The 72089-nt window shown below is 45.1% G+C and overlaps 4 protein-coding genes across 4 annotated transcripts in view; 2 read left to right on the top strand and 2 right to left on the bottom strand.

The window, feature by feature from the left end:
- Nucleotides 1-1271, top strand: part of LOC308172461 (low choriolytic enzyme-like) — a gene marked incomplete at both ends in the record, with an annotated part of 3040 nt that extends 1769 nt beyond the window's left edge. Inside the window, 2 exons of the mRNA XM_080547365.1 lie at nt 924-1005; nt 1118-1271. Of these exons, the coding sequence (XP_080403491.1) occupies nt 924-1005; nt 1118-1271 (236 nt within the window). The remainder of the gene's footprint in view (nt 1-923; nt 1006-1117) is intronic.
- gpr176 (G protein-coupled receptor 176) overlaps nt 1-2997 on the bottom strand; it is a gene marked incomplete at both ends in the record, with an annotated part of 11039 nt that extends 8042 nt beyond the window's left edge. The window contains one exon of the mRNA XM_080532176.1: nt 2769-2997. Coding sequence (XP_080388302.1) covers nt 2769-2997 — 229 coding nt within the window. The remainder of the gene's footprint in view (nt 1-2768) is intronic.
- Nucleotides 2998-12268: 9271 nt separating this feature from the next.
- On the bottom strand, nt 12269-14282 carry acot20 (acyl-CoA thioesterase 20; the record flags this gene model as incomplete). The annotated part of the gene is made up of 3 exons (XM_080524530.1): nt 12269-12874; nt 13136-13341; nt 13823-14282. 3 exons carry the CDS (start codon nt 14280-14282, stop codon nt 12269-12271), a joined length of 1272 nt encoding a protein of 423 aa, XP_080380656.1.
- A 6207-nt stretch (nt 14283-20489) lies between these two features.
- susd6 (sushi domain containing 6) lies at nt 20490-47670 on the top strand. The gene is made up of 7 exons (XM_080547012.1): nt 20490-20576; nt 25982-26141; nt 42855-43049; nt 43250-43444; nt 43550-43688; nt 44390-44811; nt 45102-47670. Exons 2-7 carry the CDS (start codon nt 26024-26026, stop codon nt 45125-45127), a joined length of 1095 nt encoding a protein of 364 aa, XP_080403138.1. The 5' UTR covers nt 20490-20576; nt 25982-26023; the 3' UTR covers nt 45128-47670.
- Nucleotides 47671-72089: the final 24419 nt, after the last annotated feature.

Here is a 72089-nt window from a genome sequence, read left to right as displayed (position 1 = left end):
GTCAACATAATGTGTTTGTAGAAGAGTTGCCATTATATTGAATACATTTACATTTAAATTTTTGGCATTTAGCAGACGCCTTATTCCAAAGCGACTTACAATCAATACATTTGAATACTAAGCATGTGAATCAGCTATCCACCATTCGTTGCAGGAAGAGTACTCTAGCTCGGGCCCGGGGCCACTGATAGAAGGAAAAACCTTCTCCCTATTATCGCCTTAAACTAAAACTTTTTTTTTTTTTTTTTTTTTTTTTTTTTTTTACTGGAGAAACTGAGAAACAGTACAAGGGGGGCAGTAGAAGTTCTTAGGGACACAGTAGAGGGAAAAGCGGGTGTCTTTAGGAGACGTAGTGGTGAGGGTCAGAAGATGTCTCAGGAGGAGCAGTTAAGATGTAACCTGAAGAGATGGGTCTTCAGTCTACGACGGAAGATGGGTAGTGACTCTGCCGTTCTGACGGCCATGGGGAGCTCATTCCACCAGCGGGGAGCCAGTGTTGTGAAGAGACGTGATCGGGCAGCCCGACTGCTGTGTAGAGGAGGTGGGGCCAGTCGGCCAGCCGAGGTGGAGGAACGGAGTGAGCGGGCAGGGGTTTGGGGGGTTACCATTTCCTTCAGGTAGGCAGAGGCTGTCCCTTTAGCTGCCTGGTATGCAAGCACCAGGGTCTTGAATCTGATGCGAGCTGCTATCGGGAGCCAGTGCAGGGTGCGAAGGAGAGGGGTGACATGCGAGTATTTGGGGAGGTTGAATACCAGCCGGGCAGCAGCATTCTGGATGAGCTGCAGAGGTCTAATGGCTGAAGCGGGGAGCCCAGCCAGGAGTACATTGCAGTAATCCACATTGGAGGTACATTGCAGGAATACCTGGCAGTGAAGCTGCTTAACATGTTTACTGTACAACTGACATGTTATTTTCTTTGACAGATGCTGCCAACAACTTCCAGAAGCATGACACTAACAACCTGAACACTCCATATGACTACTCCTCTGTCATGCATTATGGAGCGTAAGGAGGAAAAGACATACAAGCTCAACCCAGTCTAGTACATTTTGAACCCTTCAAGTCTGTAAAAAAAAACTAGCTACCACTCATGTCATTAATATCTCTACTTCCCCAGAAATGCTTTCTCAACCTTGCGTGGAAAACCAACCATCACTCCCATACCTGACCCAAATGTGCCCATCGGACAGAGAATCGCCATGTCTGATATCGACATCCAGAAGATCAACATACTCTACAAATGCTGTAAGTCGACTCTTTACCCTAAATGACTTCTAAGCAGACCTTATGCACCCTTGACTCTGCTTCCTATGCAGACTATATAGGGTGCTCTATGTACCCAATGTACTGTAGTATCGTCTATTTAGACCCTATTTATGTATGTATGACCCAATGTTTGCTCTGTAAAGCTCATTAAAACCACACTAATGACTCAGGTTATCTTCCTCTGCATGTGGGTCTTTATGATCAAAGGTCTAGCTGCGGGAATAGTGTCATACATGCATCCCAATTAGCTTTCTAAAATACTCATGGTACTGTAAACTTGATTAAAGTTAAACGTGTCTCTTTCTTCAAAGGAGGAAGAGAGCCACTGGAGGACCTTGATGAAGCGGAATATGAAGTCATATTTCTGAAGCCCCCTGGACATTTAGCTATGAAAATGAAGAATGAAGCTAGCATTAATTCAATGCAGGGCACTCTAAGTCAACGGCAACCGTCAGGTGACAGACCAGCTGGTTCACACGCAGTGATACACAATACAAAAGAAAATCAGACATTACTGGTAATGAGACAAAAGCGGTCCATTGAGGACCATACACAGATTGATCATGTCATGTTAAACAGTTATCTCTTTGATCCCATGCCTGGTGTTCCAATAAAATGTTGTCACATAGATGTTCAAGAGAATCTGTGTTCACTGTGTTTCCAATACAACAAGTCTTTCCCTTGTGATCAGTTGTGTTTTCTGTGTTGCCTGCTGTGCAGTATTAAACAGCTGCTGGCCAATAACTGGTGTGAATCACATAATCAGCCAGGCAGCCAAAATAAGATTACTTAGTTGCATACCGCGGTGAACGTAGTACGTCAATGTCTAAGCCACCATACCGTAGGAAAATGTTGTAATTGGTCAATCATAGCTGTGTTGACAACATACACACATTCGATACCAAGCTACAGTAAACATTCACTGACTTCCTGTTCGCCTCTGCTAAATGTGAGATCTTTGAACCAAATGATTAATTGGGCTGTTAGCAATTCACAGTGCTGTAGTGTGCTTGTGATGAGGTTATGCATACAGTATAAAACAAGCATCACTGCACCCTTTATGTTTTCTCCCTGTATTGTCAGTGACAACTGTTTGAAATGCTTGTCAGGCAATAAAGTGGTGCCAAGGTAACCAAAATCATTGATAATCATAGATTTTTATATTCAGATCACTTGGGTCTCTGGGCTAGAACCGATTGATAAAAGTAAGGGTGTATTTTCCACTGTACAGCAAGCTACCAATATGAAATGAATAATAATAATAACAACAATAATAATAATAATCATAGTCATAATAATAAAGAATTTGAAGCACCTTTGAAATGACCCAAATAAAATTAAATAAATAATGAATGAACCCAGACCACCTTTGGCTATATCAATATTTCATTGAAAATAAAAATAAATAAACCGTTTAGTCATATAATTCATTATTTCAGTGTTGAATTGCTCTGCCATAAGGTTGATAAGACGAGGCATTTGAGTGATGTGGGGCTACTTACCCAACAGGGATCCTATGAGGATGAGAACCTGTATGGTAGTGGTGAAGTCCCTGTAAGCTTGCTCTTGAATGAGACTCTCCTGACTCCCCAAACGTGTCACTTCGTTCGCTGGACCGTTATCCCACTGTGTCGTTGCACTCGAAGCGTTTAGTAAATCAAGGAGGAGGTTGGCCGGGGTGAAATTCGCGGTCCCATCCCCAGTGGTCGGAACCCAACTATCAACATCCATTTTAATTCACCGGTAGGCCTATTAGACTTTTAATTATGACTACATCTTTAACAACCGTTACCGGTGGTCGGTTGCAACGCTTAAATGAAAACTGGCAACCGTGATTTATGTGCATCGCCCTGCAGGTAAAGAGATTATACTCAACATCCAGGTGGTAATTCCAAGAGAGAATTTCGTCTCTTTCAATGTACTCATTCATTAACCACACAACCACGTAACAAATGTGTTTAAAAGACAAAAAATCCACTAAACGAGTAGCCCAAACGAATAGGGTCACACGTCAATTTTTTTAGATGTCCAGAATTGTACACACCATTTCTGTCTGTAGCCTTCCCAGCGCCGGTGTGTTGGTCCCTTGTTTGGTACCCGTCAACTGCGCATCCGTTGATAAGAGCGCACTGTCCATGGTGATGATACCTCCCCTCCTCAATACAACTTCTATCAGACAATCAAGCTATACAAAGTCAGCAGATTAAATACCATGATACACATGATAGACTAAAATAATAGGAACAGTCACCGCCGAGCACAAGTACATTAGGCTACCACAACAAATCTACAGATCTCTCTCAAAACCAAATATAAAATATATAATTTCAGGGAATTTCTCTGGTGGTGCAGTCTAAGCACATACCTTCACGAATCTTCTTTTCGAGGCGTATATGTCTTAATTTGACGACTAATAAGCAATTAGGCGATTAGGCTACTACGAAAATAAGAATAATTCAACTCCTTCCACAGTGGGCTAAGCGGGCGGTCAGCGGTTTGGGCTGTCAATGATGTGAATTGGGCATGAGGTCCCTCATAAGCATGTTCATCCTTCTCTTTGCTTGATAAAATATTCTCCTCGCCATGCGCGCAAATGTCAGACTGTCGCTAGTCAAGAGGAGTCTGTCAGTCAGTGTTTTCGGTAGTCTCGGTGTGATAGGCGATTTCTTGGGTTCAGCAGCAGCAGAGGCGCGAGCTCCTCCTCTCCATACCAGGAATATGGGTTCTTATAAGACTCATCAATGACTATGTGGCTGAAGGAACTCCCAGGCCCACATACATTGACTCCGTTTTGAAACATCGATTTAAAGCATGTGTTTTTATTCATAGAATTAGTGTACCATCTTTTCCCCTGTTCATTTGTCAAATATCTTAGTGTGCAATTTTGTATTGTTATTGCTCGCGAAGCCGCTAATATCACAGGCAGTTGTGAAATTCCTCTTGGGTAAGCTGAATTCTTTTTGAATGAATACCAAAATAGGGAACTCCATTGAGCCCAGACCTCAATCATATAAAAAGAAAATGCAAAATCATATTCCATACTCCACTGATTTTTACAGGAAACCTAATAGATATGTTCATTCAACACAGCTTCCAGTTATTTATTATACTCACATTGTATAAATACAAATTTTGCAGCATTCACAATATTTTAGGTTAATTTAGTTTAGTTTATAGTTTTGTGGACAGTCCCCGTTAATTAACAGCAGTAAATTGGGCAGCTTTAGCCTACATGGCTAATTTCCAGCTGTAGTCCACGGAAAGTTGTTAATATGCAACCTAAAATACATTAGTTGAAAGAAAAATAATAACATTATATTTACAATTAGAGCAAGCATAAGCTTGCTCTAATTGTTTTGCATAAGCAAAATGAAGAAAGACCAGGGGTGCAAACGTGTCACCTATCTGCTAAATTAGCCGTTTTTATCTCAAAATATGTCATCCATTTGAATTGTGTAGATCTGCAAAAAATATATTTTGGGTGGGGGGGGGGTCTGTCTCATCCAAGTCACATGATGTGCGAGCTAACTAATCTCCCTGTCTGCTGAACTCTATTGCTGTTGAAATAACCTTAAGCTTCAGGCAGCTAGGTACAATTCCAGACAGCATAGAGAACACAGTCACAGTAAACTGTTTTCGAAGTAATTCTGCAGGTGTTAAGGTCAGGGCTGCCGCTACTTACACATGCATCATTGTTAAACCACCGTTAGTGCTAGCGGTATCTATTTAACACCATTAGTGCTAGCGGTATCCCCCCCTAAGGTTAGCCGCCCAAATAAATGTGTCACCTTTTTGGGCCATCACCAGTTTGCACCCCTGAAAGACATACAAACATATAGAGCAAGCACAAACAAGCAGGCACAGATGATGGCAGCAATCAATGCTGTTCATGCAATAAAAACAATACAAATAAAAGTGGACAAGGGAAAAGAAAATGGTCACAGCAACCATATTGAAGGCACATACAAGACATACATGCAGGAGGATAGCAGAGATGGAGAAGCAGCATCGATGATTATGTCACATATAACACACACGTCACATCTGACAGTGTGCAGTTATAGTTATCAGAACAGCCATGTTTTAAGGTGTGTTGTCAGTGGGTTTAAGAACCATCTCCGACCCTCTGCCTTTCATTACTATTATGAAATCTCCCAAGGCCTTCCACTTGTATAATAAAAGGCCTGCACAGTATGACACAGTGAGAGGTGGTGGCTGAGTCACCTTAGAATCAGAGAGAGAGCTATGGGGCTTCATTAAATGGACAGTGGGTTTAAGAACCATCCCTCCCCCTCTGCCTGTCATTACTATTATGAAATCTCCCAAGGTTTTCCACTGGTATCATAACATTATGTGCAATGCATCATGCTCTTGTTTTCAGTTAAGCTATTGATAAGGGGTCTGTATTTATTTAATTTGAGGTTGTTTATTAAGGTTACTGACCCAATTGTCATACGTTGTACAACATTAAGTTGTGAATGTCCAAATTATTTAAAATAGTTTCATTTTCCATGTGTGATTTCCTCTTCCTGTCTTGTTTCTTAAAAACTAACTCTTGGTCCCCCCCCATTTGGGCACTCCTGGTTTAAATGTCTGTTACAATTATTCTCCAAGTGATTGAAAGCAAACCTGAACACTAAATGCTACAAAGTTAAACATGACACCTTTCTGCCAAGGAAAAGGGCTGTTTGTAAAACTATGGGAACCCTTTTGGATTATTCTTTGTTACCTTTTAAGAAGATGATGGCCCAGACCAAAGTGATTTACTCATTAGGGCTTCAATGAGTCAGGTGAATATAATTCCAGGGTTGAACTATATATTCTGAAGTAACTCCATGCCTTCTAAAGTATCCGACTGTGGTGGCTGTTGTGTCTTGTGTTAAAAACGATGGGTTCCTCTAAACAGTTGTCCAAGGATGTCAGAATCAAAATAGTTCACTTCCACTATCAAGGAGAAGGCTACAAAAAACTCTTACAACGTTTCAAACCACCCATTTCCATTGTCAGAAACATCATCAGAAAATGGAAAATAAATGGAACAATTGAAGTCAAGGCAAGATCTGGAAGACCAAGAAAGATTTCAGATAGAATGGCCCGAGATCTTGTGAGAAATGCTCAGAAGAACCCACACATCACTGCAAAAGAGCTGCAAAAAAGAGTAGCAGACACCGGTCTAGTTGTTCACAGGACAACAATACAGCGTACCTTAAACCACAAAGACCTACATGGCAGAGTTTCCTACGACCTCAACACAAAATTAAGCGTCTGAAGTATACAAAAGAAAACCTTGAGAAATCTGAAGCCTATTGGAACAATGTCCATTGGACTGACAAAATTGAACTTTTTGGCCACACCCAAAGAAGATACAGTATTTTTGGAGAGAAAAGGGTGAAGCATTTGTAGAGAAGAACACCTTGCCAACTGTTAAGCATGGTGGTGGATCCATTATGGAGGTGGACCCATTATGCTTTGGGATTGCGTAGCAGCTCGGGGCACAGGCAATATTGTGCGGTTGGAAGGAAGAATGGATTCCACCAAATATCAAGACATTCTAGAGGCTAATGTTCGAAGGTCAGTTCAGAAATTGAATTTGAAGAGAGGTTGGATATTCCAGCAAGACAATGACCCGAAGCATACCTCAAAATCAACCATGAAGTACCTCCAGGAAAGACGGTTGAAGGTTTTGGAATGGCCATCACAGGCCCCAGACTTGAATATTATTGAAAATCTGTGGAGAGATCTCAAACATCTCCTGCATGCAAGAAGGCCGAAGAATATTTCTGAGCTAGAGGTGTTTTGCCAGGAAGAATGGGGAAAATTTCAGAAAACAAGAATTGAAAGACTCTTAGCTGGCTACAGGAAGTGTTTGCAAGCTGTTATAGTTGCCTGAGGAGTTTCAAAGTACTAGCTGACAGGGTTCCCAAACTTTTGCACAAGGCCTTTTTCCTTGTTTTAATTATTATTATGTAAAAAGTTAAAAAATAAAAATAAATTAATGATTGCTTTAAAATGTGATGAAATGTGTCATGTTTAACTTTGTACCATTTATAGGTTAGGTTTGCTTCTTTTCACCTAGATATTAATTATAAAAGGAATTTTGACTAGGGGTGCCCACATTTTTGCACCCCACTGTAGCCGAACAGAGCTACGGCCAGGACCACAAAGCCTTGGTTGGCTCTGACAGCCCCTGGGAGAGCACATGCAAGTCCAAGACTTTCCCTGGACAGGTTTCAGTATTTGCAAGGTTTGCCTGCAGGGACGTTCCATTACCCTTAAAATATTTAGCTTGACTGAAAGCAACTGAGGAAATTCCAAGTATCAAGAGGGTAGAGGAGTCAAACAAGGCCTTCCCACTATAAACGCTAGTGGCTATAATACACTTCATAGTGTAACTTCTGTACATCCAGGTCTGGAAGACATACAGTTAGGTCCGTAAATATTTGGACAGTGACACAATTTCCATAATTCTGGCTCTGTATGCCACCACAATGGATTTCAAATGAAACAATCAAGATATAATTGAAGTGCAGACTTTCAGCTTTAATTCAAGGGGTTGAACAAAAATATTGTATGAAACGTTTAGGAATTGCAACCATTTTTATACACAGTCCCCTATTTTCAGGAGCTCAAAAGTAATTGGACAAATTAACATAATCAAAAATGAAATGTAATTTTTTTAATACTTTGTCGAGAATCCTTTGCAGGCAATGACTGCCTGAAGTCTGGAACCCATGGACATCACCAAATGCTGGGTTTCCTCCTTTGTGATGCTTTGCCAGGCCTTTACTGCAGCTGTCTTCAGCTGCTGTTTGTTCGTGGGTCTTTCTGCCTTTAGTTTTGTCTTCAGCAAGTGAAATGCATGCTCGATCGGGTTGAGATCAGGTGATTGACTCGGCCATTGCAGAATATTCCACTTCTTTGCCTTAAAAAACTCCTGGGTTGCTTACGCAGTATGTTTTCGGTCATTGTCCATCTGTATTGTGAAGCGCCATCCAATCAACTTTCGCCATCCAATCAACATAATTTGTCTGAATCTGAGCAGACAAAATATCCCTAATTTAAGAATTAATCCGTCTTAACACCAGGGACAGCGACGGAAACAAGTCACAGACTTTAGCGCTCTATCCCTGACAATCACAAATGCCTATGTATTGTATTTTTTTGTCAATAAATCAAATCAAAAATTAAAAGTCTGCTTCTGTCTTCTGTCACATTGTCAATAAACACTAGTGACCCAATGTCGTTGGAAACCAGGCATGCCCATGTCATCACACTGCCTCCACTGTTTTTACAGATTATGTAGTAAGCGTCAGATCATGAGCCGTTCCAAGCTTTATCCATACTTATTTCCTCCCATCATTCTGGTACAGGTTAATATGAGTTTCATCTGTCCAAAGAATGCTCTTCCAGAACAGGGCTGGCTTTTTTAGATGTTTTTTGGCAAAATCTAATCTGGCCTTTCTATTCTTGAGGCTTATGAATGGCTTGGCTTGCACCTTGTGGTGAACCCTCTGTATTTGTTCATGTGAAGTCTTCCCTTTATGGTACACTTGGATAATGATATGCCTACCTCCTGGAGAGTGGAGACTGTTCTTCACTTGGCTGGATGTTGTGAACGGGTTTGTCTTTACTATGTAAAGGATCCTGCGATCATCCACCACTCTTGTCTTCCATGGACGTTCAGACCTTTTTGTGGTGCCGAGCTCACCAGTGCATTCTTTCTTTCTCAGAATCTTCCAAACAGTTAATTTGGCCGCTCCTAATCTTCCCGCTATCTCTCTGATGTATTTTGTGGTTGTTTTTGCAGCCTAAGGATGGCCTGTTTCACTTGCATTGAGAGCTCCATTGACTGCATGTTGTGCGTATACAGCAACATCTTCCAAATGCAAATGCCACACTTGGAATCAACTCAGACCTTTTACCTGCTTAATTGATAATAAAAAAATATAATGAAGGAATAGCCCACACTGGCCCATGAAACAGCTTTTGAGTCAATTGTCCAATTACTTTTGGTCCCTTGAAAAACAGGGAGCTACATATTAAAGAGGTGTAATTCCTAAACCCTTCCTTTAATTTGGATGTGAATACCTGTTAAGCCACGGTGGTGAGGGGGCTCAAGGACACGACAACGGAGGCAGAATACTGTGAAGCCCCGTAGGGTATTTATTTACAGTGTAGGGGGGGGGGGGAGAGACAGGCGTGTGCTGGTCTGGCTGATCATCCAATTAACGGGCACAAGCCTCACCTGCGGCGGAGAGCACGCTGTGCTTGAGCTGTGGGGGCGGGGGAGGGTGTGTGTGGAGGCCCAGCCGTAACAATACCCTTACCCTAAAGCTGAGAGTCTGCACTTTAAGCCCATATTCATTATATAACTGTAACTTGAAGATGTTTTGGTAAACAGCTACAATTAAAAAAAATCTGTCTGTGTCCAAATATATATGGACCTAACTGAAGGCAATGTTGAAGATAATAATATCTTGATAATATTTATTGAACTGATCATATCAAATTGATAATAATAACTGATAATAAACTGTATGTTAATTATGTGATGACCAACTCCAATCCCCAGGGGTCACCGTGCCTGCTGGCTATGATTTTTCTCTGGTGTTTCATTTATCTATTCATGTAATTTAATGGCCAGTGCACAGTGTACTCACCTGGTTTCCCAAGTGGTTCCCATCTGGTTTCTTAATCAGACATTGATTTGAAGGAACAAAAGAAAAAAGAAAAAGCATCTGACACTCTGCTGTCCCCAAGGTCCAGAGCAGAGGGACCCTGTGATAATTGAAAGAGAAAGCAGGTTGGCTTGCATGGAATGTTGTGATTATAATGTACTGATGTGATTTATGCCTTGAGAATGCCATGTTTGTTTAGCATAGTTGATTTCTATAGATTTTTGTGACAGACTGCTTAATTTGTGTGAATAGGTTTGCACAAGCGCCCGTTCACTCAACACATTTCAAATAATTGTTTTATAATCGAGTCATCAAAAGCTACCCAAGGGAAATATATTTGATTAAACTGAGCAGATTACATTGTGTCATAACTAACCTAATAGAAATATAGTGAAATGTAAGAGAGGGTGAAAGGTGTGATAACCATGTAATAATCATGTATTAACGTAGAGTAACTTCTACTTAACCAGAAGGATAAAAAAATAGCCCCTCTGATTCGGTCTACTTTACACACGTTGTCTCGCAGGAAAGCTTTTCTTGTTGGTCACCTTTGTAAATAACCTGTACCTCTGTACTGAGCACCTCAATGTCAACCAGCATCGGATTGAATCTTGACCAGTTTGCTGTTGGGGGTCTCGGGTGCCATAGACCAAAACAAACCCATGGGTTCGACTCCAGTGTAGCTGCCGTCCAGGGATGGAGAGCGGCACACGTCTACCTGTCCAGTTGCATCTGCTGTGTTGCTGGATGCTTTGAAGATGACCCCTTTGTCGTCCGTAAGTTTAGGCCTCAACTCCACTCACTGGGGAGGAGTTGTTGAACTTGTTGAGAATTAAATCGCATTGTTGCATGAAACGAATTTCTTGACGGACCCATGCTGTATGCCCTTTGACACAACATCTGTTGTTCTCCTTCTGGCTCCTGTTTACCTGACTGCTTATCTAACTAACTGTATCCAACTAACTCTAGAGAGAGAGAGAGAGAGAGAGAGAGAGAGAGAGAGAGAGAGAGAGAGAGAGAGAGAGAGAGAGAGAGAGAGAGAGAGAGAGGGTGTTATTGGCATTTTTACTCTTTTCATATTGTTGCTATTTTATCTGCATTCCATTTCTGTTCTCACTATCTGTTGTGCTCTGAAAATAGTTACCAAAATATATAGGGATAAGATAAAGGAGTATTGCGGTGAATATCAATTCTGTGAAAACTGACAAATTAAAGAGAAACTGAGCCAACAAAGGGTGTTTGTGGTGAGATTGTGTGATGGTGTTGGCTGTTCAAGTGTGGGCAGAGCAGCCAGCAGCCACTAGATGAAAGCATATGCACAACTAAAAGACAGAGTACAGTGCTGTAGTGTAGTGAGACTTCTTGCTTAAAGCACTGACTAACTGTGCTGTCTATCTTAGCCATTGATAATTCACAGCTCACATAAAAAATGGTGTGTGTGTGTGTGTGAGAGAGAGAGAGAGAGAGAGACAGAGAGAGAGAGAGAGAGAGAGAGAGAGAGAGAGAGAGAGAGAGAGAGAGAGAGAGGGGGGGGTGTACTTGGTATTTTTACCCTTTGAATATTGTTGCTGTCTTATCTGCATTCCATTTCTGTTCTCACCATCTAGCATTTCTGTTCTCACCATCGCAGCTGTGGCACAGGAGGTAGAGCTGGCGTCTAATGATCGCAAGATCTGCTGATTGGCGGTTCGAACCCCGGCTGGCCACATGTCGAAGTGTCCTTGGCCAAGACACTGATCCCCAAATTACTCCCAATGAGCGAGCCGGTGCCTTGCATGGTAGCTTGTTGCCATTGGTGTGCAAATGTGTGTGTGAATGACAGGCCATTGTAAAGTGCTTTGGAATAAGGCGCTATACTGTATACATCAGTCCATTTATCATTTAGCTGTTTAGCTAAATGTGTGCATCCTTTAGCCTAGTTCATAGATAATATTTTAATGTGCAACTGAATTTGTATGAAGAACAAGTAAGAACACAGTAAATTTTAATAGGAGGCTATTTAATTAAGGGAAAAACTGTTTTAAAAAAAGTAGTATAGAGCAAGTTCTAAGGCAAACATTCGGTCCCCAATACCATAATATCAGGATTTTACATTGAATATTGAGGCACATTACAACTTTCAAAATAGGCCGAGATGTCATAGCAAAGGTAACATCACATATCCTGAGTTAATAATGTTATGCACTGTTATTGATATTATATTTTACAGCAACAATTATCCATATAATTACATACAATAAAAAATGTACCACAGAATTATGACTACGAATTAAATAAGCACTACAGAGATTTACAGTGCAGGCCAATAGAATCATGCGATCATGTTAAAGCATAGACTTCTGGAAGGAGCTGTTGTTGTCCAAGTGTTTCCTAAAAAACTCTTGGATTCTCCCCCACAGGTCCAGCTGCGCCTCTGAGTGGGCTTTCGGCTCTCCCCCAAAGACAACCACTTTACCTACAGCTGGATGGATGCCAGATGGGCAGTGGGGCATGTAGGGAACCTCCAAGAAGTGCCCAGCTTTGGGATACCTCACCACCTCAAAGTTCTCTTTCCCATGATGCCTCAATCTGGTGGCGGCCTGCTCGGCGAAGAGAAGGCTGTTCCAGTTCCTGTCGTCCTCTGAGGCAACCAATAGGAACCTGCAACTGGCACGTTCAACTGGAATCAAAGAACCCTGGTTCCCCTCTGTCGTGGGGTCTGGCATGACATCACGAACATCTAGAAGCCCAGACGTTGTGATGGTAACATTCTTTAGATTAGGCAGTAGGGGAGGGATGACGATACCTTTGTAGTGTAATGGTGTCATGATGTTGGCATTGCTGCCGTTGATCCAGGCTGTTGCTGAGATGCCAGGCAAGAAAGATGACATTGACATCGCTAAGTCAGCACTCTTAGAGATGGACAAGATGCCTATCCCAGGACCTTGGACCTAAATAGGGATATGGGAGTATCGCGGTGAGTATCATCTCTGTGAACATGAATGAGCTGATTTTAGACTGACTGAAAATCTGGACTGAAAAATTAAAGAGAAACTGAGCTAATAATGAGTGTTTGCGGTGAGCTTTTGTGATGGTGTTGGCTGTTCAGCTGACCAAGTGTGGGCAGAGCAGCCAATAGCCACTAGATGGAAGCATGTGCACAACTAAAACACAAAACATAATCATTTGTCATTGAAATGTATTTCACTTACCTGTGGCTGCCCCCTCAGAAATGTTATTGCCTCTTCAAAGTATTCCAGGTCAAAACATTTAGGCAGATTTTTGGGCAGGTCCTGATAACCATAATAAGCCAGAGCTAGAACCACAAAGCCTTTATTAGCCAGCAGACTGGCTCGGACCTCTGATAGACCACCACCCAGATAGTACATATCCAAGACTCCTGGGAATGGACCTTCACCTGAGAGATAGAGAGAGATAAGATAGTTGCATTGCCACACACAGGTTGGTGGACTGTTTACAGACAGAACAGGACAGTGACAGACAGACTCCATATGCTTTAACTGAACAGGGGGAAGAACAGAGAGAGAGGCATGATACACACATTTTGTAAACTTCATTATTAACAAATATACAAAGGATAGATCCGGTCCATTGTCTCTATTGGTCAGTTTGCGTTCCAGCCATGCTGATATACGCACGGCTAAATGGAATGTTGACACATCTTTTCATATTACTCCGCGTTTGTATTACCGTTATCGAAGTTACATTATTACCGTTGCTTAGCAACCGATAAATAACTATTCAGCGGATGAATACATTTACAACAAAACATAGTTCCATTAAAATACATTAATTAAACGTTTGTCTTGTCTTTCTTCTGTGAAAAATTGATAGATAAATAAGAAGTCATCGAAATGCAAACGTCCTATGCAACTAACCAGGTGGTATAAATAGGACCCCTCGGATACTCTTCTCTTCCAAGGGTATCCTCCGCACCCCAGTCATAAACCGCCTCTCGTTGGTCTCTGTGGCAAGGACCTCGCCGGTGTCACTACTGAGCACGTCTATGTCAACCAGCATCGAACTCAACACATTCTTCTTCAGTAGTTTTCTGTGGGGGGTCTCGGGTGCCATAGACCAAAACAAACCCATGGGTTCGACTCCAGTGTAGCTGCCGCCCAGGGATGGAGAGCGGCACACGTCTACCTGTCCAGTTGCATCTGCTGTGTACAGCGCATATGCTTTGAAGATGACCCCTTTGTCGTCCGTAAGTTTGGATCTCAACTCCACTCGCTGGTGTGGAGCAAGTCCCTCTACCTTCACCTGCACATTCTCGTCAAAGAGACAGCGAGAGGTGGGGAGAAGTTGTACGCGAACTTGTTGAGAATCAAATCGCATCGTTGCATGAAACCAATTTCTTACCAGACCCACGCTGTGTGCCCTTCGACACAACATTACCGATGCTGATCGTTTGTCCTCAGCAACGCATCCGGGTCAAGCCCACTCCCCTTTTCCATATGTTCCACTGACAAGAGGAACATATATGGAGGACGAATCGTGCCACAGGAAACACAGGAAAGGCACACATCGAAATGCCACACGTGTATCGAAATGCAAAAATAGTGAATATTTGTGCCAAAATGAAATCAATACAGCCGTATTGTATTTCGAGATGTTTACATTGTTTTTCGAAATGTGTGCATTGTATTTCGAGATTAGTGCAATGCATTTTCGATGTATGTACATTGCATTTCGAGAAGTGTGCATTACATTTCGAGATGAGTGCATGTGATGAAATTCTAGTCATGTTATAGGCTGGTTTTACAGCTGGGGGGAAGTGACTGTAACAGAATGGTAAGGTTAACATGGTTCTGTCTTAACACAACAAAGTAGTAATAATAATAATAATAATAATAATAATGGACTTTTAGCGCTTTTCTATACACTCAAAACGCTTTACAAACTTAAAAAGATCGAGTAGTAATAATAAAAAGAAACAAAAGATAAATAAAAGAAAGTATAGGTGTCTAATTAAATTTTTAATTACTACTTATTACTATTACTGCCCCAATATCGATACTCTTGCCCGGGAGTTGTTTCCTGCCATGGGTGAAGGCTGGGGGTTGGAGACTGGTACCAAGCACCAAGTGAATGAGGAAGGTGATCTTTGCATCCAGAAGATTCAGCCAACGTTGGAATAATATGTTGCGGATGCTAGACTGTCCTTGGTCCAGTATTTGGCTCAGCAAAGCAATTGATGGATTCTGGCGTAGCTTGAGAAAATAGAGGAAAAGTTGGTCCTTGGTAGACCTCAATCAATTATTTAACAATCAATTATTACACTATAAACACACAAGTAACCCCCCCCCCCCCCCCCCATGGCGATAACATCCCTTCCACCCCCACCCCCCCCCCCCATAGTTCTTCATTACACTATATTTGGTATATCATAAAATCATAACAGTACAATATTTACAGGTTACATCCACATACAACACAGTTTACGAACACAGTCATTCCATCAACTCTTTTATCTTTTGTATTGCAGAGGTCCATGTTTGAATTGTCCTTTCCTTAGCTCCATGTATTCTGGCTATAGATTGTTCCATGTAGAGTATGTCCAGGAAAGACAGCAGCCATTGTTTATGAGTAAGAGTATGTGGAGGGTTCCATCGTAATGGTAAAAAAAATGTTGGCTGCGGTAAGACCAGCAAATAGGACACGAGACATGGAGGCTGACAGATCCAATGATGAGGTATCATTCAAAATCAGATCCAACAATCTCGGACAACAAGGTATATGGATCCCCAATAGGTTAGATAAAGTGGAGGATATTAGTTTCCAAAATGCCGCCACCCCAGGGCATTCCCAGTACATGTGTAAAAAAGAGCCCACATGTCCGAGTGAACACAGATCACAAATTGAGGAGGGTATGATTTTCATGAGAGGAGAGGAGGAGAGGAGGAGAGGAGAGGAGGAGGGGAGGAGAAGAGGAGAGGAGGAGGGTGTGGGTGAGGAGGAGGAGAGGAGGAGGGGAGGAGGAGAGGAGAGGAGGAGGGTGTGGGTGAGGAGGAGAGGAGAGGAGGGGAGGAGGATGTGGGTGAAGAGAGGATAGGAGGAGAGGAGAGGAGGAGGAGGGTGTGGGTGAGGAGGAGAGGAGGAGGGGAGGAGAGGAGGAAGAGGAGGAGGAGGGTGTGGGTGAAGAGGAGAGGAGAGGAGAGGAGGAGGAGAGGAGGAGGGGAGAAGAGGAGGAGGAGAGGAGAGGAGGAGGTTGTGGGTGAGGAGGAGGAGTGGAGAGGAGGAGAGGTGGAGAGGAGGAGGAGGGTGTGGGTCAGGAGGAGGAGAGGAGAGGAGGAGGTTGTGGGTGAGGAGGAGAGGAGAGGAGGAGGTGAGGAGAGGAGAGGAGAGGAGAGGAGAGGAGAGGAGGAGTGGAGAGGAGGAGAGAAGAGGAGAGGAGGAGGTTGTGGGTGAGGAGGAGGAGTGGAGAGGAGGAGAGAGGAGGAGAGGTGGAGAGGAGGAGTGGAGGAGTGGAGAGGAGGAGAGGAGAGGAGGAGGAGGGTGTGGGTCAGGAGGAGGAGAGGAGAGTAGAGGAGGAGGAGGGTGTGGGTCAGGAGGAGGAGAGGAGAGCTCCTGTCGCGTAATGTCTATTTCGAACTTGGGGCTGCGTTCGTAAATCCCCTCCAAGAGCGCCGGAGCGCACACTGGGTTCAACGTCATAAAGCGACCAAGTAATTTGATTGGACAAGAGGGCATTCCATGAGTGTTGATCAGATTCCAGAGCGCAGTTTACGAACGCACGCGAGATGAGCGAGCGGTACCCGGTGCTGCCTTGCAGAAGGATCGCGGAGGAGCTTCTCGCTGCTTCTGGCTCTGCACTCTGCAGACTGCAGCAGTGGAGGTGTCAGCGGACTGCCTGCAGCAGACGTCCTGTTGGGTGATTCATGCTTATTTTTTCCCGGTAAGTGACACCTTTGTCTTGCCTTATTCTATATTTGGTAACCGAATGATTTCGGGCAGGACTTCCAAGACGTCACGTTCCTGTGCGTTTGTGGGGTTTGATGGGTTATGATGAGTGATAATAATGTCATCTGTGGGTGTAGGAGACGTGTATCACTGTTGCAATTGAGGAGGAGAACTTGTGCTTCGGGTCATTGCACCACTGACGAGAACAATTCTTGTTGTACCTGTAGGTTATGCAACCTCCGGTAAGGTCATAGTGGGTCTGGATGTTGCTGTACAGTACATAAACAAGGTGTTTTTCAGCTGTGTGGCCGTGGTTTGGGTGGTCGCACACCTTGATTTAAAAACAACAAAACGGATTAAGTGGGAAAAGTGGGAGAGGAAAAGTTCGTCGTGAATGACTAGTTGAGCATGATGGGTTGTGAGTTACGTGAGGGGACTGTGATGTGCTCAGGACTGTCCCTGGGTCGGACCGTCTGCACCTGAACACACCAGGCAGACACAAAGTACAGAACCAGAACTCTTATTATAGAAGATAGATACGCCATACGATGTCATTGATTACATAATCAATTCAGTTTGTGCTTGTTAGAAGTTTGATTGATTGATTTAAAGAATGAATAGTTCTTTCTGTGAGAGAAAATCATAACAATTTCTCTTAAGTATCTGGCAACTGTGAACTTCAAGTTACAAGTGTGATACATGTTACAAGTTACGTTGATCAAATATCCTTAATTTTTTCTATTGATTATTTATTAGTATTTGTATTTGTCATTGTAAACTCATTTGCCATTCATCAACAGAGCTTGCCGTCGTCCTATCAACTGTTTTCGAAGCTGGTCACCAAATAGAATGTATTGCATTATCATACCCGCTATGAATGTGGGCAGACCACTTATAAGGAACACATAAAGCTAATAGTAACCTTTGTCTGGTACTATCATGTTGATTAAATTATGATTATATAATGATTGGAGCACTTTGAGCTGCAATGTTTGCATGAAAAGTGCTATACAAACTAAAGTTATTATTATTATTATTATTATTATTATTATTAGTAGTAGTAGTAGTAGTAGTACAGTAGGCCTTTATGAAGTTCACTAATAGCATTTATCAGATGAAGTCACGGTTTGCAGTAGTTACGTCTCTCTGGTGTCCCGCCACATTGTCGTGTGGATTTCCTGGTGATTCCGTGTTCAGATAAGGTCCACTTCCATAAGCTATCGGCTCTAATATATGATGATGTATTCTGATGGTGATAAATGATACTGCAGAGACGGCTCACTGTTGAACAGTAAGTGACATTTTCCTAGAGCGAAATCTGTTGTGGTATTTAAAGATGGCGGTTAGCGAAGAAATCTATGAACATGGGATGACGATTTCCATTGACCAATCAACGGTGTTCCCTGTCCTCTCCTCTATCCGGACTCGTTTGAATTGTTATCCTAACCCACGGTAAACCGAAGTTATTAACCCGCAAAGGGCACCGGGTTTGTCCGCACACAATGATACTACAGTTCATAAAGCAGACAAGTGAAGGCAGTGGTTTTAAGGGTTCAAAAAACATGACTTTATTATGTGTACATAGCTTCCTCTCTCTCTTTCTCTTTCTCTCCCCAAAACCACTGTTAATAATATACCACATGCCGAGGGAAAGGCATACGATAGCTTCAAGTTCCTCCATGTTGCTGTTGTTGTGGCTGTGTTGTGTCTCGTGAAAATATACGTCACCACCATGGCACGCTTTTATGACGCGTAACTCCGCCTACTATCTCCTACTCCTCCTACTAGTTCCTGGTCTGTTGTGTATAGTGGAAAACCAGAACTGTTCAAAAGCGGGCCGAAGCGACCCGACCCGACCCGAACCGAACCGAGCCGAAGCGACCCGGGCCGCTGATGGAAAAGCGCCATTAGTTCTTGTTCGGCACGGGTACCAGAAATGGCACGGGTACTTTTGGCAGTGGAAAAAGGATAATAAACCGGGCCAGCCCGGGCTGACCCGGGTTGGCCCTGTAGTGGAAAAGCGCCATTAGGTAGTCTACATACAGTTTCTTAAATAGGCCTACTCACTTAATTTGGGTGAGATGATAGGCCTACTTTGCAACTTTACAGTTTTGGTAACTGTTTTTTGTTTCTCTACTGTAACATAACCAGGTACATTAATAATAATAATAATAATAATAATAATTATTATTATTATTATTATTATTAATTACAATTTACAATACAAATACAACAATTGGGGGTCCCTCAAAAAAAGATTGGGCACAAGATCAAATGCCACGGTCTCATTCTGACCCAGAATGGGCCACCGCTGCCAAAACGTGCACAGTTTTGGGTCGCTCCACCGCCAAATAATCTCACTCCAAACATTTTGGCAGCCCTGCATCTTAATATTCATGGTATTCATCAGTGATACCATGTTCATTGATAAAATGACATAAGGGATGAAAAGGGGGGATGGCAGTTTTAGAAGGGGGATGATAAAGCGCACTGGACTGAGGAACAGCATAGCCATAATAGCGATTTTTTTCCCGAGAGCGAAATCTGTTGTGGTATTTAAAAATGGCGATGAAGTCTATGAACATGGGATGACGATTTCCATTGACCAATCAATGGTGTGCAGCGTCACACGTCACACGCAGCCTGGCAATAAAGTACCTTTCACTACCCCTCCCGAACGGGAACTAAAAATGGCACGGGTACTATGGCCTGGTACGGCTCGGTTGGCAGTGGAGAAAGAAAAAGAACCGGGCTGGCCCAGGTCGGCCCTGTAGTGGAAAAGCGCCATTATAAGAGACTCAGGAAGTGCAGGATTCTCAGGTCCCGTACCAGTAGACACCAGAACATGTTATTTCACAGAGCTGTCTCTCTGATAAACAATCCCCCCCACACACACATTCTGATGAACAACCACCCACCCCCATGGGGTACACTGACATACATGTTTTAAATCACTATTTGTACTTCTGGTTAGATGCTGAACTGCATTTCATTGTCTGGTACTTGTACTCTGCAATGAGAATAAAGTTGAATCTAATCTAATCTAAATTGCAAGCTGCTCACTGTGTGAAATATCCATATTATTATTATTCTTTGGGGTTTAATGGTAGCTTGCATCCTTGGTTAAACACAACTTTATCTTCTTCTATTATTTTATCTTTATTTTTGTCTTGTGTTAGATATTCATTATACTGCCTCCTAGCTGCTTGGCATGCAACATGTTGCTCTGCTGATCCATTGATCTCCAAATTGTGTTATGTACAGTATTTCTTTCTACCATAGTAAGTATTTTCTCTGGGGCATGAAGTCATTTGCAGTTTACAGTGCACCTATATTGTTGTTGGTCTTTGCCTTGCAGAGATATATTTTTAGCATGAAATTAATATTAATTAATGAATATTTTAAATTCTTGAATTTTGCGATCTACATGAGTAAAACAATATTGTGGGACAAATGATTAGGTTCATGCATCGCTGTTTGTTTTTTAAAAAATAATTTCTTTATGCTTACTGTACATTTTGGAGCCGCCCCCTCTCACGGTTTCCATGGAGACTGTGCGAAAGCGAGGCAGCTGGTGGAGCTCGCTACAGTGTTTCCGCTCACCTCAGATAAAGAACTGGCTAGCCTCGGACGGAGATCTGCATACATAGTCAGGGTATTTCCAATTATTCGAGTTCATGTCCCGAAAGTGAGCACAAAGAGGAGGGCCAGCAGGTAGCCTTTACATTGGTAAGTGTCTTTTTATGTATTTTTTCGCAAGCTAAGCATACGGTATGTATGAGTGTCTGGCTAGTGAGGAGTGGAGCAGAAGCCCTATGTGCTCCGCCACTAGCTCAGCTTGTCAGTTCTCCTGCCTGCCTTTCTCCTCCGTGGCGGCCGGTTAGGGGTCCCGAAAAAGGACAAAGGCCTTATAAAGATAATGATACACAATAATTGACTAATACAGAGGTTTAAACATACCATTGTTATTAGTATGCAATCTGTCAGTACTCCCACACTGCTAGCTAGCCAATGTTTACAAGTTGACAAGTCGGTGGAATTCAATTGTCATCGCGAAATCAACAAGCAAAGCTCTGGCTCGTGACTTAAATTGTAAAAAAAATATATATATATACCAAATACACCACTTAAACATCACTTATTACAGCACTACACTCAGTACAATACGTTTGACTTGACTGTATTGTATACATTATGCAGTAAGGATTGTTGTGGCAGTAGGCTACCTATTGTGTAACAATCATTGATAGACAATCGTATTTCCCAGTAAAGGTCCTGTATTGACAATCCGGCACCTCCTCCTCAGTCGCTCTTGTAGCTGTAATTAAAGAATGATATGCGAGGAGGTCGGTTACATTTTAGCAACAGGCATAGTCTACTCTACTCAGTCATTGCTCACAATTGTTACAATTTTACAATGTACAGTATCTGGATGTTCAACATCCTAGACACGCTACAATGTACAATACTATAGGAAGTGTTCTAACCACCGCAGTTACGATGGTATTTCTCTTGTTCAGCGGGGTGTGTGTAGTCTTTGTTTAAACAGCTCGCAGCAGTACAGTCGCACGTGTCGGCGCGTGTGACTCGGGTCGGCTTGAGCTGCTTGAGGACACTTTGCTATTTACATTTGTTGAACACTCAGTTTGTTTTTATTTGGTGTTATTCCGTTGGAGTTACACGACGAACGACATTTTGGATTGACTGAAACTACGGTACTGACTTGTGGGGTGGCATGTTGTTTTGTGTGTGAAATGGTGTGTTCGGAATACTTAGGTGAAAGATTAAAAACTACAGTAAGTACGGTGTGATTAACACATTGGGCTGCTAGCTAGGGATCTGTCAGTCTGTCAGAACCAATGGATGTCTTGTACTTGTTTTCACATGCCAAGATATCCATCAGTGTTTTTTGATTAGGACTTTTAAGATGGTTTGGATACATAATGTATAGTAACTGGCTCTGTTGTGTGCGCTACATAGGTTACATGACATACTTACATTACCTGACCAGTTTCCTGTTCCCAGCATATCAATTAATATTATATTTGCACCCAGCCTTGCCAGTAAAGTTGAGTATCAAGAGTCCTCTCTTTGCTGCCTACATGTGCTGCTCCTCTGCACATTTCTCTCTCTCTCTCTCTCTCTCTCTCTCTCTCTCCTCTCTCTCTCTCTCTCTCTCCTCTCTCTCTCTCCTCTCTCTCTCTCTCTCTCTCTCTCTCTCTCTCCTCTCTCTCTCTCTCTCTCTCTCCTCTCTCTCTCTCTCTCTCTCTCTCTCTCTCTCTCTCTCTCTCTCTCTCTCTCTCTCTCTTCTCTCTCTCTCTCTCTCTCCTCTCTCTCTGGTCTCTCTTCTCTCTCTGAGGTACAGCAGCAGCAACACAGAGGGATGCCCCTGCAGGGCTAAACACCACATAATGCTCCATAACAAAGGGGTCTTTCTATGCTGCCATACAGAGCTCTCTCTCTCTCTCTCTCTCTCTCGGTCTCTCTCTCGTTCTCTCTCTCCTTGCTCTCTGTCTCTCTCTCTACACCACAAGGCAAGGCCAGTCTACCCTGGCTCCACAACCAGAGGCTGAAGGCATTAGCAGCATAGGCCTATCAGATGGCAATCTCTTCACGGCTGTTCCCTGGCACACTGAGTCCTCTCTGTTCCCGGACACATGCCTTGCCACTCTCTCTCTCTCTCTCTCTCTCTCTCTCTCTCTCTCTCTCTCTCTCTCTCTCTCTCTCTCTCTCTCTCTCTCTCTCTCTCTCTCTCTCTCTCTCTCTCTCTCTCTCTCTCTCTCTCTCTCTTTCCCTGGCCTACTCCCTTTGAGCCCCAGGAGCCCTGGGCAGCTGAGAAACCGCAGCAGCTACTGCTGGAGTGGAGGCACATATTTCTTCCCCCTGACCAAGTAGGTTGCCGCCTGCCCCCTCTCCTCCGGCCTCTTTGAGAAGTTGAGGTCTTCACTCCTGAGGCGTGCTGTTGAGTTGATTTGGATTGAAAACAAATCTGCTGAGTACAGTGTTTGGGTTGTAAACAAGACTATTTTGAGGTCTGTCACTTGTTCTTGTTTTTCTCTGACTAGCATCATAAGACCTAGGCCAGGGCTACTTCTGACGAGTTAGGATGGGACTGAACAGTCACAGGACATCAATAATTTGAAATGTGTTTTTCAAAGGCTTTTGCTAGAGACTCAATTTCTGCCCTGTTCTGCCGATCCTGTGATCTTAGAGAAAGCTGCAATCAGCTGAGAGCTGCATTCAGAGCTTGTATCCCTCAGCCGGAATATGTGATCATTTATGTCCTACTAGTAGCCTAACTTTTCCTGAGAGTGCTCCACTGACCTTCCCATGCCCTGATAAGGGAGAATGTGTCTTCCATATCAGATTCATAGGCCTTATACAAGCTGTGTACAGCAAAACATTAATCACCAATTCAAACGCTTTGACCTTTGTCATCTGTGTGGATAGTGATATACGTTGTTATTAGGCTACATAGTAATTACTGTATTGTTAACCTGATTGGAGTTGATGCGATTTTGATGATTTAATTAATTGATTATGCATGTGTCCAATAGATAGGCTATAACGTCTAGTGATTTGGGACAAAGGAGAAATTCGGACTCAATTCCGAACTCCTCCGTTTTCTCTCTACAGAACTCTGGCCACCCGTTCCTCATTAATCAGGCTGCTTTGTTTTGCAGTATTTCACAACCTTGGATTAGGCTAATGGCCTTCCCCTTCCTTGCTCTCTTATATGAGAAAGCAATTAAGCTCATTCTGCCTATGTTTTTCACTTTGTAAATGTTACAGTTTGTCAATACTCTGCATTGCTCTCAGGGGTAGCCTGCGATTTCTAAGTCGCTGGCTAAGTGGCTGGCTACACCTAAAAAGTTCCTTTGAACTAACACAGAAACAGTTTGTTGTGACTATTGATTGAACAGGTCGTTCTGACTGGGTCCCATCTGCGCCAAAGGAGCCTATGGCGTATCGCATCGGGTACCGCAATGCTCTGACGATAATGCCAATGGGATTATTATAGTGTCTGTTGTTTCACCGGCTGGTGACTGCTGTGACCATCAGCCTAGCCTTGGCTCAATGTGCTGCCCGGGTTGGCCTGCCAAAACACATCACTCAGCCATCAGCCATCAGCCTGCAGGTGCCCATCTTGTCCTTCGCTCGGGAGCGGAAAGGTGGCCAAAGGGGGTACCGGACCTGATTAGCTGTGTGTGTGTGTGTGTGTGTGTGTGTGTGTGTGTGTGTGTGTGTGTGTGTGTGTGTGTGTGTGTGTGTGTGTGAGTGTGAGTGTGAGTGTGAGTGTGAGTGTGAGTGAGACATGCTCCGTGGTCTCATCGGGTAGCACCAGGCTGAAGAAGTTATAAAAAGTTGTGTGATTAATAATGATTGAATGGTTTTTCCTTTCCGAATTCCATTATGCTATCACCATGCTTTTAAGTTAGAAGAAATCATGAGGAGTTTACGCTTGGTACAATACCTGATGTGATGACTCGAGTCTCTGTGTTGCTAACTATGCATGTGAACATTAATGCTGAACCCTGTCATAACCTGGTCACGGTTATGTCGTTTCAACAGAACCTTTATCTAGCACACAACCTCACATTAGTGCACATAGGAAGAATGAGAATAGAGTATCAGCTAGCTAATTAACCAATTGAATAGTCTCAAAAAAACATACAAAATAAACAAACTGTAGTAAACAAATGGAAATGTAACCGTCAAATCCACCAGTCATTATCGTTCATGGTAAATAGGTGTTCTGAGAGGGGGACATTGAACACTGTTCACAATGGAAGATCAGACTTCTTCTGTTGTCTTTGTATCGGCCACATTTCAGATACGTTTCAATCACATGGCTGGCGCCACCAAATCCATCTACGAGGCCTTCACGTTGTCTGGTGCCAGCTGCCACGCAGCAGAAACCCAATCAAATCCCCCCCCCCCCCCCTCTTCAGCAGCCATGCTATTAGCCCCTAGCTCAGCGGGCTCGGGAGCTTGGTCTAATGGACCCGGTGCCCTCTCCTGAGGTATGCTGCTGCTGCTGCTGTCTGCTGTCTGCTGTCTGCCTGCCTGCCTGCTAGTGCTAGCCTGTCTGCTACTGACTTAATTCATCCATCGCAATCTCTGGCTACGCAATCAAACGCCTGCACCTGGATCTCATTTGGGTAATGATCCGGTATTTCTTCTCTCTTTTCTTTCTCTCAAGCACTCAAACCGTGTTCAGGGAAGTGAGTATAGTGAAGGGGTGAGGGCTAAGGCCGGTTTGCCTAGCGCAGTGTTTCCCAGACTCCCAGTGCTTTGAGGGGGGGGGGGGGGGCTTTAACCGTAAATCGTCGGGCTGCTTTCGCTCACTGTCCTTCCTCTGTTATTTCTGGGAACCTGACGGTTCATTTCCCCTCTGGGTTCTGGGCTGCAGTGTGGGAGTTCCACTCCTCTGCTCTCTTCCACAGTTTATTTCACATTGCTCTCTCTCTCTCTTTCACTCTCCTTTCCTCTCTCCTCCCTCTCTCTCTCTCTCTCTCTCTATCTCTCTCAGGGTCTACTGTACTGCTGTTACTTGTGCTCAGGTCTCACGTTTGTGTTATTGTTTCACTGTTGTGTGTCTCTCTCTCTCTCTCCCTCTCTCCCTCTTCCTCCCTCCTCACTCTCCCTCCCTCCCTCCCTTCCTCTCTCCTCTCCGTTAGATTAGCAGAGATCTCCCTGTGGTGTCATCCACAGTGCATAATGGCTGGTTTATTTAGTCAGGGAGATGTTGTTGTTATGGCAGTTACGCAGCGGTGGTGATCTGAGAAGGTTTCCTGCTGATAGTGGTACAGATGCCCTGTCTGTGGGTGGAATAAAACTATCTGTTTATAAGTGTTTATATGTCTGTCTGAGGGGGGGGGGGGAATAGGCCTCTGTCTGAACCCTATCATCGGCAGGAAGATGACTTTTCATAATGTCACTCATCCCCTGTAGCTGCCAGTAATCCAACTATCAGGATGTACAGAGTAAATCTCTCTCTCTCTCTCTCTCTCTCTCTCTCTCTCTCTCTCTCTCTCTCTCTCGCGTGTCCTGTGAGTTATGTAATCCACGCTGTACTGTATGTTGGTAGTAATCCGTGTCCTCCCCCCTCCTCTTTCTCCCCCTCCCTGCAGGTTAAACCTTAGAGGACTCTCGCGGGTTGCTGTGGGGAAAAGATGTGCGATGGAATGGTAGCGTGTGCGACGAGAGCCCTGTCTTCCTCCTCCTCGGCCCATAGGCTGGCTGCCTCCACACTCCTCCTCCTCACCCTGCTCCCGTATGGCCATGCGTCAGGTAGGACACAGCAATCACACACACACACACACACACGCACACAGTGCGTGCACATACAGCGCGGCTACCCCCCACCCACATTGACGTACTGTCTCTCGTGAATTGATTGAGGTTATTGTGCATTGGAGTCTTTTCGGTCAGTTAGATTCAATTACTTTCCTCTTCGGGTCAGTCGGGTTTCTTAGTTGGAAAGTCAAGCCATGACCATCTGCCCCAAGAGTCCATTCACAGACGGAATGAGGCCCGACACTTACTGAGTTATTGAGTAAAGGAGATGATAGCTCTGCAGTCACAAGATTGGAATCATGACTGACGTTTAGTTTCCTGATGGGGCTTTTTTAGCTAAGTAGCTAGGTGTTGGGAACTGTGTTGTTTTTCATCTGTGGCGTCTTGGATTTAGGGTTTGATTGATTGATTGATTATACTTTATTGTCCCCGAGGGGAAATTTGTCTTGGGCATGGTACTTTCATGCTTCAAGTGCAACAGAGACGATACATACAACATACAGTAGACAAAGTAAACAACAGGACAGCAACAAACATTGAGTTCCGGATATTCGGAATGGAAGCATTTGTCCTTTGTTCTTACTGGAGAATATAGGACTGGTGGTGTGCACTCTTTGAACCTCTTTGGTTGTGCCAGTATTCCTTTCTCTCCACTGCCAACCGCCACCCCCCCACACACCACCCGCACACACACACACACACACACACACACACACACACACTCTCTCTCTCTCTCCATGCAGCAAGCTTGTGAGCGCTGCCAGATGTCCTTTCTGAGTGGAGCAGTGTCTGTGTGTGTGTGTGTGTGTGTGTGTGTGTGTGCGTGTGCGCGTGTGTGTTTGTGGTGTGTGTGTTCAGAGGGGTGTGTCGTGATGTAGCGGCCCCAGGGACGGGTTTTTTTTTCCCTGCCTTAATTGATTTTCCTTTTTAATGCGGCGTCTGAAAATAGCGTCTCCATTCCCTCTGTACCTCTCTGTCCTCTGTGTTTTGAGTTTTGTGTGACAGTGTGTGTGTGGGCGTGCGTGTGTGCGTGCGTGACAAACAGATCCTGGGTGTGTGTCTCTTCACTTGTCCTTACATAACGTTTGTGAGTTACGGAGAGCTACGAGGGAGTTGTTTCACGCTCAATGTTTTCTCTATCCCACACACACACACAAACACACACCTTCATCCACAGACAGCTCTAGTGGGAAGGAGAGTGAGGAGTGTGTCCTCAGATGCCTCTCCACGTGCCGTCTTTGTGTATCTGTGTGTGTGTGTTTGCTAGCTGTGTGTGCGTGTGAGAGGGGGGGGGGGGGTGTGCATGTTTGTGCCAAGGTTACACCCCCCATACACTTGCCATTGTTTCCTGCTGCAGTGTCATCCCCAGATAAACAGATGAGAGGAAGAGTGGCACAGGCGTCCGTGGCATTGAGGAGGAGACCATTATCAGGTCGACAGGCTGATCTTTATTGTCCACGCCGTTTCAGATCCTCATTTGCAGTATCGGTCTTTACTCTCAGTCTTAAACCTTCATTTCCTCTCCTCACCCTCAGCGCCCGATACGCCAGGGCATACATTATTCAAGCGGACCAGGTAATCCCTGGATGTAATCGAAAGACGGCAGGTTGTTCTAGAGATTTCCATGAATAAGAAATCCTCAAATTCCGTCTCTCTTGACAGGCTTATTCCAGCCCGCAAACAAACACAGACAGGGTCATGTGGACGACTTGTTACCGAGCGGTGAATGTGAACAATGCGTACTAAGCATGTTTTGCCGGACTAGCCTCCAGATATCTTAGCTCCGTCAGGGAAGCGTTAGCTAAACAGTACGGCACTGCGTCTCCCTGGATTCTGGATCTTGGGATTGCGATGGTGTCTCTGTCATAACATACTACACATCTACGTGTCATGTGTGGATGAGGATGAGGCATCGCATGCTGTGGTTGTTCCAGGGGAAGTGGCCTCAGACAGTGAGTCAATGAGAATGGAAACGCTACACTGGGGAAGGGAAGGGAACTTTCCGCATCTTCTGTCATCTGATTTAGTTTTTTTTTTTACTCCTGCTCTCTTTACCTCTTTACCGACCTCTCAACCAATTATACTGTACTGTCGGCTCCACAACGTTGCTCTTACGCAGCTCACTGAAGCTGAGGAAAGGCGACACTACACAGGAAGAGAACATCGAGCCCTACAATATCAATGGCTCACACAGGCCTGCGCTCTGTGTGTGTGTGTGTGTGTGTGTTGTGTGTGTGTGTGTGTCTGTGTGTCTGTTGTGAGAACAGGAAATGGCTCCCTTTAGGCCCAGACCTAACATGAAGTCACTGTGTACAGAGCAGAGAGCAAAGAGAGAGTGAGTTGAAGTGAAAGAAAGATGGCTATAGAAAGAGAAAGAGTTTGGAGTGGAGCTTTTAGTCCAATGTGTTCTCCTGTCAGACATGTTTTTTGATTGGTTGTCTGTTGTTCATTCTTGGCTTCACATGAATAAGGTTCTGTTCAGGCTTTTTTGTCTACCAACGATAAGCACTCACTCGTTCTGATGACTATCTTATAAGGCATTTGTTTGTTCTGGAAACGCTTCCCTCTTGCTCTGACGAACTCGAGGGTGCGACGGCATACTTTCTCAGCAGTGACTTGCCGCAAAATGATCGTGGCGAAATAAATGTCGGGGAAGAAGGAAGGAACTCCCTTGGTAATAAGAGATTAGGCTATAGGCCCTCACGTCATCCCCGTGACCACAGAGGAAGAAAAAATCAAGACGTAGCCATGGCCTAGTTCTTTTAGCCTCTAACTGCAGTCTGTGAAAATGGTTATGTTATTGGTGTTATTACTCTCTCTCTCTCTCTGAGGTCGGGCTGTGTCGAAAAGCCACACGGTATGGTAGAGCTTGTTGTGTTCACTGTTGTCTTTTTCAGCAGCCCTCACAAGAAGTTTGCAAGATGGGGCCCGGGGTTTTGCAAACAAAGCCAGCGGGGAAACAATGGGTTCTGTTCTGTAAACGTGAGGGAGTGTTTTTCACGTGTTCCAAAGCGTCCTTCCCTGAAGACCTGTTAGCAAGTCTGCTCACGGGGAGCGGAGAATATGTAAACCAATATGCTGCTTGTTGGCTCCTTTTGAAACCTGAGAACAAAGAAGGCCTTTTAGTGGGGTGTTGGACTGCTCTGCCTTAATCACTGCGTGCGTGTGTGTGTGTGTGTGTGTGTGTGTGTGTCTCTCTCTTTCTCTTCTCTTCTCTTCTCTTCTCTTCTCTTCTCTTCTCTTCTCTTCTCTTCTCTTCTCTTCTCTTCTCTTCTCTTCTCTCTCTCTCTCTCTCTCTCTGTAATGGCCTTTTCTCTCTCCGAAAGCTTTCAGACAGAGGTAGGTAAGGCCACAGTGCCATCGGTGCAGACTGGGACGAAATAGACCAGAGTTAAACTGTCATTACCTGTGTGTTTATCACCTCAGGGAGGTCACACTGCTCTCCTCTGCACTCAGCTGGTTAATGGGCCTCGCATCCAATTCACTACTTGATGTATCAGGCTGCCTGGCATACAATTAAGCCTCGAATGAGAAAACCTTACAGAAAACCTTACAGAAAGCATTTAAAAAACACTGTTATATTTGAGTCCTAAACGCTCCCTATGGACTGACTGACTTATTCCAAAGCGCTTTACAATGGCCTCTCATTCACCCATTCACACACCAATGACGACAAGTTACCATGCAAGGCGCCGGCCCGCTCATTGGGAGCAATTTTGGGGTTAAGTGTCTTGCCCAAGGACACTTCCACATGTAGCCAGCCGGGGCTCTAACCACCAATCTGCCAACCTTGCGATCATAAGACGCCGGCTCTACCTCCTGCGCACAGCCGCCCATTTCTGTTGTTTTGCAGACGGGTGATAATTGTGTCGTCAGTAGGAAGGTGATGGGACTGTTCTGTGCTATCTTAGCCACCCACAACACAAACATCTCCAGTTGTTTTCCGCCATTCTTGGTTTATTTCGCCTGTTTCGTCCTCTCAGAGCTGTGGCTGTGAGGGGACTATAGAGTGCAGAGTGTTGTTCTTCCAGGTTCTGTGCAGTAAAACTTTATGGAAGCCATAACAGGGAGTGGCAGGTAGTTACAGTAGCAGTTTGATTAAAGGTCACTTATGAAAACAGGTTTAGTTCAGGGGAAGTGTCTAGCGACCTTAAGCCTGCAATGTGCTAGAAAAGACCAGGCTGTCGTAATGATTTTCAGAGGCTCGTCAGAAGCCAGCAGCAGACCGGGAAAAGGACATCATCGCTCTGTAGCATAACGAGCTGCTAAATATAACCTCTAGTGTCTCTGTCTTGTGTGTCTCTCTCTTCTTTCTTCTTCCTCTTCTCTGTAATGTCTCAATGTTCACACTCACAAACCCCACTGTGAGTGTGGGGGTGGCCTGCGTTCTAATCAGTTTGTCAGTTTGTGCACTACTACGTCAATAACATCCTGTTGAAACAAGAACACATACACACACACACACACTCACACTTAGGCCTGTAATAATTCAAAGTTTTGCTGCAATTAATCAATTAATTGTCTCAGAAATAATTGTGATTAACAATATAATAGTTTCACTGTTATATGACCCAGATAATGCAATAATAATAATAATAACTTTTTTTTGTATAGTGCTTTTCCTGCAAACAATAACACAGAAACCTATGAAGTAAATCATGCCTCTTTATTGTCATAAAGCTTTTTTTAATATATAAAATTCAACATTCCTCATCAATAAAAAGGGACTGTGTGTCATCTAGTCATGTGTAGTTATGTGTTTTTAGCATGCTCATGTTCTATCAGCATGTTGTGATGCATGTGCTTAACATGCAGAGCAGCTATCTAGCAGACACAATGTTCTTTGTTGTTAGCCAGCTAGCTAGCGTGTTGGAGCACAGTCAAGATTGCCATTAGACAATTATTTCATGCCTACTCACAGTCATATATAACGCTATCATCCTGTTGAGTAAGATCTGAAGGTCTGTCAATGACTTGTGTCTGGTCCTCTTGACACACACACACACACACACACACACACACACTCAAGATGGCTATAGCTAAACTCCCTGACCTGACTCAGCAAGGGTCTAGGCTGTACATGTGCTGTCCTGCCTCACATGTGTTGCTCATTTTCTTGGGAATCGCAGCACATCTTCAGTCAGCGGAAAAACACAATAATATATGTCCTCCTCCTGTCAGACATAGACCGTTAGATACAGTCGATAGCTATGACCGCTAATAGTGTTCCAAGAAGTATTTCTGGGAAAGTTGGCTTCGCTCCACATTTGGACGAAGTGTTGAAGTGTGTGTGTCTGTATGTGTTGAAGTGTGTCCATAATGTGAGTGTAGTCTATTCTATGCCTTGCCTGTTTTTCATCTTGTCTCCTGGCAGGCCTAGCCAGGCAGATGGACAGGGATGGGCCACTGCTGATAGGAGGAACATTTTTGAGGACCCATGGGGCTCCTTGGATGTAGGCCTGAGAATTGTGTCACTGGCTCTTACACGCACGCACACGAACACACACACACATACACACACACATTACACAGGTCGAAATTATTTTTGCGGTATGGATAATATAGTATAGACCTGTTACACATGACACACACACATTTACAGAACAAGGAGTATGTCAAGTCCCAACTTGTTTGTGCCCAGTCATCCTTATTGAGTTACTCTGTCCCTCTAGTCCAGCATGACTCCAATTGGAAGGCTTTTCATGCATCATTTAGGTCTGTGTTATTGATCATAGATTTCTTTTTCTTGATATGACTAATGGATAGATGATTAGACAAATGTATTTGTTGTACGTCTCTGGATAAAGGCGTCTGCTAAATGCCAAAAAATGTAAAACAATGTAAACGATCAGAAACACACACACACACACACACACCTCCCTCTAAATTCTACTCTATCTCTTTGTGGGGTTCCCGTATGTTTTGGGAAACCCTCTGATGATTTCTAATGTTTCTATATGGGTTTCCATGTGTAGACTTTGGAAATTGTCAGGGGGGTTTCCCCAAACTTGCGGGAACACTTCAACTCTAGTCAGGAAGTTGCAAAAGAACCGGAGGCCGGTGGCCAGTGGTTAAGTGTCACTCTCGTCAAAAGAGGTGCGTTGTGTGTAACATTGATTTACGGCGCCGTACTTCACAGGGAAAGTGTGATCTCAGGTAATGAAACTGCGACTCGATCCCCTGCTCGTCTGAAATTACCATACCAACACAGACATGTATAGACAAACATTTGACATTTTGGTTCTGTCGAACCAGGACACAATGAATCAATCATATGCTGTACACAGTATAGCGAAGTATTTTAAATGATTTCAAATACTATTTGGAAACCAGGGCGGCGGCTCCTACACCGTGAACATGCGTGTTTCATTGAAACTTCACACCTCACTGCTACTCAGAAGTCGGTGGTCAAGGCCTCAACTGCTTGTTGCTCATCCCCACACCACAGAGTCTGAGGTGCGCAATGTGTGGGAGGAGTTAATAGATGCTATCTTCGGTTGCGGTCAACCACCTCCTCTGCCCCCCATCGGTCATAACACTTCATTAAAAATAGTTTCTGTTTTTCATCAGCACGCCATCACAGCGTCGATGAGCTGAGGTTAACCGCAGCTAAAGAGAGCTTGGGTTCCATCAAGCGTTCTATCCTGATAAACACGTGGGGGGGGGGGGGTCAGACACACCTTATATAGGCCCTACCACACAGTATCACGTCTTTAAAAGTGTGTATGCCTGTTATGTGTGTGTAAAGGTGTGTGTGTCTGTGTCTTTGTGCGCGGGAGTGCCAGAAAAATAAGTAATTCTTCCTTCTTCTAGCATTGTAACTGCCAATGGCCCCTGGTTTTGGCATAGATTACTTTTTCTTATGATGACTGATGGATAGATGATTAACTTACTTAGGCAAATGTATTTGTTGTAAGTCACTTTAAAAGGATAAAGGCGTCTGCTAAATGCCAAAAATGTAAATGTATCTGGTGGTGACATCATGGCTGCCCATACTTGGAGGGTGTACAAGTTCACAGAGCCGCCACATACACGTAGGGTGCCATGTGTTGACCTTCCCACCCACCCCCCCAAAAGCTGTTGCTCCATAAAAAGACTGTAAAGGCTTACCTACCGCCTACCTCAGTCACCCCAGCTTTGATAAGAGCACACAGATCTAGGATGAGCCTTATCCTCCACAAATCCTAACCTTGATAGGGGGGTGGGGGGCTTCAGCATTTTGCTTGTCTGTGAACAAGCAGTTGGAATATGATCAGCAGAGTTACAGCAGGGTGTGCGTGTGCGTGCGTGCATCTCACATAGAGCCTGTTCTCTTTGTTTTCCTCTGAAAGCTGAGAGGAAGGAATGTCTGCCTCCCAGCTGTCCACAGGGGAGCTAGAGGGGGCTTCCCCTTGTTTCCCCAGCCCAACGTACGCCCATCTGCTCCTAGAGATGTGTGTGTGTGTGTGTGTGTGTGTGTGTGTGTTGGGGTCACACACAATAGAGACCCCCCTTGGCCTCTCATGCATATTTAGGCCCACAGATGCAAAGTTCTCTCTGTCCTTTTCAGGGACGGGACGCTTCAATCTGTCTCCCTGTGCCCTCTGCAGTGAAAGGGCACAATGAGGTATAATACAGGCACACGTGGCCTCCTGTTTAATGCATATGAGAGCTTGAGGAAGGAGGTGTGTGTGTGTGTTTCTCTCTGCGTGTGTATGTGTGTGTGTGTGTGTGTGTGTGTGTGTGTGTCTCTCTGTGTGTGTGTGTGTGTCTGTGTCTGTCTGTTATGTGACTTCCTGCACTGTGTGTGTGTGTGTGTGTGTGTGTGTGTGTGTGTGTGTGTGTGTCTGTGTGTGTGTGTGTGTGTGTGTGTGTGTGTGTGTGCGTGCCCGCGCACCCGCACCAGTCTGATAATGAATGAATGGTCTTTATTGTCATTGCTATAGTACAGGTACCAAACAACGAAATTTGGGAGGGGTGGCTCCCCTGGTGCTAGGAAGATGCTAGGTGCTAGGCCTCCAAGATCTCCAGGGACCCGACCCACCCTGGGTACGAACACTTTACCAGGCTGCCCTCGAAAAGGCGGTTCAGGACCCTGGCCGCAAGGACAAACAGACTGAAGAACAGCTTCTACCACAGGGCCGTCCAGGCCCTGAACACAGCAAAGACCTAAGTTCTGGGCCCTGGACAGTCTGGACGGATTGATGGCAGCTGCTGGACTTAAAAAAAATTTTTTCCAAGCCTGCAAACTGCGACACTTTAAATAAATGTGGAATAATACTATTGTGCAATATGACAACCCTAGTCGTCTGTCTGTACAGTATAGTACAGTGGATAGTGTACATAGCCTTTATTTATGTAAACCAGCTCCTTCCCTCCTTCCCTCTAAAAGTTTTTTTTTTCCCTTTCCTAACACCAGGGGAGCCACCCCTCCCAAATTTCGTTGTTTGGTACCTGTACTGTAGCAATGACAATAAAGTCCATTCATTCATTCATTCAGGAAAGAAAAAGAAAAAAAAGAACAAGAAGGGAAAGGAGCTGGTTTACAATAAAGGCTATGTACACTATCCACTATAATATACTGTACAGATAAAACGACTAGGGTTGTCATATTGCACATAGTGTTATTGCACATTCATTTAAAGTGTCGCAGTTTGCAGGCTTGAAATGTACACATTTGTGCCTCAGCACTACACCTGATTTTTTCAATCCAGCAGCTGCCATCAATCCGTCCAGACTGTCCAGGGCCCAGAACCTAGGTCTTTGCTGTGTTCAGGGCCTGGATGGCCCTGGGGTAGAAGCTGAGCTTCAGTCTGTTTGTCCTTGCGGCCATGGTCCTGTACCGCCTTTTCGAGGGCAGCCGGGCAAAGTGTTCGTACCCAGGGTGGGATGGGTCTCTGGAGATCTTGGAGGCCTTCCTGAGGCAGCGTGTGTTGTACAGCTCTTCCAGAGAGTGGAGGGGGGCGCCAGTGATCTTCTGGGCTGTTCTCACGACTCTCTGTAGCGCATTTCTCTCTGCGGTTGTGCAGCTGGAGAACCAGTTGCAGATGCAGTAGGTGAGGATGCTCTCCACTGCGCAGCGGTAGAAGGCCACCAGTATCTCCTGCTTGTTGTGTTCCTTCCTGAGGACTCTCAGGAAGTAGAGCCGCTGTTGTGCCTTCTTGATGGTGGCTGCTGTGTTGTTCTTCCAGGACAGGTCATCCTGTATGTGCACCCCCAGGAATCGGAGGGTTGAACTTGAGACTCTCTCCACGCTGTCTCCGTCGATGAGCAGGGGCTGGACCTCAGATTTTTTCCTCCTGAAGTCCACGATGATTTCCTGGGTCTTTGACTGGTTCAGCAGCAGGTTGTTAACCTTGCACAGCTTGCTCAGCTGCTCTACCTCATCCCTGTACGCCGCCTCGTCCCCCCCCGAGATGCAGCCCACCACGGTGGTGTCGTCTGCAAACTTTACGATGGAGTTGCTGGGGTGGACGGGGGTGAAGTCGTAGGTGTAGAGGTTGTAGAGGATGGGGCTTAGCACGCAGCCCTGGGGGGACCCAGTGCTGAGTCTGAGGGCTGTGGAGGTGTGGGAGCCCACCCGCACCCTCTGGGGGCGGTCGGACAGGAAGTCCTTGATCCATGCACATATAGAGTGTGATAGTCCCAGGTCTAGTAGTTTGGTCACTAGCCTGTCTGGAAGGATGGTGTTGAAGGCAGAGCTGAAGTCCACAAAGAGCAGTCTCGCGTAGCTGTTTCCCCTCTCCAGGTGGGATAGAGTGGCGTGGAGAGTCGTCGCGATGGCGTCCTCTGTGGACCTGTGGGCTCTGTGGGCGAACTGGTATGGATCCAGGTTGGGCGGGAGGCGTGTGACTATGTGGGCCCGGACTAGTTTCTCGAAGCACTTCATGATGAACGAACGAACATTCAGAGAGATGAAAAATGGCCAAACGTTTGGTAAAGAGAAAAGTTGATTCAGAATGCAGGGTTTTTAACCAACAGTGCACAAGTGATTATTATTGTTAAATGCAAAGAAGTTTGTCAATAAATGTATGAATGTGATCGCGGAGGAGGTGTGTCCCGCGGTGAGTCTGTCCGCAAGTAGGCACCAGATGATTTGAAACAATGGGGGATTAGATAATGTAGATGCCCAGCTGCAGGAGAAAACGAAATAATTTTACCGATATGTTCATGATCTGTGTCAAGCAGGGTTTTTCCTGCATTGAGAATTATGAGGCGGCCGCCCGTCATATTTCTAGCCGCCTCCAGCTCTCGACAAAACTCTGGCGGTCGTATTTTCTACAAGCGCTGCACTCGGTGGATTTCTGTAATTTCTAACTGCAATTGCGGCATTGCGCCGACGTGATGGCGGGGGCGCTGTTTCGCAAATAAGTTAGCTTTCGTGTTGATTTATAGTTGATGTTGACTGCTCAAGGAGAATACATATTTGAAAGTACAGAATGCCTGAGAGCCTTATATTGCATTATATTACATTACATTTTGAATGGTCATCTGGTGCCTGAATATTGTGTTTTCCTTTACATAAATAATGACATTTCTACCATAAATTGATGCAGAAAGGGCACAAATTGGTGCATCTAAATTCACCAGAATGCAAGAAATTAAGTGTTTGATGCTCGTTTAAGGACCCCCAGACAGCCCTGCTTCATGGGTTCCCCCGTGTATGATGAGGGTCCTCCCTCATGTATCAGACTGTAAAACTGATTATATTTCATTGACATATCACTATAGGTATAAATTCCATCCAAATTCAACTGTTTAGACTTTGTTTGCATCCACCAGTGCTCTCCTGCTCGCAATTGCTTTGCGCAACCGCCTCCATTTCACACCGTTCCACTCCGTTCCATATTATTTTATGTTAGAGACCGACCCAGGCCCCCCATCACAGAAAGGAAAAATGATGTGGCCCTCACAGAAAAAAGTTTGGGGACCCCTGCAATACAGTGTCTCCAGCCGACATCCATAAACACACTCCTGTCCATTCCCTACACTCTCTCACAAGTGAATCTCAGTGTGTGTGTGTGTGTGTACTTTACTATACTAGAGTGTCTGTGTGCTCAGATACTGATGTACTTGTACAAACTTGCTGCCTCCCCCACACTCACTCACTCACTCACTCACTCACTCACTCACTCCAACCCTTCTCAAGCCTGCTCCAACTTCTCCCAGCGGCCCCATAGATACAGCAGTCTGTCAGCTTTCACCCTGCAGCCTGTTCCCTCTCTTGTTTTTTCTCTTCTCTCTCTCTGTCTCTCTCTCTCCCTCTCCTTTTCTTTCTCTCTCTCTGTCTCTGTCTCCCTCTCCTTTTCTCTCTCTCTCTCTCTCTCCCTCTGTCTCTCTCCTTCTCCCCCTTTCTCCCTCTCCTTTTCTCTCTCTCTCTCTCTCTCTCTCTCTCTCTCTCCCCTCCCTCTCTCTCTCTCCCTCTCCTTTTCTCTCTCTTGCTCTCTCCCTCTGTCTCTCCCTCTCTCCCCTCCCTCTCTCTCTCTCTCCCTCTCCTTTTCTCTCTCTCTCTCTCTCTCTCTCTCTCTCTCTCTCTCTCTCTCTCTCTCTCTCTCTCTCTCTTCCTCTTCAAGTGTGAGAGACAGGCAGCTAGAGATCTGTCCAGACTCATGACTCAGACCCCAGCTGCTGTCTGACTGGACAGAAACAGGAGAGCTGAGATGAGAGCCGTCCATCTCAGTGTGACGGCTTGGCATACAGAGGAAGCTGAGATGGCTTGTAGAACTCTCACAGACATCAGGCTTCCTATGTTACAGGGTGCCATGGGCCCATGTGTCTGTGTGTGTCTGTGTGTGTCTGTGTGTGTGTGTCTGTGTGTGTGTGTGTGTGTGTGTGTGTGCGTGTGTGTGTGTGTGTGTGTGTGTGTGTGTGTGTGTGTGTGTGTGTGTGTGTGTGTGTGTGTGTGTCAGTCAGAGCAGTCCTGTGTCTGTGGTGCAGTCCTGACAGATGAACTCAACACATGCGTTTCACAAGGAATGATTTATCTGTTTGTCTGCAGTTACTCAACGAAGCTGAGAAGAAGAAGATGCATTTGGGCTGCATGTTCTACCACTCTGTTAACCCCAGGCCCCCCCCAGCCTCCCCAATACTATGCTATGTACTATGAGCTTTGTACTGTAATAATGACAGCTTGGCTCAGATCCTTCTGGATTACGGAGAGAGAGGGATTCAGGGAACTAAACAAAACACAACGACACCCTCTGTCCCCACGACAACAACAACAACAACAAAGGGGCTGAGAGGGTGACCAACAAAGGAACAAAAACATATTTACCCGCCCAGGCAGAGAGACAGAGAACATCATCCTCCAGTATATAGCCTAATCCCCCTCACCAGCACCCCTAAACAGCTGCAGACTTAAGTCATCCGTAGAATAATGTGATCTGTTTTAGGGCGCTCCCTAGCAGCGGCTTGTAATGAAGGATAATTACAATTTAAATTCGCCTGGCCCTGAGGGACCCCTCCCTCTCAAACCGTTATCATTCGTGACAGATGGGGGCAGAAATAAACAGGAGAGATCGGAGTAGATGAGGATGTTAATGCTCCCCCCCCAGCCAATCTCCATAGGGGCCCTTGGAACCTCACAATACAAGGATGGAGTTGCCAACTAGCCTAGAGTGTGCATTTTCTTCCAGCCCAGCACGAAAAACACCTGGTCGTGGATTCAAATCGCGAGGCAGCCATTTTGTGCCAGATTGCGCAATATTTACAGCTCCCATAAGGAAACTGCTGTGTGTTGGTGTTTGTCCTCCCCTCAGTCCCAACACAGGCTCTTCCAGTACACGTGTGCCTTTGTCACACTCATTGTCACACTCAAAGCAGTAAAGGGAACAGGTTCAGTGAGAGCAATGTGTCTTGGTACCTACGCAGGTACACACACACGCACACACCCAGTACAAACACAATTGAATCTGATTGAACACTCCCTTCCCCGTTCCATCCGTGCCGTGGTATGTACTGTACTGTACATTTCTCAGTTCTCTACAGTTCTCTACTGTTGCTGTACAGATTCCCTCCCTCCCTCTCAGAAACAGGAGTCTGCCTGCCCTGACATGTCTGTCTGCATGGCCACAAGTAAAGAGGCATTCCTCTCCTCTATACCCTGCCAGCAGACTCATTGTTCAGTGTCTTGACAGATTTACTGAGGACATATACACTCACCGAACATTTTATTAGGAACACCTGTACGCCTTCTCATTCATTCAGGTGGTGTAATAGTGTGTGGAATGGTTTCTTGGCACACTTTGAGCCCGTTAATACCAATCAATTGTCGAATGTCACAGCCTATTTGAGTGTTGTTGCTGACCATGTGCATCCCTTCTTGGCCACAATGGCTACTTCCAGCATGATAATGCACCATGTCACAAAGCAAAAGTCGTCTCAAACTGTTTTCATGAACATGACACTGGATCAGTGTTCAGCCTTCCTAGTCACCGGATCTGAATCCAATGGCACACAGAATTAAGACTGAGCAAAGGGAGGCCCTACCCAGTATTAGTATAGTGTTCCTAATCAAGTGTTTAATGAGTGTATGTATCCATTAGCCAGAGCTGACATTTCATTTATACTCTCAGTCGACTATATTAGGACTGGGACTAACTGCTTTGGCTGGTATCACCATTTCAAGTACTGCTCACGGAAGACAACCGAGTCAAGCTCTTTTCATCTCTTCTAAATATTGTTGATCTTGCCATAATTTTCCAAATTAATCCTTCCTTGCGGCTTCTTCCGAGTGTAATTCATGGGAATTGTGCTTTGGCAGATGGTACAAATGGTTGTTGTGTACAAGCCTATGGCTATGCAGCAGTTTAGTGAGAAAGTGATGAGGTTCTTATGAATTCTATTAACACTTAGCTGCCAACCGTCATCAGTAGGAGGCCTCATCAATTAATAGATCATTTTTATCTTTGTATTAGAGGAGTTATTGTCCTCTTCCCCTAAGCCGTGTGCTGGGAACACACACACACACACACACACACACACACACACACATATTGTCCTGTCCTTTCTCAAACCCCCCCCTCTGGCTGGCTTCCTGCATGTGGTCATCAACTAATCACTCTTCCCTGGTCTGTCACCCCCCCCCCCCCAACACCAGACCCTGCCTTGTTAAAGCATCTTAAAGGGAGAGAGGATTTAGATCAAGAAGTCAATTATCATAAGAGGGCAGAACAGCGGGTACAAAAGCTTGTTCCCTGAACCCAGCAGCACAATCTGGCCCTCAAAGCCCCAGTCAGGCCGAGACCCTCAAACCCCTGTTGTGTCACAGCAAATGGTGTGTGTGTGTGTGTGTGTGTGTGTGTGTGTGTGTGTGTTTTCAGTTAATCTCCTGATGGCAGCTTAGGACCACGTTTGCCCTCAAGATCAGAGTAAGATTGTCTCAGAGGAGCGGCGGAGAAAACACACACACACACAGGCTGTGCTGGTCTGTTTGTTCTTCTACTTTTCAGACCTAAAAAAAGGGCCATGCTGTTACAGATAAACAGCTTGATCTTTTAAAGCGAAACGGGGAACAGAGGAAATGACAGATTGGAAACTGTGTGTCTGTGTGTCTGTGGGTAGGTGGATGTGTGTGTGGTGTGTGGCTGGGCACACTGTGTTGTCTCTCTTCATTTTCAATTTGCACTATCCTCATTTGCTCAGGTGGTGCTGGATTTGAGTTCTGCTCTCACCAGAGTGTGGCTGTTAAGGGAAGGGGGTGTGTGTGTGTGCGCAGTCTGCGCACGAGTGTACTGGCACAGATTTAGAGACGTAATGTGCTTCCTCTTTCTGTGCTGGGAACAGACGCACATGCATACATGAAACAGCACACAGCGAAGTAAAGCCACAGATGGATCACATCTTAGTTAACTGGCTTCCTGGCTCATCCTGCCTCATCCTGCCTCTAGGGCTGCCACGATTAGTCGACTAGTCGCGACGACGCCGATTACCAAAATCATCGCCAACATATTTGGTAATCGACGTCGTCGCATGTTTTTTTGGAGCTGAAATAAGCTATATGCATTCGTTTTTCTTCCCTGAAGCTGCCACTGGCTAGCGTCTCCCAGTGTCTTTGATGTACATGCGCAGTGTCGGTCATCCGGGGCACACGTGACGTCCCCGGAAAAACAAACGGAGAAATGTCTTCCCGTCCTCGTACGTCTAAAGTGTGGGAGCATTTCAACCACAACGTTGAAAAAAACTATGTAAAATGTAAAATTTGCAAAGCTAAACTCGCTTATCATGGCAGCACGTCTATGATGCGCGAGCATCTCAAAAGGAAGCACGTTTGTGGCAGATGACGAGGAAGACGGTGGCTCGTCTCGGTAAGCTAGTTAGCTTGTTATTGGCTAACGATATCGTTACGTTAAAAGCCTTCTTACATTATTTTACGTTATGTGCTGTAACGTTGTCATCAAAGCGATACTTAGCTAAACATTTTGTCTTAACGTTACAGTGCTAAGAAGGCGCGTTCTATGGATAGTTATCTTGTCAAGATGCCAACGTGCACACCCCAGCAAGCCACCGTCCTAACCGGATCAATCCTGAACATGCTGGTTAACAAGGGTCTCATATCCTTAACCAGCATGTTCAGGATTGATTAGGGGCGTTTCCCCACACTATCTAAGCTGGCAACACCTTTTCTGTGCATCCCTGCAACCTCCACCCCATCCGAGAGGATCTTCTCTGCAGCAGGGAACATCTGCTCTCAAAAGAGAGCAAGCCTCTCTCCAGAACATGTGGAAATGCTGACTTTCCTCGCTATGAATGAATAGTCCACACAGGAGAGAAACAATTTCTTTGCTCAGTCTCCTGCACTTTTCTTTGTTATGTTATTTGATTGAGACCAAACCTTTTCTCTACAAACATTTCTTTTTGTGGATAATTGCTCTTTTTTAGTTGCCTCAGTGCCTACCTCGTTTTATTTTGCAGCACTATTCAATACATTAAAATGTATGTTTGATGCCAGAGATGAGTGAAGCAAAGTATTTATTTTTATTTTTGTATTCTTTTGGTTGCCTAGTGCCTAGCCTACCTCATTTTACTCAGCAGTTTGCACTCTCTACTACTCTTTACATTACATTACATGCAAGTGATGCCAGAAATAAATCTGCAAAGTTCATTAAAATATCTATTTTTGAGTGAACAATCATTTTAATTGTCTTTATTTTTAGTTAGCACATGCCTACAACAACAACTAACAACTTCAAACTTAAATTTAGAAGCTGATTTAGAAGATGATAGCTAAATAAGAGCGATTGAGTAATTGTGCGATAAGCTGTAATTTATGATCCGATTAGTCGACTAATCGTTAAAATAATCGGTGACTAGTCGACTATGAAAATAATCGTTTGTGGCAGCCCTACCTGCCTCTATTGAGTGGCTTAGTGCTTCTGTCAGTGATGTAAAACTCTGGATGAGGTGCCTTCCTATCTGTCGGAAACAACGCTCTGACTTTGGTATAAAAATAAACCAATAGGCATGAGGAAGCAATGGTCAGAAGAGGTGGAGACAAACCAGAGACAGGATGAGACTAGAGATTACTGCTTTTCTACCACCGCTCTGTTCTTCCCCCAGTTCAGTTAAAGTGGATGGAGTCTGTCTGTCACTGTCCTGTTCTGTCTGTAAGCAAATACCACCAACCTCTGTGTGGCAATGCAACTATCTCATCTTTCTCTCTCTCTCTTCTCTCTCTCTCTCTTAGCCCTAACCCTCTCTCTCGTCTCCTCTCTTCCTGTGTGTGTACAGGATGTCCGCGGCCAGCCGGTGTGCAGCATGGAGACCTGGTGAACCAGACGGAGGCCAACAGGGGCTCCTTCCCCCCGGGGACCCTGCTGACCTACGGCTGCGAGCCGGGCTACGCCCCCGACGGCCCCAGCACCATCACCTGCACCAGCACTGGGACCTGGTCCAACCAGCCTCCACACTGCATCCGCAACACTGGTGAGGAGTGAACACACACAAACACACAGACACACACACGCACACACACGCGCACACACATACACGCACACACATACACACATTGAACAATTTTTGAATATTTTTTTTTAAGACCGGACTTCAACCTGTAATGGTACTAATAAATCTGGGCGTCTCTCTCCCGTGTGTGTGTGTGTGTGTGTGTGTGTGTGTCCTCCCAGTGTGTCTGCCTCCCACCGAACCGGAGAACGGGGGCTACCGCTGTCACCCGTCCCCCTGCCACCGGCTCACCCAGACCACGGTCATCGAGTACTTCTGTGACGAGGGCTACGCGCTGAAGGGAGACTACAAGTTTCTCACCTGCCAGAACGGGGAATGGGACGCCCCCATGCAGATCAGCTGCCGCCTCAGCCAAGGTGCGTGTGCGTGTGCGTGTGCGTGTGTGTGATCACAGCGTGCAGTCTTCTTGAGTATTAGTGTGTACTCCACCCTGACCCCCCCCACCCCCCTGTCTCCCTCAGATAAGGAGCCGCTGTCTCCCCTGGCGATGCCGGCTCTCTCTATCGTGGCGTCCACAGCCAGCTCTGTAGCCCTCATCCTGCTACTGGTGGTCCTGTTTGTACTGCTGCAGCCCAAACTCAAGTCCTTCCACCACAGCAGGTGAGACACACACACACACACACACACACACACACACACACACACACACACTTTCTCTCTCTTGTGGTGGCTTGAAGGTGCCCCCAAAGCAATAGGCAGGGTTATCAAGACAAATTGACATAGGGCCCGGTATTAAAAAAACTAGCTACCTAAACGGCAGGGGAAATACTGCTCAGGACATTTAGTGAAAACATTTAGTGAACTGGTTTCACAAGTTTGAGGCAGTCGAAAAAAACGCTTTCGGCGAAAGTAAAAGTGGCGGTGAAAGTAGTTCCAACTGTTTTTAGTAGCTGAGTCACTCCTGCCAGTCGATGGGTATGCGATTAAAAGTCAGTCACCATTTTGATTGCGGGCCCGGGGGGGGTTTGGGTCGGGTCTGTCGACTGGGATTGCACAATCACCTCCACAGAGAGCTGTGCTGAGACAGGCAACTCACGGTACGCTTCACACTGTGTACCATGCCAATGCTAACCCTCTCTCTTCCTCCTCTCTCCCCCCCTCTCTCTCTCTCTCTCTCTCTCTCTCTCGCTTTTGCTCTCTCTCTTTCCCCCCCCTCTCTCTCACCTTTGCTCTCTCCCCCCCGCCCCCCCCTCTCTCTCTCCCCCCCCCTCTCTCTCTCTCGCTCTCTCTCCCCCCCCCCTCGCTCTCTCGCCCCCCCCCCCCTCTCTCTCTCTCTCTCTCCCCCCCCCTCTCTCTCTCAGGCGTGAGCAGGGTGTGTCAGGCCCGCCGGCCTCTATCGTAGTGGAGGGAGTACAAGTGAACCTCCCCTCCTACGAGGAGGCTGTGTACGGCAGCGGGGGGGCGTCCCTCCCCCCTCCCCCAGAGTCCCGGGTCCAGATCGTCCTCTCCGAGGGTCCCCAGGGAGCCGAGGGGGGAGAGGGCCTGAGCCGAGTCCACCAGAGAGACAGAGACATAGACCTCTGCCTCCCCTCCACCTCTTCATCCTCCTCCTCCCGCCATGCAGAGACCGTATTGGTTCATCACGCCCCCTCCTCTTCGTCGTCGTGGGTTACGGAGCACCCCGGCGGTGCGTGCGCGGCCCCCCTGCCCCACCGCAGAGACTCGGAGAGCAGCGACCAGCACAGCCTGCTCTCGGTCACCTCTGTGGATGAGTTCTCCGACGGTAAATGTCCACACACGTGTGTGTGTGTGTGTGTGTGTGTGTGTGTGTGTGTGTGTGTGTGTGTGTGTGTGTGTGTGTGTGTGTGTGTGTGTGTGTGTGTGTGTGTGTGTGTGTGTGTGTGTGTGTGTGTGTGTGTGTGTGTGTGTGTGTGTGTGTGTGTGTGTGTGTGTGTGTGTGTGTGTGTGTGCGCGTGCGCGGGCGGGCGCATGTGCGTGAGTGTCTGTGTGTGCGCACGTGTTGTTGACACATTTAACATTGATCAACACATGATCTCTTCTGTTTCTCTCCAGATATCCCACTGTTAAAGGAAGCCTGAGTCTCTCTGCAGCAGAGTTCCTTCCCCTCTTACTTCTGACCAGGATTGTGGCTCCTGGAGCTTTTCTCTCTGAACTGCTCCCCAACCCCCCCCCCCCCCCCCCTAACCTCTCTGATCAACTACCCATGTCCCGACACTCAGCAAAGGCAAGGAAACAACTTCTCACAACTTCTCTTCACTTCCGAAAAAGTGCAGTAAAGACACAAATTATGATAATGCCCCTCAACATATACAACCCATGCACAGCAAAGACAGCAACCAAACCACCCACCCTACCCTCACCCTCCTCTACTCCCTCTGAGATGACTGTTTGCCCTCAGCTACAGGACTCGACCTCACAACAGACAGGCATCAAGAGGTTCCAGCTCCACATGAATCCTATAGATATGTAAGTGAGCATATATACTGACAGACAAGAGTCCTGGTTGTTTTGTACTGTAGGCTGTGTATGACTTTGTACACACACACTCTCCTCTAGGGTGTACGCTACCTTCTTAAATCACTAGCACTCACAAAAGGCTTATCTGGACATCATCGCAAAAAGAAAAAAAAAAAGGCTAGAAAAACGATGACGCAAAACTCTGATGATGACTATGGAAAACACAGTAGTGAGTTTCGCTTCACACCTCTTGTTGTGTAGGGAGTGAGTGTTTCACTGTACTTGGAAAAGGAGTACATACTCTCCACCAAGGACCGGCTTGGTTCAAGCCTCCCTCGAGTACGCTGCATGATCTGTCTAGCCGACCGCGACCGTAACCACTCAGCTCACCGTCGCCCCCACCCTGAATGAAGCATGCAGCCCACACTCGTTGGCAGTGCACTTGGCATCTCACTGTAGGGGTTGTACGACAACGACAACGACAACGTCACTAGAGCAAGCAGCAGGGCACAGGCGCTACACAGTACTGTATGGTGAGAAAAGAAAAGAAAAAAAAGAAAAGACACGCTTGCCTTTTTTCTGTTGAACACAGCTGATAATGTGTCTGCCGTGCTCCCTGTGAACCTAACTGATAATGTGTCTGCCGTGCTCCCTGTGAACCTAACTGGGGTTGTGTTGTGTTCTGCTTGGCGGCTTCTCTCTCCTGGCCTGTGTATTTGGCTGTGGATCAGCACATGACTTTGTTATGTGAATGAAGAGGGCTGCATTGTTGTAAAGATGTTTCGTTTCAAAGCAGTGGAGTTTTATTTTTCACATGAAAACACGGTCATTTGATGTTTGACCGGTCATAGTGTATATGTTTGTTTTTCCACTCTATTTATTGTGCGGTGTGTGTGTGTGGCAAAGGTTTGGTTCACGTAAGGTGTCACTTGATCATGACGCTCTAAATCTGTGTGTGTGTGTGCGTGTGCGTGTGCGTGTGCGTGTGTGAGAGAGTGTGTCTCCTCATGGGCACACAGTAAGAATTTGCCTAACCCTGATTCCTCTCTGGAGAGTGGAGGTGGTCTTACAGCAGCCATAGTCCTACATGGTGAATTCTATGCTTTTAAAATGCTTTAAAATGGTCACAAGAACAAAATAGTGCATCATCATTATCAGTATATATTTATCCTACAAACAACTAGAATACTGATCATCTCTGCTGAGTTGTTTCAATACAATACATTGTTATGGAACTGCATCAAAACAGCTTTGTCTGATAGCCTGCAAGTCTCAAAACCATAGTGTTGACACTACTGCAACTGGTTGCAGTAAAGGAAAGTAAACTTGATACCTTTTCTTTTAAATGATAAAGTGCTAATTTGAGGGGGCACAGTTGTATTTGTTGTTTACCATTGATCAAACCGCTTCATATGCGTTAGGAAATGAGGTCGTCGTCACCCTAGCAACCAAGTGGCTCTGACTGGGGAGTTTGAATCCACCTGGTGATTAAGCTGTCAATCACCATCTAGGAGCAAAGCTTCTCTAGCTTTTTGAACCTCTTTCCCCCACTTTTAAAGTTTTTACTTCATTTGTGACTGTCTACTTGTCGTTGTCAACGGCTACATGAAAGCAAATAGAGAATGTTGCCTTAGACTTGTACATTTCATTATTCTGATTTTGTTTGTAATCACAAGCTTCCTCCATCTTTGTTGCTTTACAATATTGAAATGTCATCTGTGTTCCCAATGGCCTTACTTTTTTCTTTTCTATGCATAAACTGTCTTGTGTATTTTTCAATGTGTTTTATTTTTGTTTTGGACAACTAAATAAATGTCCATCCCTCTCTCTTTCCTCTACAAGGCTTCTCCATCAACTGTGATATTCAAAAGCCTAAGCACCTAAACATTTACTTTGCTTCAAGGCAATTCAAATGTTGCGTTTAAGGGATTAAAAAAAGAAAAGCTTTGGAATTAATTTTGCGTCCATAACACCGTTGTACGGTGTTTCATTCTTGAAAATAACACAAAAAAGTCCATCTTGATTCTGCATTTCAATGCATTCAGTTTTCCTCTGTACATTGCAATGGGTGTGAAGATAGTATTTTAATATTTGTATAAAGTTTAATTTAATTCTACAGTGTGTATATAACTATTTCTAATTAAAGCTTTCTTTTTGAAGTGTGCCTGATGTGATGTGTGTTACTGACATATTGACATGGTAAGCTTTTCTGTGCTGAGGAACAATGCAAAACAGAGTAAATGTAAAAAATAAAAATAAAAAACTGAAAGGAAATTCACTTTCCACTGCAGGTTTACAGTGGGGTGCAAAAATGTGGGCACCCCTAGTCAAAATGCCTTTTACAATTAATATCTAAGTGAAAAGAAGCAAACCTAACCTCTAAATAATACAAAGTTAAACATGACACATTTCATCACATTTTAAAGCAAGAAAAAAAGAAAATATACAGGGGTGCAAACGTGTCACCTATCTGCTAAATTAACTGTTTTTATCTCAAAATATGTCATCCATTTGAATTGTGTAGATCTGCAAAAAAAATATTTTTGGTGGGGGGGGGGGGTCTAAGTCTCATCCAAGTCACATGATGTGCGAGCTAACTAATCTCCCTGTCTGCTGAACTCTGTTGCTGTTGAAATAACCTTAAGCTTCAGGCAGCTAGGTACAATTCCAGACAGCATAGAGAACACAGTCACAGTAAACTGTTTTCGAAGTAATTCTGCAGGTGTTAAGGTCAGGGCTGCCGCTACTTACACATGCATCATTGTTAGACCACCGTTAGTGCTAGCGGTATCCCCCCCTAAGGTTAGCCACACAAAAAAAATGGGTCACCTTTTTGGGCCATCACCAGTTTGCATAAAAACCCTGCAGAGATGGGTGTTCAGCCTACGAGAACACAGTCACGGTAAACAGTTTTCAAAGTAATTCTGCAGGTATTAAGGTCAGGGCTGCCACTACTTACACATGCATCATTGTTAGACCACCGTTAGTGCTAGCGGTATCTATTTAACACCATTAGTGCTAGCGGTATCCCCCCCCAAAGGTTAGCCGCCATTTACATTTTTTAATAAAATAAAAAGAAACCTTGCTTTAAAATGTGCAGAAAGGTGTCATGTTTAACTTTATTTGTTTCAGGTTACATCTTAACTGCTCCTCCTGAGACATCTTCTGACCCTCACCCCTACGTCTCCTAAAGACACCCGCTTTCCCCTCTACTGTGTCCCTAAGAACTTCTATTGCCCCCCTTGTACTGTTTCTCAGTTTCTCCAGTAAAAAATAAAATAAAAAATACTTTTAGTAGAAGGCGATAATAGGGAGAAGGTTTTTCCTTCTATCAGTGGCCCCGGGCCCGAGCTAGAGTACTCTTCCTGCAACGAATGGTGGATAGCTGATTCACATGCTTAGTATTCAAATGTATTGATTGTAAGTCGCTTTGGAATAAGGCGTCTGCTAAATGCCAAAAATGTAAATGTAAATGTTGCATTTAGTGTTCAGGTTTGCTTTCAATCACTTGGGCTTCGTTCACACTGCAGTGAAATGTGACCCAAATCCAACGTTTTTGCCCACATGCAGGTATGATTTATTCATGACCATGTGAACAGCGCAAGTCACATGAAATCAGACTTTTTTAAATCCGACCTGGGTCGCGTTCGGAGGCGGTATTATATCAGATACATGTCTGATATTTAGCAACGCGCCCGCTGTCTGAACTGTCATGTCGCGTTTAATGCGACTTTTATGTCACTCTAGAGCGACAGAGAGACAATCAACACAATTCATAGCTTTCAGTCACGTGGTTTCTTCCCTAGCAACCACCAACCTGACGGGCAAAAAGTATCATAGCAACATCGCTCAACATGGCTGCCTACTATTTAGACCACCTCACTCATGAAGAACTATCAAGATACACGACGGTGATAGGAGTGGAGGATTGACACCATTCAAATAGTGTTGGATTCCCTGTCTTCTACTCTATCCAGACACGTTGGAATTATTTTCCTAACCCCCGGAGAATCAAAGTTATTGACCTGCAAAGGGTGCCTCCTTGACCGGCTTTTCCCGTGAATAACACCGGTTATGGAGGTGGTACAAACATAAGACTATTATTGCTAAATTCACCATCAGTATACGGTCATTTTGAGCCCTTAACCACCGCGCTGACACCCCGAGAAGATATACTTTTAATATGAAACTCGATCAACCGGGCGTTCACCGGCTGCTGGACGAAACTCCCAACTCCCGCTGTCAGCGAGGCGAGGGAATATTTATATCCGGGAATTCGCTCCTTGCTGTGTCCACGGTGATAGGAGTGGAGGATCGACTCCATTCAAATAGTGTTGGATTCCCTGTCTTCTACTCTATCCGGACACGTTGGAATTATTTTCCTAACCCACGGGAAATCAAAGTTATTAACCCGCAAAAAGTGGGTTTTGCCCGCAAAAACTGCCTTTTGCCCGTCAGGTGGGCGTTTCCACTATGCTGTGACGTCACATGAAAGCTATGAATACTCCAAGTATATCCAGCTGCGGACATCACGCCTATCACCCAGAAGCTTGATGGACCATATTTGGTTGGAGTGGTTGGAGCGCGTCATCATACCGCGCCTGCATATTTGCATATTGCGCCTGCATATTTGCATAGACTACGTCATCGCCTTACTACGGTGGAAACCAAATAAACACATTTCCAGCAATGGATTCTACAGTTAGGCCCATATATATATTTGGTCACAGACAGAATTTGTGTTATTTTAGCTGTTTACCAAAACATCTTAGTTACAGTCATACACAAGTTACAGTCATATAATGAATATGAATGAATGAATGAATCTTTATTTCGAACATGATTTAAAAATAAAAATAATAAATAACAAATAACTAATATGTAGAGTACAGTCCTATCAATTGTTCGAAAAGGAGTAGGAAGAAGCCTGTCCTACCCCTGTTTATACTTAACAATTATGCTTACATTATATAATCCAATTAATTAATACATATATTTCAGTATCATCCGTTCTAATACTTTTTCATTCTTAATATTGACACAAAATAAATAAACATCATTTTTCTATTCTTAATACTGAAACAACACAAAATAAATAAATAACAAACATCAGTATCCACAATGTAATACAGAAGAAAAAGACACAGAAAACCACACCTTAGTTTCCAGAAGATTAACAACCTTCCCTTTCCTCATTTTGGTATTTAACAAATATATATATATATTTTTAAATAGAGCAATATTTCTGCTTTCCTTCATATTTTCCTCTAGCCCATTCCATATGGTAACTCTGTAGAATGATATGCACCTGCTCCTGAGATGGGTGCGAGCATAACCCTTGTTAAAGTTGTGGTTACCTCTCAAATGACCACTCCCCTTATCCCTCTCTATAAATCATTTGTTAATGTTACATGGGAGTTCTTGAGTCTTTGCTTTATACATTAACTGTGCCAATTTAAATTTGAATAAGTCCATGAGCTTTAAGGCATTTGACATTAGGAACAAGTTATTAGTGTGATCACGATATCCGACCTTATGTACAATCCTCATAGCTTTTTTCTGTAGTGTAATCAATGGGTTTAAAGTGCTTTTGTATTCATTTCCCCATATCTCCACACAGTAACTCAAATAGGGTAAGACAAGACAACAATATAGAGTATACAACATCCTCTGTTCCAGAATATGTTTTGCCCTGCACAATACTGCAATACTCCTTGATACTTTGGATCTAACGTATCTTATATGAGATTTCCAACAGAATTTACTGGGCTTAAAGTGCAGACTCTCAGCTTTAGGTTAAGGGTATTCACATCCAAATTGAAGGAAGGGTTTATGAATTATAGCTCTTTTATATATAATAACCAAAAGTAATTAGACAATTGACTCAAAAGCTGTTTCATGGGCCAGTGTGGGCTATTTATTCCTTCATTATTTCTTTATCAATTAAGCAGGTAAAAGGTCTGAGTTGATTCCAAGTGTGGCATTTGCATTTGGAGGCTGTTGCTGTATACGCACAACATGCAGTCAACAGAGCTCTCAATACAAGTGAAACAGGCCATCCTTAGGCTGTAAAAACAAAACAAAAATCCATCAGAGAGATAGTGGGAACATTAATAGTGGCCAAATTAACAGTTTGGTACATTCTGAGAAAAAAAGAATGCACTGGTGAGCTCGGCACCACAAAAAGGTCTGGACGTCCATGGAAGACAAGAGTGGTGGATGATCACAGGATCCTTTACATGGTAAAGAAAAACCCCTTCACAACATCCAGCCAAGTGAAGAACAGTCTCCAGGAGGTAGGCATATCATTATCCATGTGTACCATAAAAGAAAGACTTCACACAAGCAAATACAGAGGTTTCACCACAAGGTGCAAGCCATTCATAAGCCTCAAGAATAAATAGAAAGGCCAGATTAGACTTTGACAAAAAACATCTAAAAAAGCCAGCCCTGTTCTGGAACAGCATTCTTTGGACCGATGGAACTAAGATCAACCTGTACCAGTGTGATGGGAAGAAAAAAGTATGGCTTGGAACGGCTCATGATCCGACGCATACCACATCACCTGTAAAACACAGTGGAGGCAGTGTGATGACATGGACATGCATGGCTTCCAATGGCACTGGGTCACTAGTGTTTATTGATGATGTGAAGACAGAAGCAGACAGATGAATTCTGAAGTGTTTAGGGATATTCTGTCTGCTCAGATTCAGACAAATTCAGCAAAGTTGATTGGATGGTGCTTCACAATACAGATGGACAATGACCCAAAATATAGTGTGTAAGCAACCCAGGAGTTTTTTAAGGCAAAGAAGTGGAATATTCTGCAATGGCCAGAGTCAAGGGGCCTCATTCATAAAGAAGTACTTGAACGTCATCTTTGACTTTCACGTAAGCACAGTTTTCTAAACGGACGTAAGCATTATTTATAAAACGGGCTGAGATGGTTTAAAGTTGCGTACGTGCTTCCTTCTATAAATACCAACGCAGGTAAAAATGAACGCAGGTGAATGAGGTTTGTATTAACACCCTGTGATAGAGGCTGAATTATAGCGGCTGAATTAAGACAAGTGCTATAATATAGGGTAGGCGTTCGTCTGGAAGTGGGAGAGGGCAGAGAAGGGTGGCTTCTCTGTAAGTTGCATTTGTAACGTTTGATCATGACAACTAACCAGGCACACAGGCACATGCTTATACTCTACTCAAGTTGTAAAAGAAAATCAGGGGAGGTGGTGGATTTTATAAGAGGACAATTTTAGCATCCCCTCGCCAGTGACTTCAGTGTCAGTAACTGTCATTGCATGTGTGCGTGCCCCCTCGCACCTTGAAATAGCAGTAATACCACGTTCATTGATAAAATGACATTAAGTATGGAAAGAGGGGGGTGATTTTGACTGTTTTTATTTCAGGGGGGATGCCATCCCCCCTCAACTCGAGTGCTGCTTATACTGTAATAATATAATGGTCTTATTCTTATCAGGTGGTCTTATTCTTATTTGGCTGCTCACTCCCTGACACCGGAGAAAATCCAGTATAATTTAGAGCTTGGCCGGGCAAGGTCCGTTGTGGAACGCACTAGGCATGTTGAAGGGGAGATAGACAGCTCCGGAGGGATATAAAGGAAGACTGAAATACAATCAGAAACATCAGTTCCTTTTAAATCTTGAATTAAACTCATTTTCTCGGCTGATAACAACATCGTTAATTTTATTACGAGCCACTTGCATGAATTACACTAGGCAGTGCGGCTCACATGCCTGTAATAACTCCGCATAACCAGTAGGTAATGTGCGTAAGCAAGTTGAATACTCGACGTCGAGCTACGATCGTTTCCACGATCAAATTGACTCACGTTGAAATTGTATAAATCACTACGTTGACGTGGTTTTCTACGTACGACACGGGTAAGATCAACATTTGATCTAAGCACCCGTTATGAATGAGGCCCCTGATCTCAACCCAATCAAGCATGCATTTCACTTGCTGAAGACAAAACTAAAGGCAGAAAGACAAACAAACAACAACTGAAGACTGCTGCAGTAAAGGCCTGACAAAGCATCACAAAGGAGGAAACCCAGCATTTGGTGATGTCCATGTGTTCCAGACTTCAGGCAGTCATTGCCTGCAAAGGATTCTCGACAAAGTATTAAAAATGAACATTTTACTTACTGTATGATTGTTAATTTGTCCAATTACTTTTGAGCTCCTGAAAATAGGGGACTGTGTATAAAAATGGTTGCAATTCCTAAATGTTTCATACAATATTTTTGTACAACCCCTTGAATTAAATCTGAAAGTCTGCACTTCAATTACATCTTGATTATTTCATTTCAAATCCTTTGTGGTGGCATACAGAGCCCAAATTATGGAAATTGTGTCACTGTCCAAATACTTCCAGACCTAACTGTATATAAATAAAAGAATGTCAATGACCCCAGGTGTGGGACTTTATTAGGTCAAACAGGTTTGAGGGGTCAGGCAAAGGACTTGGTGGAGTCAGGCAAAGGTCAGGCGATCATCGTTGTAAGCCATGGAGCAGGGCAGGAACCGTGGTGCAAGGTGCTGGGCTGGAGGTGTCCATGGTGCTGAGTGCCCACTGATGAGCTAAATAAAACATTCTATTTCTGATGAGTCAACAGCACTAGGGCTCCTTCACAAAACCTTTACTGGAATCTTCATACACTCTGTGAATTAGTCTTTACTTTCTGATGAGTCAACAGCACTAACCCCATCCAGTGCGACATGTAGATAGCATATATTTAGAATATGTACAATGCAAACACCAGAAATGCAAGAACGTTTGAGGTATACCAAATGGAATTAATAACAAGTGTTACGACCCTTCTGTCTAGAGTAAAATAAGGGCCTATATGACAACTGGAATTCCTAAAGCAGAATTCCTTATGATATTTTTTTATTTTTACGTGTATATGTATGTATGTATGAATATATTTTTTTAAATATAATTTCTTATAATTTAAAATTTAAAAAAAAAATGTTTTACTTAACTTTTTTTTTGTTTTATGTTTTTTACTACCATACAGACATTTGTTTTTTTTATCTACTCACTAAATTGTTGGTAAAATTGGTAACTTGTTTATATATGTGTGTGTGGCTAGATGGGCAAATCTATGTATATGTATGCAGACATGTTTGAGAGGGAGGGGTGGGTGGAGGGGAGGGAGAACAACAGAAGATATTCATGCCTTTTTCAATGTACATGACATCTTCTATACTGGAATTTTAAAAAAAAGAGTACAAATTGATGTCATTTATCAGATCAGACCCCCGTCCAGTAACGTGCAGTGAGGTCATTGGCTGGGTAGGCAGTGAGCTATTAAAAAAAATCATTTGATTAACGCAGCAGCCAGACTTCAAATGGCATAGCGCATACTATAAAGGCAATCAATAGCCCTTATATCTTTTAACGCAGGCTCAAAACTCACTTCTTCAAGAAGTAGGCCTACTACCAGAATCCTCTTAAGCATCTATTGTATTGTTAGTTTGCTATTCTTCATTTTGCCTTAAAAAAGCAGTACACTCCTACGTTAAATGCAATTATTGAAGTCGCTTTGAATAAAAGCGTCGACTAAATGACTGTAATGTAATGTAGGCTAATATACTATACTATAAAGTCAATCACATAGCCCATATATACTATACTATCAAATAGCTGGTCAAAAATGTCATGTATTGTTATCTCACAGCGTAGCGCAACAGCCTGTATGGAAATGTAGAACCGCGGTGCGAACAGCAGAGGATGCCGCTACGGCAAGCCAAACGCAAACTGTCAATCATGCTGTCAGAAGCAGCGTGGCACGGTGCCTCAACGTCCGTCAATGAAGACAATGTGAGAACAGACTACGCATGCGCAAACCTACGAAACTGTTGGTCTATCACTTCGCATAGCACAGAGGCACAAGCACAGTCTGCTTCAGCCTCTCGCCAGCAATCAGCTCGCTTTGGGAGCAAACTCTCCTGGTGCCAGGGCATGCATTATATTTATAAAACAACACATTTTACATCATTTATTTTTATTTTAACAACATTTTAACACATTAAAGTTAAGAATAATGAGTAAAATAAATTTAAAAAAAAAAAAAATTTTAGATAAAAAATTTAAAAAGACTGATATTCTTTTTCTTTCTTAAATGCCTGGGTGAGGCACTGCCTACCCTGCCTCACCTGACTGCACGCCACTGCCCCCGTCGCCCCCCCCGCCGGCGAATGTGCGAAACCGAGGATGGTATGGGGAAGGCAGGGCAATACCGCTACCTGATTGGTTGGCGAAAAACATGTTTATTGACTGGGCAACACAGTGTAAATACAGAGTTCAAGTTTAAACAACTCCTAAAGTTCTGAAATGTATTTGTGGGTATACAATGTGACAAATTGAATGTTAACAAGCTGGTTATTATCAGAATAAACAGCCTGGTCTCACACATCACACATAGAGATTACAGGGACAGTCTAACCCTAACCCTAACCTTAACCCTAACCCTAACCTTAACCCTAACCCTAAATGTGGCCTAACTAATTAATGCAAGTGCAATTCAAAATGGAATAATCCCGAGAGAAGCCCCGACAGGCGCACATAACAGAACGAGCTACCCCAATGTCACGTCGGAATTCGTTGTTTAAACTTGAACTCTGTATTTACACTGTGTTGCCCAGTCAATAAACATGTTTTTCGCCAACCAATCAGGTAGCGGTATTCCCCATACTATCCTAGGTTTCGCAAATTCGCCCCCCGCCGGTACCTGCATTGAACTTGCGCAGTGCCGTCTGACGCTCCAGCATCGTGGCAGCCTCAGTCAGCGCGTGCGTTCGAGCTCATCTCCAGACTAGGCGGGAGACAGAGAGACAGACAGACAGAGAGAGAGACACAGAGAGAGACACAGAGAGAGACAGAGAGAGAGAGAGAGAGAGAGAGAGAGAGAGAGAGAGAGACAGAGAGAGAGAGAGAGAGAGAGAGAGAGAGAGAGAGAGAGAGAGAGAGAGAGAGACACAGACAGACAGACAGACAGACAGACAGACAGACAGACAGACAGACAGACAGACAGAGAGCTTAGCGGTCAGACTGAACAGGTAAGAGATGAGCTCCAGCTCTCCTACCACAGGAGGAAGTACATATCAACCTAGCTAGTTCGTTAGCTAGCTAGCTATTTTGTGGCTGCGTTCTGGTTAGGGTTAAGTCCAGTGTTCGAGTTATGTGGGAGCCAATGGGAGCTGAGCTCCCATAAGGAAGGTCTGAGCTCCCATGAAAGCAGTCAAATCATACATCTGTGGGGGTCGCTATTAATAATACATTACCACAACCATTATTTGATCAAAAATGTCAATGTAATGAGTATTATTTATATTTATTTATATGATAAATATTCTAAAATAAACACGTTTTCCAAAAGAACTACGCGCACCATTAATCTCCTGTGAATGACAGTATGCCTTTGACTGCCTGCAATTTACCACCAAGACACTATGGGGTGCAGTAGAATATTGTGCAACAGCAGAATATGATCGTTGAGAGCTTGCGAACGTGAAAACACGATTATTGAGAAGAAAATATTCAGTAGCTAGCTATCATGCCACCCCAAAAAAGGCCACTGCTGCCGACCGAGGCGACAAGACTGGAAAGTTTCGGGATTTCATCCAAGAAACCAAACTTGAATTCAGCTGCCCTGTTATGACACCTAACTGTTGAAATAGCAGAGCTCAAACAAAAGCAAGTGCTTCCGAAGAAAGTAGCAGAACTCCCCTCCAGTATGTATAAGGAGACAGCTAGTTCGTTCAGGGCAGCCTATACTGTCGCTAAAGAAAGGATTATACAGTCGGTCCTACTCACCGATCCGATCATTCATGTGCCCAGATTGTAGAGCACATTGCACAAGAGATGAAAAACAAATTCATTTCTAATGTCAAATCACTTGATTCCCGTATTAGCGTAACATTAGATGAAAGCACAATTCATGGACGAGCAATCATACATGATTATTTATGTCAGGTGCGATGTCACTGAAAATGGAGACGGGGACAATGTGTCGTGCTTGTGTAGTACCCTCGAAAATAATAACCAATAATATGGTTATTATAACTATAACTATTAATTATAACATTTATTTTAATGCAAAGTTGCCAAATAATTATTATTTCTACAGCCAACTGTAAGGGGTTAAATGTAGATCAGGACAGAAGAAGGGAGCCAATGGCGTTGTGTTTAGTAGGTCAGGTGGTGTCTGCCCAGGGAGCCAATGGCGTTGTGTTTAGTAGGTCAGGTGGTACTCTGCCCAGGTTCATATTCTAGACAGGAGCTCCCGCGCTGCCTTCTGAGCAAACTTGGGAAGAGAGAAGCTAGTCCGGTGTTTGCCAGGTTTGTTACAACGTGAAAAGCACACAAATTAACTTTTAACAATTTTCATTCAATTATACGATGAGTGTATTATGCAAGGTAATAGCATACACACCAGCATAAATGCTGCAACAAATGGACATTTAATTGAGTCTTGAAAGACATGGATATATTTCACACTGGCATTAGGGACATATTTGGAAAATGATTGTTTTATTAGTTGTTGTTCTAAGTCCCAACGCTGTGTGGGCATGATTCGCGCGGGTGCATGAGAACATTTCGCACTGTTATTTTGGAGACCCCCACAAAGCTCAGCTTATAACTCGAACCCTGGTTAAGTCTAAACGTGTGGTGGTTTATCTCCCCTGTGTGTTGTCGACTTGCTTTATGTGCTAGTGTGACGGGGTGTATCTTTTCATGAATCACTCTCAGCTGGATGGCTCACGTTCATTTATTCTGTAGAAAACAGTGCATCAATTTCTGGACACGGGACTTGCAGGGTCATCGAGCTACATTCGCATCAGTGGTTAAGAATGAACTGAGCCATATAGTAGTCACTCACACTACACAAATTATAACAATAATATAAAACAAAAATACAAAATGTGTAGACTACATAAATCTTCACTTGTGTGATCATATAGTGGTATTCATTTAACAACAACAACAAGAAATCATAACATCCAAATGCATGGAAAAACCACGCACTTGGAATACGCATGCGCACCACGTGCAACAATGGCTGCAACCTGACTGCTAGGTAAGCCGCGAGCGTGTTGCAAACTAGCGAGGTGGAAGACCCAACCTCATACAATACGGTCTACTAACAGAACAACAGACATATAATAACACAACAATAATAATATTACCTGTGGAAAACAGTGCATCAATTTCTGGACACGGGACTTGCAGGGTCATCGAGCTACATTCTAAAATGATGTTACACACGGACATTCACGTTAGCGCCATCATTGTTAACAACAGAAAACTCACATTAACAAACTTGTGATATGTTCCAAACTAACATACTATGAATGGGAAACTCAAAACAGCTATCTTACTTATCAAACATTCAAATAAAACATAGGTACATTAATAATCTCTTAAATTATATGCGATCTCAGACCCTGCAGAAAACATGACCTTACCGCATCAGTGGTTAAGAATGAACTGAGGGAGATCACGTTACGTCCCGTGCAATTGCACTGTCCAGCTATATTTACACAGCATCCGGGTCACGGACACAGCATCCGGGTCACGGACACAGCATCCGGGTCACGGACACAGCATCCGGGTCACGGACACACCCCGGATATACCACGTCATTAAACCCCTAGAGGGCGCAGTTTATACCTATTTTAGCTATAATTGAACTTGACCTTTCTACTCCGTTACATACACCCCCCTTAAATTATACTAAAATGGGGCAACAGCATGAAAACCGGAGGACAGTAAAAAAAAAACAGGAGCGAAAAAAAACAAACAAATGACAAAACAAAAAAACAACGTGGATCTCGAGCACTGATGTACCAAAACTCAACATTATAAATTCTTCCATAAGAAGTGTGTAAGGACAGATTGGTACCAAAACCCGTACTTATCACAGAGGAGAAAGAGATGCCATCTACATCCCACAGTTGTACATAACTTCGCCCTTACAAGAGGATCTCATGACTCTAGGTCACGACTCAGACCGGAAGCAAAATAAATAAAGAAAAAAAACTGGATGCACTACGCCCCTACATAGACGCCGCAATGAAACTAAATGCAGAACTTATGAAAGGCTCAGTACTCCCTTTAAGCATCTGCCCTGACATCTCACAAATAAGCCTATTTGGGTTCCTAACACTCCTCCCACATCTCGTGACAACTTGCCATCATGCTGAGCCGACCAACGTGGAAGGCGATGGAAGAGGGTCTTAACGAAGACATAGGCACACTGGTAGCATACCTTCGAAGGTGGCGTCTACAACTCAGTGTCGGAAAGACAGTCGCAGCGGCATACCACCTTAGCACCAGAGAAGCCAGGAGGGAACTTGAGGTGCGCGTTGACAACAAATGTCTGGAGGCCCAGCAAGCCCCGAAGTACCTTGGAGTGCGCCTGGATCGGACATTATCCTTCAAGCAACACCTGGAAGAAGTCAAGGCCAAGGTGACATCCAGGGCCGCGCTGATCCGCCGCCTCGCTGGTACAACCTGGGGAGCCTCCACTAAGACACTAAGAATATCCACCCAAGCCCTGGTCTTCTCTGCAGCGGAATACTGCGCCCCAGTCTGGAGCAGAAGCCCTCATGCGAGAAAGGTCGACGTGGCTATCAATATCTCCCTCAGAATAATAACTGGATGCTTGAAGCCTACCCCTGTGTCCCTCTTGCCAGTCCTCGCGGGAATAGCAACGGCCGGCCTCCGACGGGAGGCTGCCACCCTCGCCCTGGCTAGGAAGGCACAAAAGTATGACTGGCACATCCTGCACAACACCACCATAACACCAGCACCTCCAAGCAGACTCAAGACCCGCCACCCTTACAACAAGGCAGCACAAGACATGCTCAACTCCACCTCTGAGGACATCTCCAGAGATGCATGGTTGGCAGCAGCTTGGAAGCAGGAGTGGGAGTCAGCCGGGCCCTCCCGAATCCACCGCTACATCTGGGACCCAGGAGATGGCGCCATTGGAGGAGACGACCTACCACGCCGGCAATGGACCACACTGAACCGTCTACGAACTGGTGTCGGTCGCTTTAAAACATCAATGAAGGCGTGGGGCCTGGCGGACAGTGCGGCATGCGAATGCGGTGACCCAGAGCAGACCGCCGACCATATAATCACCATCTGCCCCTTATATAGACCACCTTCAGAAGCCAGCCTCTTCGACTTAGAACCAGAGATGCGGGCATGGCTACGCGACACCGAGTTGGACCTCTGACGTTACACGAAAGAAGAAGAAGAACAACTGATGGAACTTGAGCACTCTGTGAACGTGTGCAAACTACCTGCTCCGGCTCAACCTCAACTAGAATTGGAAGGTCACCATGGGCATCACATCTAGCTTCAGGTGAGTGTACTGTGTCACATACTGTGTCAGGGGGATAATCAGTGTGGCAGTCAGGTACAGAGTCATCAGGAACACTATCCAGCAACTCATCTGGTCGGTCTTCCTTCGAGGCACTCGGCACGGGCATAGTCCCTCCGTTGACTTCTTCCTCATGGATGCTCTCTGCCCCCGCGTGCTCAGGCGACTCCAAGACCCAGTCCCTGGTGCGCAACCGAGAGGCCTCTTCAACATCAGAGGTGACAGAGCCCTGAACACTGGCACAGGAAGCTATAGACTGCGACTCCTCTAGGGATGCCGGGTTCCCATCTTGTTCCGGAACTGTCAAGAAGTCAACCGGAAGCAGCATGTTCCTGTGTACAACCTTCTCTCTATTCGTGACAACATCTCTGATCCTGTACACGTTGATGTCCGATCTCACAGACACCACATCGAAAGGAGTTGATTCCCACCGGTCTGCGATCTTCCTCTTCCCTCTCTCACCTCGATTGGCAAGTAGCACTTTGTCACCAACACCCAACGGCAGTCCTCTGACCTTCCGGTTGTACAGTTTGGCGTGACGATCTTGTTCCCTGATGGCATTCCTTTGAGCGATCTGTGCTGCTTCAGAAAGATCTCTCCTCAGATGTTGCACAAACTCATGACGACTGACAACGGCATCATCCTCCAGCATATGATGAAACATGACATCCACGGGCAGCCGTGGGACCCGTCCGAACATCAGGTAGAATGGCGCGAAGCCCGTGGTCTCATGCACAGTGGAGTTGTAGCAGAAGGTCAGTGTCTGGAGCATCTGTGGCCACCTGGACTTGCTCAGTGGAGGGAGGGCCCTTATCATGCCCCCGAGGGTCCTGTTGAACCTCTCTGTGACGCCGTTGCCCATGGGGTGGTATGGAGTCGTATGGGACTTATGCACACCTGCCATCTCTAGTAGATCTTTTAGAAGCCGACTCTCAAAGTTAGCTCCCTGATCCGAATGGATTCTTTTGGGGAACCCATATATGCAAAAAAACTTGTCCCATAGACAGCGGGCAACTTGTTTCGCAGTCTGGTTCCGACAGGGGAAGGCAAGAGCTACTTTAGAAAAATGGTCCGTAACAACAAGAACATCAATGGTCTTCTTGTCGCTCTGCTCTGCGGTCCAAAAATCGATGCACACTAAGTCCATAGGAGCTGAAGTGCGGATGCTCTCAAGAGGTGCTCGGGCGTGTGGTTCAGGAGTCTTCCCCAAAATACATCTCTGACAGTGCTTCACGTGATTCTCAACATCCCTCTGCATGCCTGTCCAGAAGAATCGTTCACTGGCCAGAGAGGATGATCTTGAGCGACCCTGGTGGCCAGCAGCATCGTGGACTCCATGCAAGACTTGTCGCTTCAGAGCTTCTGGAGTGACGAACTGAAAGATCCTCTTGTCCCTGATGCGGTCTCTCTTCACACGGTAGAGGAGTCCACTACGCACTCTCAACTTCTTCCAGTGTTTCAACAGCCTGAGCACACAGCTAGACTCAGCTGTTCTCTCGTGTGCATTTGGTTTCCTATGTCGCTGCATATAAAAGAGAACCCTGCTCACTACAGCATCTTGTTGCTGGAGATTGTGTAATTGACTCTGTGGGATGGCGATGGAAGGGTCTTCCTCGGGCAATTGCAAATACTCCGGATTAATGTAGGGCAGCTGAGAAACACCCCCAGTACGATGGACGTCCATGACAGCAGACACCTCCTCAGCACTAATGGCACCTCCAGAAGACTCAGGACTCAGGACCTCATCTGTGTCGACATCAGTGTGCTGAACACCTTGACAGTTGGTAGTCAGCCGGAAAGCGTCCTGCACCGTACCAGCCACTACTCCATTCACCTGATCCAGCAAGGACAGGTAAGGCTCCCTCACCAGGCGATGGCTCACACAGGACTTAACAAATGGCTCACGGCTCAGCGCATCAGCGACTATGTTCCTAGGCCCTGGGATATAATTCAGATCGAAATCATATGCAGCAAGTTTGGCCACCCACCTCTGTTCGCATGCATCTAACTTGGGCTTCGTTAGGATGTAGGTCAAGGGGTTGTTATCCGACCACGCTGTGAAATGCACTCCCTTCAGCCAGTGGGAAAACTTCTCGCATACAGCCCACTTCAATGCCAGGAACTCAAGTCGGTGAGCTGGATAGTTCAACTGAGCATGTGACAGCGTCCTACTAGCGAAGGCAACTGGTCTTGCAACTTTATCACCAGGCTGGAGCTGAGAGATGACGGCGCCAATCCCATCGAATGAAGCATCCACTGCTAGGATAAATGGCTTTGCGAAATCAGGATGGGCCAGGGTTACAGAATGCAGGAGATCGCGCTTCAATGTCTCGAAAGCATCCCTACACTCGGGCGTCCAGTCAGCTGGTTTGAGCTTTACAAGATTGTGACATTTCTTCACTGGTTTTCTCCCTCTGCGTGCCTTTTCTCCAGCGTTCTGTCCAGAGAGAAGCTTGAATAGGGGTCTGGCCTTAGAGGAACAATCTTCAATGAAGTGCTGATAGTAAAGCATCATGCCCAAGAAGGACCTAATCTTCTTCTGTGAAGGAGACACCCCATCACTGTCCATCAGATCGGATACCTGTACTTGGCTAATGGCTTCAACCTTTCCAGGGTCCGTCTGCACTCCTGACTCATTGATGATATGGCCGAGAAACCGTACTGATTTCCGCAGAAGATAGCACTTCTTTGGAGCCAATTTGAGATTGTTGTACTTCAAACGAGAGAAAACCATCTCTAGACGCTCGAGTGCCAGCTGTTCTGTAGGAGCGAAGACCATAACATCGTCTAGGTAGCACAATAGACTGGTGAAATTCTGATCCCCAAAGATCGAGAGCATCATCCGCATGAACGTAGCCGGGCTGTTGGACAACCCTTGAGGCATCCGGTTATATTCATGCAGGCCAAAGGGAGAGGAGAACGCAGTGTATTTCTTGTGGTCCTCATGTAAAGGCACGTTGTAGAAACCAGAGGTAAGGTCCATTGTGGAGAAGTAGGCATTACCACCTAGTGCAGCCAGCGCGTCAGCCTGATGAGGCAGCGGATGTGCGTCTTTCGTTGTCCTCGCATTAAGCCATCTGAAGTCCGTACAGATGCGCAATCCTCCATCCTTCTTCCACACAAGAACCAAGGGCGAGGCATATTCGCTGTTGGACTTACGAATTATGCCCTTCTCCTCCATGTCGTTGATGGCAGACCTCAGCTTCTCGTAGTGGTTCGGTGGCACTCTGCGGTAGGGCAGGCGAAATGGCCTCTCGTCCACCAGATGTATCTTGTGCACAAAGTCAGACGCCTCACCACAGTCCAACTTGTGGCGTGAAAAGATTGACTCGTATTTCACAACAAGCTGACAAAGCTTCTCTCTCCACAGGTCAGAGACTTCACACGCGTCCAAGTCTAGGTCGCGTAGACCAAGTTCCTCCAGTGCCTTTCTGATGTCTTCTTTGGGCCTTGCTACAGACTCACCAGTCACGGATTGTGGGGAAGACTGAATGTGGTCGGGCGGGGACAGATCTTCAGCGGCAATGCAGGGGAACACGTCCGCCAATTTGGTGTTTCGCTTCAGCACTACCGGCTCACCGGTGGGATTCACAACCTTCATAGGCAGCCATCGGTCGCCCCACATCGGCGTAACAACTCTGCCAACCAGAACTTTATTCGGTCTGCATCTGGACTGAGTTGGTTCCACAACCACCGTACTGCCCTCTGATATAGGTGCCGACACAGGGAGTCTGCCCCATACAAGATGCTCACTATTTGGCTGTAGCACCACACACTGTTGTAGCTTCAGTGTGCCAACCTTCTCAGGCACTGTCTCACCCCTCCATCTCTCTGTATTGGAAAGGAGAGAGAAGAAGTGATGACAGTCCCCATCACTGCCACCACCATGTTCAGATATCAGCCGCCAATAGCTGTCAGTCTTCCTCATCAACTCTAGGATTTTCTTGATGGCATTACTGCCTAGTATCATGTCATCGGTCTGTCCAGGCACCACAAGCATTGGGATGACCATCTTGCAGTCATACACCACCACATCGACATTGTATATTGCCTTAGGTACAACTCGGTGACCACCACATCCTATGATAATGACATCATCAGCGGGGCATCCTCTCAGATCAGGGTTACGCTGCAAGAGACGCGCCTCCGCAGCCTCGCTAAGCGTGCATGCCATAGAACCACTGTCTATCATCGCTCTAAGAGAGACATCTGCAGCGGAGACAGTGGTGTAGAATAAACTATCAGACCTTTGGACTCGGTGTAGACCTTGAAATACTACTGTTTTGTTCGAAGGCGCTCTGGAGATGAATGACTTGTATGTTGACTCACAATCAGCCATTTCATCATTGGGAGAGATATCAACAGGATCTGCACAGTCCTCCCTTGAATGCAGATCTATAAGTTTCCCTGCTGCGCCGACTGGGCACGCCCCTGCATCGGACACTTGGATCTGGGGTGTCCAGGCGAATGGCACTGGAAGCAGAGCCTCTGGTCACGGCAGTGAGTCCAAGCAGAGTGTCTAGCGTCGCCACACACAGCACACGGCAGGTTATTCAGACCCTCAATCCTGGGGGGGCTGGGTCTATACTGCTTGTTTGACATGTCCTTAGCAGGAGCAGACTTCTCCACTAGGACTTTCTCTAGCATTGAGATGATACGTTCAAAGGCCTCTGCCCCCTTGTCTGGGCGAGTATCCTGCTTTTCAGGTGAACACATATCAGTGCCTGACATCTCAACTCTGTTCACTAGCACACCCTCACTGGGCCTTTTACTCACGGCTGCGGCAACACCGTTCGAGCACACCTGAGTGTGGAACTCGTCAAGTACATCTTGGACCTCTACAGCAGTCCACTTATCGATCGTCTTTGATCTGAAAGTCATGGCAAGCTCTTTGGATGGACAGTTCCTGATGAACATACGTGTCACCTCCAGGAGAGGGCACTCAAGTGTTTTACCTTGTTCTTTGAGGCGATCAGTGGCAACATCTGCAGCTTGATTGAGGCGTAGCCAGTAGTCATACGCATCCTCACCACTCTTCGGCAGCGTGGTGTAGAAGTCGGCTAGGGGGATAGGTGAACAGGGAACAGCAGCAAAATGCTTACGTAGAAGACCATAGATGGCCTCTGGGTTTTCAGCGACATTAATGCCACTGCTCCTCGTCCCATACTTCACTACATCCTTAGCCCTGCCCCTGAGATGGGTGAATATTTCTTCCGCCTGCTGATCTGCTCTGATGTTCGCCTTTTTCACATAACTCCTCATTATGTCTTCCCACTCACGCACATTCACTGCGTCCTTATCATCCCCTCTGAACGTTGGAGGCTCCTTCACCCTCCTGTGAGGTACCAACTGGACTTGGGACAGGTCTAGACTCTGGGTGGATGTATCAGTGGGCGTGGTCTGTGCATGCGCAGTGCTAAGAGGAGGTAGCGTTGAGTCAAGGCGTGCAAGTATGCTATCTGCCAGCTGTAGACCAACATCTCTAATTATGTCACTCATCTGGCTCACTACATTAGGTAACTGGAAAGCAGAGATTGGGGATGGGGCATCACTGACCCGTGTGCTCGGTGCATGATCAATGTCGTGGCTCTGAGAAGGAACTGTGTCCCCACTAACTGAAAGGGCCCCAGCAGCATCCTGACTACCCACAACATGAACATCACCCCCCTGAACAGGACTATCATAACTCAACACTGGAATCCCCCTACCTCCACTGAGGAGGATCGCTCTACCCCTCCCAATGCTACTGCTTAGTGGCGTACTGAAACATCCTGGTCTGTGGCTCATGTTGAATTACAATTCAAGAAAACAGTACTATACAGACTAATCAGATAAAAGACCAGTAAAGAAAAATGTCACCAAAACAGCAATAAAACTAAAATAAATCACAGATCACATTCATTAATTCAACAATCCATTTGTGCATAACATCACCGAATGAACTGAGTGAAACCATACGCCGCCCACCAGACAGCACGCAGGAGCGGTCCAGCAGAGTGATCCAGCAGAGTGGTCCCGGGTCAAGGTGAAGAGTTGACTTCAGGTCCACAGGTCACGGCACCAATGTGACGGGGTGTATCTTTTCATGAATCACTCTCAGCTGGATGGCTCACGTTCATTTATTCTGTAGAAAACAGTGCATCAATTTCTGGACACGGGACTTGCAGGGTCATCGAGCTACATTCGCATCAGTGGTTAAGAATGAACTGAGCCATATAGTAGTCACTCACACTACACAAATGATAACAATAATATAAAACAAAAATACAAAATGTGTAGACTACATAAATCTTCACTTGTGTGATCATATAGTGGTATTCATTTAACAACAACAACAAGAAATCATAACATCCAAATGCATGGAAAAACCACGCACTTGGAATACGCATGCGCACCACGTGCAACAATGGCTGCAACCTGACTGCTAGGTAAGCCGCGAGCGTGTTGCAAACTAGCGAGGTGGAAGACCCAACCTCATACAATACGGTCTACTAACAGAACAACAGACATATAATAACACAACAATAATAATATTACCTGTGGAAAACAGTGCATCAATTTCTGGACACGGGACTTGCAGGGTCATCGAGCTACAGACCCGTCACCAGGGCCCAGTCTTAGGGTGGGCCAATGAACTGCATGGGGGGGCACAATTATTATTAACTATTTTATATAATCCGATATGCTATGGTATTCGTCATGCAACACTGACATGTATAGTAGGTTGCAGAGGCTAAATTGGACACGTAGCCTACCGATGAAGACTAGACCTAAAATTATCAGAATGCAGCAAATAACATAACAATAAACACAGGCGAAGCTGGTTTATTACAAGGCCTTGTCGACCCGAGTAGGCCTAAGCTAAAATTATTTGAATGCAAGTTACTTTATAGCGTGGAGAGGCCAAGTTGTGCATTACAATGCGCACAGGTCAATAATTGGCACCAACCCAGCACACTTACAAGAACAAGAATTAAATAAATGCCAGGGATAGCCTACGTAACTAAAATTAGGAGACTGGCACGCAATCAGTGCACTTCCAAAAGGGATACAGTATGACCGACCGATCGTGTGATCATCACATTAAAACCACCCATCTACAGCAAATAGGATCAGCCAGATCCTCATCATTGAACACGTTATACACAAAGCACATTAAATATAGCATAACCGTGCAAACAGCTCATCTCTCCAGTTGAAAAAGCTGTCGAGAATACAACTAGCAAAACATCACCACGGCGTGTGCTCACACGGACACACACACACACACACCCGGCTCAGAAAAGAAGGAGGCGGCGTTTTTCAGTGCTGAATCTCCTCATCAGTAAGTCCTTCCACTCATCCTTGAACTTGTGGGTGAGGTCCTTTTCGAAGGCAAGCTGAATCAGTTGAGCCTTGCGCTTGTGCAACATGCTGCGCCGATGCTCAGAGAAAACATTTTTAAGTGTTGAAAAATAGTTTTCACAAGTCGCGGTAGACGCTCCCAAAGTTAGGGCGAGTGTATAAGCTTGGATGACAGTTGGCATGGCCTGGAGTGCTGAGTGGAATGTATACTGAGAATATTGGCTATTGTCCATTGTCCATCTTTGGGGGGAAACGAGGTGTCCTCCATCTTCTTTACCAGGAACCCACCACGAGCCACAGCATATTCAGATTCAACCACTTCAGTTCGAGCTAATCTTAGGAGAGGAGTGACCTTCGATGGATCCATGAAATCCTCGGCCTCTGGGTTTAAAGCAGCCAGCGCACCAATGAGCTTGCAGCTGCGCTCTCCAAAACGCGCATCCATCTCTCCTTGCACAGCATCAATAACACTGTAAAACACTCTCAGGAACTCTGTCTTTTCGCCAGTGTCCCTCTGTGACTGTCCAACCGTTCCTTCAACTACAAATGCACCAAAGCTCTTGTTAATTGTGCGTCTTCTCTTAGTTGGACAGCTGGGACCAGCCTCGTCAGTGGCTGAGGCTGGAGGAGAGCAGAGGTCCCAGAGCACAGTAAACTCATCCTCTGTGCACAGTGATTTTATGCATTCAGATGCACTGTTCACAAGAGTAACCGCAGTGAACAGGTCCATGTTCTCGCTTTGTAGCAGTCTGTTTGGTGGCTCGAAAAGTAACAAAACTTTCATCGGGGGGCTAGCAAGGCTAGTAGTAGCCCTAGCCCTAACAGTTGGGCTAGTAGGACTTACCTCACTAGTGGTAGCCGTCAGGGTGCTAGTGTCAGGCTGCCCACAGTCGCTAATGCTGGTGCTACGTATGTCCATCGGGGTTGGGTGCAGCTGCACCTTTCGAGGATTTACTGGTAATCCACTTTCTTATATCCATCTTTATTCAAAAAGCTTTATCCATCAAAAAGCGCAGATCTCACACAACTGAAATGGCGGGAGCAGCAGCGTGCGTCACGTGCAACTTTCAACTTTCAACTTTCAAATGATTGGTTGTCACTAGAATCCCGTCCAACAAAATGAAAAACACACTATTGTTTCTCAATTTTAATGTCTTCATTTAACATAAAATATGATTTTTTTTTTTTTTTTTTTTTTTTAAATATCTGGCTGCCAGTTGGGGGGGCACCAGCACGTCTGTGGGGGGGCCTGGCCCCCTGAGGCCCGCCCATAGTGACGGGCCTGTCGAGCTACATTCTAAAATGATGTTACACACGGACATTCACGTTAGCGCCATCATTGTTAACAACAGAAAACTCACATTAACAAACTTGTGATATGTTCCAAACTAACATACTATGAATGGGAAACTCAAAACAGCTATCTTACTTATCAAACATTCAAATAAAACATAGGTACATTAATAATCTCTTAAATTATATGCGATCTCAGACCCTGCAGAAAACATGACCTTACCGCATCAGTGGTTAAGAATGAACTGAGGGAGATCACTTTACGTCCCGTGCAATTGCACTGTCCAGCTATATTTACACAGCATCCGGGTCACGGACACAGCATCCGGGTCACGGACACAGCATCTGGGTCACGGACACAGCATCCGGGTCACGGACACACCCCGGATATACCACGTCATTAAACCCCTAGAGGGCGCAGTTTATACCTATTTTAGCTATAATTGAACTTGACCTTTCTACTCCGTTACATAAGCACGTTAGCACTGGCCGGCTTAACGGCGGCCTGTTGTTACCAGACACATTGTCCTACATTTGCCAAATTTGCCTTATGTTGTGATTTAGATTTTTCGTACTTCAGTCAATTGACGTATAAACTCATGGACCAATCCGACATGGAGAGCGAGAACAGTGAGTATTTTTCGTCGTCTCTACGTGAAGTTCTAAACATTTCAGATTAATGTTAAAGAGCATAATCTGTGTTCATTCTTTTTTCATTTCATTTTAGTGGAGCTTGTTAGCGTTACCCACGTTGTGGATGCCATCACGTTCTGGGCTCAGGTACACGTGGCAGAGGTGTTAGTTTGCAACCTTTTTGAATATGCAGACACATGAACTCAATATACCACGTTGTGTCTCGTTTGTTATCGTAGAATGTCAGCGAAGACCAAGCAAATGAAAACATGAGCATAGCATTGGCAGACAAATGCCCCAAATCCCCAAAGGTATTTGGAATACCCAGACCTCAGCAGGTAATGAAAAAGACAGATCGGGAGAGATGGAGAATATCTTCTTCCCTATATACTACTATATGGTTATGCATGTGTAATATGCTGATCTCTTAACCTCCTCCTCTTCGTATAGATGTATGGGGCAGTGTTCTCTGAGGATGGGTGTTGGTACAGGTGTAAAGTACAACACCAGACTGATGATAAGGTGAGTTATTGCCGGTTTTGAGTATGAGTGGTATCAAATCATGTTGATGCTTTTTTACACATCAAAAATGATAAGGAATCCACCTTAGGCTGTGCACTTAATAATCACTTTTCCTGGCTAGGAGATTAAATGTGCATTTTGACTGGAATTGATACACTCAGGCTCTTAGCAGGTAGCCCAGTTAATGAGAGATCAATGTTGTGCTGATTGCATTTTTTTTTAATGAAGGCTTTTTTTTTATGAATGCCTTAAAATGAACAAGGCTCCATTCAATCTCTACCTTGTGTCCAGTTCCATGTGTGCTACGTCGACTATGGGAACACAGAGGATGTCAGTCGATCAGAGCTGGTTGAGCTTCCAGAAGATCTACAGTCACCTTGTTTGGCCAAGAGGTTCCAGTTCTGGGGCTCCCATGTGTCCACCAGTGATGAAGATTCCCATCAGGTAAGACCTAGTCTGAATCTCTGGCAGGGCTGTTGATCACGCCAATGAATTGTGAATATTTCTCATTCAGTTGTGAATGTGGATTAGGTTGAAACGTTGAAGAGACATTCCACACATCTTCCCAGCTTATTAAAACGTACGTTGTCGTCCCAGGGAAAGGCCTTCCTACAGAATCTGATTGTTGGGAAAAGAGTCTGTGTTCAGAGGATGTCAGTCTGCTTTGACGGCACCATCCTGGTCCAGGCCTTCCAGGGGGACTGGGACATCGGTGACGAGGTGATAAAGATGAAGTTTGCCGCCACACTCAACCCCAGCCTCCCAGGGGGGAACCGCGAGAGCCCCGTGTTCGCACAGCCCTTCCACAACCCCTCCAGCCTGGCAGCCGAGTGGGTCCAGGAGAGGGGTCCCCAGGAGAAGGAGAGGGGTCCCCAGGAGAAGGAGAGGGGTCCCCAGGGGGATGGTCCCATGGTGGCCTTACCAGTGTGCATGCCTAAACTCTACCCAGCTTTACCTGACCAGAGGCCACAGTCAGTGAAGTATGACACCAGTCTATAGAAAAACACCAAACACTTTTGTCCCATTTTCTAACTCATTTTTCTCTCCACTCTTAATTCTGAAATACATTTTTGGCTGCTGTGTTTGTGTCGTCACTCATACAGATATGAATTCACATCTGTGAATGTCGTTGTGACACTCAGTGGTTTCAAACAGACAGAGAATATAGTCTGCTTAGCTCGGTACGGGATTTGGGAACTTTGCCTTATTGCCATCTCTGTCAGTGGTCCGGATTAGGTGCTAGGAGGGGCTGTGCTCCTACCAGCGAGCTGTCTCTGGTCTGTAGCTGATACGGCTCTCGGCTGTGTCGTGCAGAGAGAAATCCTCAGCTATCAGTGCTCTGCAGGTCATGTTTATGGAACGACTACCC

Source organism: Nansenia antarctica (assembly GCF_963989245.1).
Source record: "Nansenia antarctica genome assembly, chromosome: 1".
In the NCBI taxonomy this organism is placed as follows: Eukaryota; Metazoa; Chordata; class Actinopteri; order Argentiniformes; family Microstomatidae; genus Nansenia; species Nansenia antarctica.
This window is presented reverse-complemented; position numbering and strand designations above follow the sequence as displayed.

Coding starts and splice junctions, on each gene's coding strand:
- susd6 (XM_080547012.1), top strand. CDS start 26,024: ATGTGCGATGGAATGGTAGCGTGTGCGACGAGAGCCCTGTCTTCCTCC. Junction 26,142..42,854: donor CCCGTATGGCCATGCGTCAG/GTAGGACACAGC, acceptor GTGTGTGTACAG/GATGTCCGCGGCCAGCCGGT. Junction 43,050..43,249: donor ACACTGCATCCGCAACACTG/GTGAGGAGTGAA, acceptor GTGTCCTCCCAG/TGTGTCTGCCTCCCACCGAA.